Raw genomic sequence first — 66,722 nt, 5'->3', positions numbered from 1 at the left:
CATTAGGAATTTTAATTATAAATTAACGTTCAAAACCAAATTTCAAACCATTTAAAATTAATTATAGTCCGTTAAAGTAAATCAAATAGATAGGAAATTAAAATATATTAGTTAAGTAAAAATACGTATAATTTACCGTATCTCTCGAACAAGTATGTTTATTTTTACCTTGCGAATAATTCGACCGTTGAATTTCTATAAACAATATATCTTCAAATTAAAATTTTACAAATACGAACTTAATTAGGATTAAATTAGATTAAATTGGATCAAAGTAAATGATCAATATCTGACAAAATTATAAAGAAATTTAGATTAATGCTAAGCTCGATGACATGAAATTAATTAATTAATATATGCCTAATCGGATCAGTCAGACCGACTGAATCGGTAAATTTTATAAAATCAAAATAATCGAGAAATTTAATTGCACATTAATTGGGATGAGGGTTAGAATAAAATTAGCGTAGATTTTAATTAGTTTAAATTACGTGATCACAGATCAGTCAACTCCGTATGAGTCTGACCCGTGTGGGCCGATCCGACTGACCCGCAGTTCGGAGCATACACGGAGCACGCTGATTTTTAGCAATAGAGACTCCAGCCCCCTCAGGTGTGGGATATCTGAATTATCTTTTTCGTGGGCGTACTCTTACCAGTCGATCCATCTGACCTGACATCCGCACTTTATTTTTAAGTAGATGCATTAAAACTGTAGAGCATGTTTATCCTTTCTGCACTGTAGTTAGATTTTCATAAACCCTAAAAAACTTGAATTTACTGTATTTTAGGAGTAGAATAATTAAATAATATTATAAATATATTATTAGAATATTAGGTTATTAGTTGTCTCCTTCCCGTGGAAGACAGTATATTATTATTATAATAATATGTGCATACGCATGCATTGGTGAGAGCTGAGCAGAGCCGAGTGACTTCGTTCCGTCTTGGTGTCACTTGGCATGGGACGGCCCGACAGCCACTGAGCTGAGGGTCACTTGATCCTTGGATGGCTTTAGGATTTATATTATATGTATAAACTTGATTATGTATCATTTTCGATCATTTTACTATTTGATGTGAGCAGTTCCGATCTCGAGTTCTGTGGCACGATACGATTCGGGAATTTATTCCTTCCCTACATTAGGAGCTACTTTGCCTAGAACGGTGTTAGTTTGTAATAATCTAGAAGTCAATAATACGATAAATTATCATAAAGCTTTGTTGATGAATTGAATGTTTATTTATATATCATTTTGTTGCCTTGAGTATTATTGAATTTATGGATCATTTCGAGTTCATGACTGAAATTGTGAAACTCCATAATATAGATAATATATACTCTTAAAAGTCACTGACCAAGGTAATTAGCAAGAACACTAATTACCGCGATAAGGTTAGCATGTGGATTAAAAGATGGTTAAGTTTTACAAACCACCTGACACGAGATGTCATTTTAATCACATAGATACATGTTCTAGGAACATGGTATTTGACAGACCCCGAATGAAACATTAAATAGAATTGTGTTCGTGTCATTTATGTTTTCATTCAGTGTCAAGTTCTACAGTATGAGATATTTATCGTTCCTACTAAGAAATATGTGTGTGTGAGTGTTATCTAACGATGTCCGTAAAAAGCAGTCATAACGGTAGCATTTCCATATGTATAGCTTAGCTGAGGAAGTGATAGTCTGCCAAGAATACTATTTGTCCCTCGTATCTCTATACGAGCTATAGCATCACTGGGCCCCTTGGTAGAGTTAGATTATCTGCATGCGGTATAATTACAAGAGTAATTATATTTGATAATCTACTCAAGATCAAGAAAAGATACAGTTAGCAAGGATGACACACATCTACCTTGAAACTGATCTGATAGCTATGAGACAGAAGAACTGACACAAGTAAATTGTTTACTGGATCGTGATATTGTACAGTACATCATCATCTGTGTAATTGGATGGTCATAATGTATAATGCCAGATGCCTCCTATGATTATAGAAGTTAAAATAGTTTTAACTCTATTTACCAACATAACATAGATCCTATTGGGTCATACTATATAGGAGTTATTCGGAGAATCTTACTGATTAATTATAAATTGATTATAATTAATATTAAGATGGTTATAATTAATTATACGTGTTATAATTAAATTATATTTGTCATGTAAAAATGACAAAGCAAAAACTAATGGTTATAATTAGTTATACTTGATATAATTAATTATAATTAATTGTACGTCATTTAGAATGACAAACAGAAACAAAAATTACCAAACGAAAACCGCAGACGAATATAATTGTACATGACAATTATACATATTTGATTTGGATATTTACTATTCATAATGGGTTTGGGTTAATGGGTTTAGAATCCATTAAACTAATCTAACCAATATGAAGTTGCAAAATTAAATTTGAATGCCTCTCCAAAATCGCCACAAAAGGGCATTTTGGTAATTTTGGGAACTTCAGGGGTATTTCGGTCCTTTTGCGGACCTCCTCGGATGCCTATAAATAGAGGGGCATAGGTGAAAGAGAAAACTCACTAATTCACGTGTTAATCTGATTACTTCGTTAATTGGAATTCTCTCTTTCTCTGTTTACGGTTTTTTGGATTGGTGAATAGTGTTTTACCGAATTTAGCGGTATTTCAGATTTTGATAATCAGTGAATCTGATTGATCGAAAGTTTGGTGAATAGTGTTTTTGCAGAATTCCGCGGTTTATAGTATTTCTGGCAAAAGAAATAAACCGCTCTCTGGTTAGTCTTGGTGGATAACCAATAGAGGTATCACACGTGTGATACTCCGAGTCGATTCCTTCCCTGGTGTAGCTCTACTCGCTCGGTCTGCATTCCAACTGTGATTTGGAAACAAGGTATAAACATGTTATATTAATCTATTTAATTGATAAATAGATTTAATGTTTTAGAAATCAATTATGGAGTAGATCTGTAAATAGGATTAAACGGATCTTCTTGATTCATTTAATCCGTAGCTTAAGGTAGATTTAAAAAATTTTGTTTTACTCTTTCCGCACCTTAAGCAAATAAATGGGTTTGAACCATCAAAACCCCAACATACTTAATCAATGGGTTTGACCGTCAAAACCCAACAAACGGAAGTTCCCAAGGCCCAATGCAGGTCTTGAGGAATGAAATGCAAGTGCATAAGGTCGGCGAGCCTTGATGCACGGGGTCGAGCTCGAGTCGAGCCCCTGATTCCTATTGGTTTGGCCGGACGGTAGAGTTCTCTCCTGCTCATGAGGGAAGAGATGAACTTTTTACGACTTGCATTGTATGATTTCTCCTATTGGATATGTTTGGGTGATGAATCGTTAGGCGAGATGACACACCAGATTTTGATATAACCATCGGCTAGTGTGCTATTATCTTGTGGGCAATGCTCGATGTCACTAGGCAACGTGTATCATTGCACTCTGATCACAGTCCTTGGATTATATTGTTTGGATCTTTTGATCCTATTGGCATGGCACGGGGTGATTACTTTATCCATATTATTATTATTATTATTATTGTATTTGGGCACACAGTGCAAGGAGTACTGGATTCCGACTTGATTTATATCCGATATTACACCTTGATTTTATTTTGGGTTTATTTCGCATGTTGGTATAATAGAATAATCGCATCATGGCATCATTCAAAAGTATTGTAAATTCTATTAGCTATTAATATAGGTTCACACATGTGCATATTTTTAATTGTATTCATTTTATAAATAAAAGTGCTTTGATCGTAGAGGATCCCTGAGGGGATAATTCTGGGTCACATATTGGGCGATTCGTCGGTCACCCACAAGTTGTTTCGTGGGTTTTAGGTACATGTTCTGGCGGTCCGCAGCAGGAGATGTCAGGAGCTGTCCCCGAGGGCCACACCACTTGACCTAGTTAGGGTTAGGCTTTTGATTAGATTTACGAGTCCCGTATTTCCTGTGTTATATATACGGACTCGATAGATCATCTATCCCCTTCTATAGATGGTGTTATTTGGATCCGAGATGGATCGAATTATATGTTATGTATGTGTATGTTTATTTATTTGCTATGTGACTGATGCTTGATATTTATATTATTTTGCTTCCGCTGTTGTTTGATTTATTATTTATGATTAGCCTTGCGTGCTTAATGATTAATTAAGCACGAGGCGAGGTTGATCACACCTTAATCCAGAATTTCGGGTTTGGGGTGTGACAATACTGGAATTGTAATTTCTACCCTCTTAAGTTTCTAAACCTCAACTCTCGTTTGTTGGTATTCTACCTAAGTTACTTGTTTGGTTTACTAAAAGTATCCACCATCTCTCGATGCATGAAAAGTTTCACCTCTCGGCTAATAATAGGTTTTATCTCTCAGTTTACAAATCTACCTCATGTACTTAGTCTGGTTAAGAGAAATATCAAGGCCAAATTACAAGAAAGATGCTGCAGTACATCTAACAGTAAACCAAGAATAATTCAAGCAATTTCAACTAAGCAATTAAATTAATATTCAAACAAGCAAACACAAACATCAACACAGATTCAAATAACATGCATATAAAACAGAACATCCGACTACATCATAACCCTAGAAACTAAAAAGTCTACTCTAACATGATCAAAAAGCAAATAAAATAAATAGAAAGAAAACAAGAAGAAAGGATAAAACGCGAAGAACAAAAGCTCCAAGCCAAGCCTCCTTTTTCCAAGCTCTCGAAACAAAGTGGAAAAGAATGGTGGTCTCTCAGAGATGGCCTCCCCAAAGGGGAGATCCCCCAAAAGGTAAGATGTCCTTCCTCTTGCTGCCTCCCTCTTCTTTATAGCTATTTTGTGACTTGGGGAACAAGCAACCAATAATGGAAGGTGAATCAATTAATATCTCGTGAGATATGGCAATAAATTTCAGCTGATGCCTTTCTAAAAAGTTTCTTGCGACTTGCACATTACAAATTCTGATTTATAACCTTCCTAGAATTATAGATCTCGTTGTCCTCTTTCTATCAAGTCTTTATTTGCCTAAAACGGAGTTCGTATGGCCAAGATATGACAAAAATACGAAAAGATGTTGAAAGCTGGAATTTCCAAATTTGCTCTGTCTGCTTTCTGAGCGGTCCGCGTCCTGCCTCTGTTTCTGCTGTGAACCAAACTTCAAATGGGCATAACTCATTATCCGTAACTCCGTTTTCAGTGTTCTACCACTTTTCGGAAAGCTTGCGAGAAAATCTATAATTTTCTCCATTTCCTAAAATTTAAATAGACTTGGGCAGTAACTTAATTCTTGGTATAATTCTAAACTAAATTAAACTAAATTAACCTAAATGCATGAAAATTGGTCAAGTTATTTATATAAAACCCTAGGCAAAAGTATACATAATTGGCGCTCATCAGGCAAGATAATAGGGCATTTACAACCCTAATAAAACACACCAATTGAAGATGTTTGGAGCACTCTAGTAGTGTCTCAAGATGGCAAGATAATATGGTAGTTGTAACCCAAATAAAACACTCCAATTGAAGGTGTTTGGAGCACTCTAGTTCTATCTCCAGATAACAAGATAATTGAGCATTGACAATCCTAATACAACACTCCAAGTTAAGGTATTCGGAGAACTCTAGTAGTGTCCTTTTATGGCAAGATAATAGGGCATTTACAACACTCCACTTGAAAGTGTTTGGAGAACTCTAGTAGTGTCTCTTATGGCTAGATAACAGGACATTTACAACCTTAATACAACACTTCAATTGAAGGTGTTCGGATCACTCTAGTAGTGTCTCTAGACAGCAAGAAAATAGGAAATTACAACCCTAAAAGAAAAAAAATACTCCAATTGAAAGTGCTTGGAGCACTCTTGTAGTGTCTCTAAATGGTAAGATAATAGGGTATTTACAACCCTAATACAACACTCCAATTGAAAGTGTTTGGAGCAATCTTGTAGCGTCTTTATATGACAAGATAATAGGGCATTTACAACCCTACGACACTCCTATTGAAGTTGTTTGGAGCACACTTGTAGTGTTTACATAGGGCAAGATAATAGGGCATTTACAACCCAATTACAACACTCCAATTGAAGGTGTTTGAAGCACTCTAGTGGTGTCTCTATATGGCAAGATAATATTGCATTTACAACCCTAATACAACATTCTTACTGAAGTTGTTCGGAGCACTCTTGAACTGTCTCTATATGGCAACATAATAGAGCATTTACAACCCTAATACAACATTTTAATTGAAAGTGTTTAGAGCACGCTAGTAATGTCTCTATATGGCAAAAGAAGAGGGCAGTTACAAACCAAATTCAACACTCCAATTGAAAGTCTTTGCAGCACTCTAGTAGTGTCACCAAATCGTAACATAAGAGGGTAGTTGTAACCCTAATAAAATACACCAATTGAAGGTGTTTGAACCACTCTAGTAGTGTCTCCAGATGGCAAGACAATAGGTTAGTTGTAACCCTAATAAAACACTCCAATTGAAAGTGTTCGGAGCACTCTAGTAGTGTCTCCAGATTACAAGACAATATGGTAGTTGTAACCCTAATAAAACACTCCACTTGAAGGACTTTGGAGCACCCTAGTAGTGTCCCTTTATGGCAAGATAATAGGGCATTTACAACCCTAATACAACACTCCAATTGAAGGCATTTTGATCACTCTTGCAGTGCCTCTATATGGGAAGATAATAGGGCATTTACAACCCTAATATGACACTCCAATTGAAGGTGTTTGGAGCACTCTAGTAGTGTCTCTATATGACAAGATAATTGGGCATTTACAACCCCAATACAACACTCCAATTGAAGGTGTTTGGAGCACTCTTCTAGAGTCTCTATATGACAATATAATAGGGAATTCACAATTCTAATACAACACTCCAATTGAAGGTGTTTGGAGCATTCTTATAGTGTCTCTATAGGGCAAGATAATACGGCATTTACATCACACCAATTGAAGGTGTTTGGAGCACTCTAGTAGTGTCTCTATCTGACAAGATAATAGGGCATTTACAACCCTAATACGACAAACATATTGAAGTTGTTCAGAGCACTCTTGTAGTGTCTTCAGATGGCAAGATAACATAGCATTTACAACCCTAATATTACACTCCAATTGAAGATGTTTTGAGCACCTTTGTAGTTTCTCTATATGACAAGATAAAATGGCATTTACAACCCTAATACAACATTCCAATTGAAGGCGTTTGGAGCACTCTAGTAGTGTCTCCAGATGGCAAGATAATAGGGCATTTACAACCCTAATACGACACTCCAATTGAAGGTGTTTGGAGCACTCTAGTAGTGTCTCTATATGACAAGATAATGGGGCATTTACAACCCCAATACAACACTCCAATTGAAGGTGTTTGGAGCACTCTTCTAGAGTCTCTATATGACAATATAATTGGGAATTCACAATTCTAATACAACACTCCAATTGAAGGTGTTTGGAGCATTCTTATAGTGTCTCTATAGGGCAAGATAATACGGCATTTACATCACACCAATTGAAGGTGTTTGGAGCACTCTAGTAGTGTCTCTATCTGACAAGATAATAGGGCATTTACAACCCTAATACGACAAACATATTGAAGTTGTTCAGAGCACTCTTGTAGTGTCTTCAGATGGCAAGATAACATAGCATTTACAACCCTAATATTACACTCCAATTGAAGATGTTTTGAGCACCTTTGTAGTTTCTCTATATGACAAGATAAAATGGCATTTACAACCCTAATACAACATTCCAATTGAAGGCGTTTGGAGCACTCTAGTAGTGTCTCCAGATGGCAAGATAATAGGGCATTTACAACCCTAATACGACACTCCAATTGAATGTGTTTGGAGCACACTAGTAGTGTCTCCAGATAGCAAGATCATAGGGCCATTACAACCCAAATACGACACTCCAGTTGAAGGTGCTTGGAGCACCATAGTAGTGTCCCTCTATGGCAAGATAATAGGCATTTACAGCCCTAATACAACATTCCAATTGAAGGTGCTCGGAGCACTCTTGTCGTGTCTCTATTTGACAAGATAATAGGTCATTTACAACCCTAATACAACACTCCAATTGAAAGTGTTTGGGGTCCTCTAGTAGTGTCTTTATATGGCGAGATAATAGGGCATTTACAACCCTAATACAATACTCCAATTGAATGTGTTTGGATCACTCTTGTAGTTATGGCAAGATAATTGGGCATTTACTACCCTAATACAACACTCCAATTGGAGATATTTGGATAACTATAGTAGTGTCTCTATATGACGAGATAATGGGGTAATTACAAACCTAATACAACACTCCCATTGAAGGTGTTTGGAGTACTCTTGTAGAGTCTCTATATGACAATATAATATGGCATTAACAACCCGAATACAACACTCGAATTGTAGGTGTTTCGAGCACTCTAGTAGTGTCTCTATATGACAAGATAATAGGGCATTTACAACCCTAATACGAGACTCCTATTGAAGTTGTGTGGAGCACTCTTGTAGTGTCTCCAGATGGTAAGATAATGGGGCATTTAGAACCCTAATACGACAGTCAAATTGAAGGTGTTTGGAGCACTCTAGTAGTTTCTCTATATGGAAAGATAATAGGGCATTTACAACCCTAATACAACACTCCAATTCAAGGTTTTTGGAGCACTCTAATAGTGTCTCTATATGACTAGATAATGGAGCATTTAAAACCCTAATACAACACTCAATTTGAAGGTGTTTGGAGAACTTTTGTAGAGCCTCTATATCGCAAGATAATAGGGCATTTACAACCCGAATACGACACACCTATTGAAGTTGTTAAGGGCACTCTTGTAGTGTCTTGAGATGGCAAGAAAACATGGCATTTACAACCCTAATATGACACTCCAATTGAAGGTGTTTATATCACTCTTGCAGTGTCTCTATATGGCAAGATGGCATTTACAACCCTAATACGACACACCTATTGAAGTTGATCGGGGCACTTTTGTAGTGTCTTAAGATGGCAAGAAAACATAGCATTTACAACCCTAATATGACACTCCAATTGAAGGTGTTTGGAGCACTCTTCTAGTTTCTCTATATGGAAAGTTAATAGGGCATTTACAACCCTAATACAACACTCCAATTGAAGGTGTCTGGAGCACACTTGTAGTGTCTCTATCTCGCAAGATAATGGAGAATTTACAATCCTAATACAACTCTCCAATGAATGGTGTTTGGAGCACCTTCATAGTGTGTCCAGATGGCAGGATTATACAGCGTTTAAAACCCTAATACGACACTCCAATTGAAGGTGTTCCGAGCACTCTTGTAATTGTCTCTATATGACAAGATAATAGGTCATTTACAACCCTAATACGACACTCCTACTGAAGTTGTTCGGAGCACTCTTGTATTGTCTCTCGATGGCAAGATAAGGGCATTTACAACCCTAATACGACATTCCTATTGAAGTTGTTCGCAGCACTCTTGTAGTGTCTCTAGATGGCAAGATAATAGGGCATTTACGACCCTAATACGACACACCAATTGAAGGTGTTTGGAACACTCTTGTAGTGTCTTTATATGGCGAGATAATAGGGCATTTACAACCCTAATACGACACTCCTATTGAAGTTGTTCGGAGCACTCTTGTAGTGTCTCCAGATGGTAAGATAATAGGACATTTACAACCCCAATACAACACTCCAATTGAACATGTTTGGAGCACTCTTGTAGTGTCTATATGTGGCATGATAATATGGCATTTACAACACTCCAATTGAAGGTGTTTGGAGCACTCTAGTAGTGTCTCTATATGGCAAGCTTATAGGGCATTTACAACCCTAATACGCACTCCAATTGAAGTTGTTCGGAGCACTCTTGTAGTCTCTCCAGATGGCAAGATAATAGGGCATTTACAACCCTATTACGACACTCCAATTGAAGATGTTTGCAGCACTATTGTAGTGTATCTATATGACAAGATAATAGGGCATTTATAACCCAATACAACACTCCAATTGAACATGTTTGGAGCACTCTTGTAGTGTCTCTATATGGCATGATAATAGGGCATTTACAACTTTAATACCAAACTCCAATTAAAGGTGTTTCGATCACTCTTGCAGTGTCTCTATATAGCGAGATAATAGGGAATTTACAACCCTAGTACAACACTCCAATTGAAGGTGTTGGGAGCACTCTAGTAGTGTCTCTATATGGCAAGATTATAGGGCATTTACAACCCTAATACGGCACTCCTATTGAAGTTGTTCGGAGCACCCTCGTAGTGTCTCCAGATGGCAAGATAAGAGGGCATTTACAACCCTAATACGACACTCCAATTGAAATTGTTTGGAGCACTCTTGTAGTGTCTCTATATGACAAGATAATAGGGCATTTATAACCAATACAACACTCCAATTGAACATGTTTGGAGCACTCTTGTAGTGTCTCTATATGGCATGATAATAGGGCATTTACAACACTCCAATTGAAGGTGTTTCGATCACTCTTGTAGTGTCTCTATATGGCAAGATTAAAGGGCATTTACAACCCCAATACGACACTTCTATTGAAGTTATTCGGAGCACTCTTGTAGTGTCTCCAGATGGCAAGATAATAGGGCATTTACATCCCTATAACGACACTCCAATTGAAGGTGTTTTCAGCACTATTGTAGTGTCTCTATATGACGAGATAATAGGGCATTTACAACCTTAATACAACACTCTAGTTGAAGGTGTTTCGATCACTCTTGCAGTGTCTCTATACGGCAAGATAATATGGTATTTACATCCCAAATACAACACTCCAATTGAAGATATTGCAGCACTCTAGTAGTGTCTCTATATGGCAATATAATAGGTCATTTACAACCCTATTACGACACTCCTATTGAAGTTGTTCAGAGCAGTCTTGTAGTGTCTCTAGATGGCAAGATAATATGGCATTTACAACCCTAATACGACACTCCAATTGAAGGTGTTTGCAGCACTCTTGTAGTGTCTCTATATGGCGAGATGATAGGGCACTTACAACCCTAATACAACACTCCAATTGAAGGTGTTTCGATCACTCTTACAGTGTCTGCATATGGCAAGATATTAAGGCATTTAATTCCCTAATACAACAATCCAAGTAGGTGTTTCGAGCAGTCTTGTAGTGTCTTTATATGGCAAGATAATAGATCATTTACAACCCTAATACGACACTCCTAGTGAAGTTGTTCGCAGCAGTCTTGTAGTGTCTCTAGATGGCAATATAATATGGCATTTACAACCCTAATACGACACACCAATTGAAGGTGTTTGGAACACTCTTCTAGAGTCTCTATATGACATGATAATATTGCATTTACAACACTCCAATTGAAGGTGTTTGGAGCACTCTAGTAGTTTCTCTATATGGCAAGATTATAGGGCATTTACAACCCTAATACGCACTCCAACTGAAGTTGTTCGGAGCACTCTTGTAGTCTCTCCAAATGGCAAGATAATAGGGCATTTTACAACCCTATTGCAATACTCCAATTGAAGGTGTTGGGAGCACTCTAGTAGTGTCTCTATATGGCAAGATTATAGGGCATTTACAACCCTAATACGACACTCCTACTGAAGTTGTTCGGAGCACTCTTGTATTGTCTCCAGATGGCAAGATAATAGGGCATTTACAACCCTATTACGACACACCAATTGAAGCTGTTTGCAGCGCTATTGTAGTGTCTCTATATGGCGAGATAATAGGGCATTTACAACCCTAATACAACACTCCAAATTAAGGTGTTTGGATCACTCTTGTAGTGTTTCTATATGAAAAGATAATAAGGTACTTATAACACAAATACAACACTCCAATTGAAGGTGTTTCGAGCACTTTTGGAGTGTCTCTATATGTCGAGATAATAGGGCATTTACAACCCTAAGACAACACTCTAATCGAAGGTGTTTGGATCACTCTTGCAGTGTCTCTATATAGCAAGATAATAGGGCATTTACAATCCTAATACTACATTCCAATTGAAGGTGTTTGAAGCACTATTCAAGTGTGTCTATATGGTTAGATAATGGGGCATTTACCACCATAATACAACACTCTAATTGAAGGTGTTTGGAGCACTCTTGTAGTGTCTCTTGTAGTGTCTCCAATGGAAGGTGATTCGAGCACTTTCGTAGTGGCTTTATATGTCCAAATAATGGGGCATTTACAACCCTAAGACAACACTCCAATTGAAGGTGTTTCGAGCACTTTTGGAGTGTCTCTATATGGCGAGATAATAGGGCATTTACAACCCTAAGACAACACTCTAATCGAAGGTGTTTGGATCACTCTTGCAGTGTCTCTATATAGCAAGATAATAGGGCATTTACAACCCTAATACTACACTCAAATTGAAGGCGTTTGAAGCACTATTCAAGTGTGTCTATATGGCTAGATAATGGGGCATTTACCACCCTAATACAACACTCTAATTGAAGGTGTTTGGAGCACTCTTGTAGTGTCTCTATATGGCAAGATAATAAGGCTTTCACAACCCAAATGCAACACTCCAATGGAAGGTGTTTCGAGCACTTTCGTAGTGGCTTTATATGTCCAAATAATGGGGCATTTACAACCCTAAGACAACACTCCAATTAAAGGTGTTTCGAGCACTTTAGGAGTGTCTCTATATGGCGAGATAATAGGGCATTTACAACCCTAAGACAACACTCTAATCGATGGTGTTTGGATCACTCTTGCAGTGTAGCAAGATAATAGGGCATTTACAACACTAATACTACAGTCCAATTGAAGGCGTTTGAAGCACTTTTGTACTGTCTCTATATGGCAAGATAATACGACATTTATAATACTCCAATTGAAGGTGTTCGGAGCACTCTTGTAGTTGTCTCTATATGACAAGATAATAGGTCATTTACAACCCTAATACGACACTCCCATTGAAGTTGTTCGGAACACTCTTGTAGTGTCTCTGGATGGCAAGATAATAGGGCATTTACTACCCTAATACGACACCCCAATTGAATGTGTTTGGAGCACTCTTGTAATGTCTCTACATGACAAGAAAATAGGGCATTTACAACCCCAATACAACACTCCAATTGAACATGTTTGGAGCACTCTTGTAGTGTCTCTATATAGCAATATAATAGGGCATTTACAACACTCCAATTGAAGGTGTTTGGAGCACTCTACTAGTGTCTCTATATGGCAAGATTATAGAGCATTTACAACCCTAATACGACACTCCTACTGAAGTTGTTCCGAGCACTCTTGTAGTGTCTCCAGATGGCAAGATAATAGGGCATTTACAGCCATAATACGACACTCCCATTCAAGGTGTTTGCAGTACTCTTGCAGTGTCTCTATATGGAAAAATAATAGGGCATTTACTAACCTAATACAACACTCCAATTAGAAGGTGTTTGGAGCACTCTAGTAGTGTCTCTATATGGCAAGATAATAGGTCATTTACAACCCTATTACGACACTCCTATTGAAGTTGTTCAGAGCAGTCTTGTAGTGTCTCTAGATGACAAGATAATATGGCATTTACAACCCTAATACGACACTCCAATTGAAGGTGTTTGCAGCACTCTTGTAGTGTCTCTATATGGCGAGATGATAGGGCATTTACAACCCAAGTACGACACACCAATTGAAGGGGTTTGGAGCACTCTTGTTGTTTCTATACGGCAAGATAATAGGGCATTTACAACCCTACTACAATACTCCAATTGAAGGTGTTCGGAGCACTCTTGTAGTGTCTCTATATGGCAAGATAATAGGTCATTTACAACCCTAAAACGACACTCCTACTGAAGTTGTTCCGAGCACTCATGTAGTGTCTCCAGATGGCAAGATAATTGGGCATTTACAACCCAAGTACGACACACCAATTGAAGGTGTTTGGAACACTCTTCTAGTGTCTTTATATGGCGACATAATAGGGCATTTACAACCCTAATACGACACTCCTACTGAAGTTGTTCGGAGCACTCCTGTAGTGTCTCCAAATGGCAAGATAAGAGGGCATTTACAACCCTAATACGACACTCCAATTGAAAATGTTTGGAGCACTCTTGTAGTGTCTCTATATGAAAAGATAATAAGGCATTTATAACCCTAATACCACACTCCAACTGAAGGTGTTTGGATCACTCTAGTAGTGTCTTCATATAGCAAAGAAATGGGGCATTAACAACTCTTACACGACACTCCAATTGATGGTGTTAGGAGCACTCTTGTAGTGTCTCTATATGGCAAGTTAATACGGCATTAACAATACTCCAATTGAAGGTGTTTCGAGCACTCTTGTAGTTGTCTCTATATGACAAGATAATAGGTCATTTACAACCATAATACGACACTCCTATTGAAGTTGTTCGGAGCACTCTTGTAGTGTCTCAAGATGGTAAGATAATAGGGCATTTACTACCCTAATACGACACTCCAATTGAATGTGTTTGGAGCACTCTAGTAGTGTCTCTATAGGGCAAGATAATAGGGCATTTACAAGACTCCAATTGAAGGTGTTTGGAGCACTCTAGTAGTGTCTCTGTATGGCAAGATTATAGGTCATTTACAACCCTAATACGACACTCGTACTGAAGTTGTTCCGAGCAATCTTATAGTGTCTCCAGATGGTGAGATAATAGGGCATTTACAACCCTAATACAACACTCCAATTGAAGGTATTTCGATCACACTTGCAGTGTCTCTATATGGCAAGATAATAGGGCATTTACAACCCTAATACAACACTCCAATTAGATGGTGTTTGGAGCACTCTAGTAGTGTCTCTATATGGCAAGATAACAGGTCATTTACAACCCTAATACGACACTCCTATTGAAGTTGTTCGCAGCAGTCTTGTAGTGTCTCCCGATGGCAAGATAATAGGGAATTTACAACCCTAATACGTCACACCAATTAAAGGTGTATGGAACACTTTTGTAGTGTCTTTATATGGCGAGATAATACGGCATTTACAACCCTAATACGACACTCCTATTGAAGTTGTTCGGAGCACTCTCGTAGTGTCTCCAGATAGCAAGATAATAGGGCATTTACAAGACTCAAATTGAAGGTGTTTGGAGCACTCTAGTAGTGTCTCTTTATGGCAAGATTATAGGTCATTTACAACCCTAATACGACACTCCTACTGAAGTTGTTCCGAGCACTATTGCAGTGTCTCCAGATGGTGAGATAATAGGGCATTTACAACCCTAATACAACACTCCAATTGAAGGTGTTTCGATCACTCTTGCAGTGTCTCTATATGGCAAGATAATAGGGCATTTACAAATCTAATACAACACTCCAATTAGAAGATGTTTGGAGCACTCTAGTAGTGTCTCTATATGGCAAGATAACAGGTCATTTACAGCCCTAATACGACACTCCTATTGAAGTTGTTCGCAACAGTCTTGTAGTGTCTCCCGATGACAAGATAATAGCGAATTTACAACCCTAATACGTCACACCAATTGAAGGTGTTTCGATCACTCTTGGAGTGTCTCTATATGGCAAGATAATAGAGCATTTACAACCCTAATACGACACTCCTATTGAAGATGTTCGGAGCACTCTCGTAGTGTCTCTAGATGGCAAGATAAGAGGGCATTTACAACCCTAATACGACACTCCAATTGAAAATGTTTGGAGCACTTTTGTGGTGTCTCTATATGACAAGATAATAGGGCATTTACAACCCCAATACAACAAACAAATTGAAGATGTTTGGAGCACTCTTGTAGTGTCTCTATATGGCATGATAATCGGGCATTTACAACACTCCAATTGAAGGTGTTTCGATCACTCTTGTAGTGTCTCTATATGGAAAGATTATAGGTCATTTACAACCCTATTACGACACTCCTACTGAAGTTGTTCCGAGCAGTCTGGTCGTGCCTCCAGATGGCAAGATAATAGGGCATTTACAACCCTAATACGACTCTCCAATTGAAGGTGTTTGCAGCACTATGGTAGTGTCTCTATATGGCGAGATAATAGGGCATTTACAACTTTAATACAACACTCCAATTGAAGTTGTTTCGATCACCCTTGCAGTGTCTCTATATGACAAGATAATAGGGCATTTACAACCCTAATACAACACTCCAATTGAAGGTGTTAGGAGCACTCTAGTAGTGTCTCTATATGGCAAGATAATAGGTAATTTACAACTCTATTACGACACTCCTATTGAAGTTGTTCGGAGCAGTCTGGTCGTGTCTCCTGATGGCAAGATAATAGGGCATTTACAACCCTAATACGACTCTCCAATTGAAGGTGTTTGTAGCACTATTGTAGTGTCTCTATATGGCGAGATAATAGGGCATTTACAAATTTAATACAACACTCCAATTGAAGTTGTTTCGATCACTCTTGCAGTGTCTCTATATAGCATGATAATAGGGCATTTACAACCATAATACGACACTCCAATTGAAGGTGTTTGGAGCACTCTAGTAGTGTCTCTATATGGCAAAATAATAGGTTATTTACAACCCTAATACGACACTCCTATTGAAGTTGTTCGGAGCAGTGTTGTAGTGTCTCTAGATGGCAAGAAAATAGGGCTTTACATCCCAAATACAATACTCTAATTGAAGGTATTTGGAGCACTCTAGTATTGTCTCTATATGGCAAGATAATAGGGCATTTACAACCTTAATACAACACTCCAATTAGAATGTGTTTGGAGCACTCTAGTAGTGTCTCTATATAGCGAGATAATAGGGCCTTTACAACCCTAATACGACACTCCTATTGAAGTTGTTCACAGCACTCTGGTAGTGTCTCTATATGACGAGATAATAGGGCATTTACAACCCTAATACAACACTCCAATCGAAGGTGTTTTGATCACTCTTGTAGTGCCTTTATTTGGCGAGATAATAGGGCATTTACAACCCTAATAAAGCACTCCAATTGAAGGTGTTTGGATCACTCTTGCAGTGTCTCTATATGGCAAGATAATAGGGCATTTACAACCCTAATACAACACTCCAATTGAAGGTGCTAGGAGCACTCTAGTAGTGTCTCTATATGGAAAGATAATAGGTAATTTACAACTCTATTACGACACTCCTATTGAAGTTGTTCGGAGCAGTCTGGTCGTGTCTCCTGATGGCAAGATAATAGGGCATTTACAAGCCTAATACGACTCTCCAATTGAAGGTGTTTGCAACACTATTGTAGTGTCTCTATATGGCGAGATAATAGGGCATTTACAAATTTAATACAACACTCCAATTGAAGTTGTTTCGATCACTCTTGTAGTGTCTCTATATAGCAGGATAATAGGGCATTTACAACCATAATACGACACTCCAATTGAAGGTGTTTGGAGCACTCTAGTAGTGTCTCTATATGGCAAGATAATAGGTTATTTACAACCCTAATACGACACTCCTATTGAAGTTGTTCGGAGCAGTGTTGTAGTGTCTCTAGATGGAAAGAAAATAGGGCTTTACATCCCAAATACAATACTCTAATTGAAGGTATTTGGAGCACTCTAGTATTGTATCTATATGGCAAGATAATAGGGCATTTACAACCCTAATACAACACTCCAATTAGAATGTGTTTGGAGCACTCTAGTAGTGTCTCTATATAGCGAGATAATAGGGCCTTTACAACCCTAATACGACACTCCTATTGAAGTTGTTCGCAGCACTCTTGTAGTGTCTCTATATGACGAGATAATAGGGCATTTACAACCCTAATACAACACTCCAATCGAAGGTGTTTTGATCACTCTTGCATTGTCTCTATATGGCGAGATAATAGGGCATTTACAACCCTAATACGACACTCCGATTTAACATGTTTAGAGCACTATTGTAGTGTCTCTATATGGAAAGATAATAGGGAATTTACAACACTCCAATTGAAGTTGTTTGGAAAACTCTAGTAGTGTCTATATGGCAAGATAATATGGCATTGACAACCCTAATACGACACTCCTATTGAAGTTGTTCGGAGCAGTCTTGTAGTGTCTCCAGATGGCAAGATAATAGGGCATTTAAAACCCTAATAGAACACTCCAATTGAAGGTGTTTGGCACACCCTTGTAGTCTCTGTACATGGCGAGATAATAGGGCATTTACAACCCTAATACAACACTCCAATTGAAGTTGTTTCGATTACTCTTGCATATATGGCAAAATAATATGGCATTTACTACCCTAATACAACACTCCAATTAGAAGGTGTTTGGAGCACTCTAGTAGTGTCTCTATATGACAAGATAATAGGGCATTTACAACCGTAATACAAAACTCCAAGTGAAGGTGTTTGGAGCACTATTGTAGTGTCTGTAGATGGCAAGATAATAGGGCGTTTACAACCCTAATACAACACTTCAATTGATGGTATTTGGAGCACTCTTGTATTGTCTCTATATGGCAAGATAATAGGGCATTTACAACCCTAATGCGACACTCCTCTTGAAGTTGCTTGGGGCACTCTTGTATGACAAGATAATAGGGCATTTAGAACCCTAATACAACACCCCAATTGAAGGTGCTGGGAGCACTCTAGTAGTGTCTCCAGATGGCAAGATAATAAGGCATTTACAACCCTCATACAACACTCGAATTGAAGGTGTTTGGAGCACACTCGTAGTGTCTCTATATGGCTAGATAATATGGCATTTACAACCCTAATACAACACTCCAAGTGAAGGTGTGTGGAGCACTCTAATAGTGTCTCATATGGCAAGATAATAGGGCCCTTTACAACACTAATACGACACTCCAATTGAAGGTGTTTGGAGCACTCTAGTGGTATCCCTCTATGTCAGATAATAGGAGATTTATAACACTAATACTACAATCCAATTAAAAGTGTTTGGTTCACTCTTGTAGTGTCTCTATATAGCAAGATAATAGGGCATTTACAACCCAAATACGACACTCCTATTGAAGTTGTTTGGAGCACTCTTGTAGTGTCTCTAGGTGTCAAGATAATAGGGTCATTACAACACTAATACAACACTCCAATTAAAGGTGTTTGGAGCACTCTTGTATTGTCTCTATATGGCAAGATAATAGGGCATTTACAACCCTAATACTGTACACCAATTGAAGGTGTTTGGAGGATCCCAGTAGTGTCTCCAGATGGTAGGTTAATAGGGCATTTACATATGACAAGATAATAAGGCATTGACAACCCTAATACTTCAATTGAAGGTGTTTGGAGCACTCTAGTAGTGTCTCAATATGGCAAGATAATAAGGCATTGACAACCCTAATACGACAATCCTATTGAAGTTATTCGGAGCACTCTTCTAATGTCTCTGTATGGAAATATAATAGGGCATTTACAATCCTAATACAACACTCCTATTGAAGTTGTTCGCAGCAGTCTTGTAGTGTCTCCAGATAGCAAGATAATAGGGCATTTACAACCCTAATACGACACACCAATTGAAGGTGTTAGGAGCACCCTTCTAGTCTCTCTATAGGGTATCATAACAAGGCATTTATAACCCTAATACAACACTCCAATTGAATGTGTTTGGACCACTACTGTAGTGTCTCCAGATGGAAAGATACTGCGCCTTTGCAACCCTAAAACGACACTCCAATCGAAGGTGTTGGGAGTACCCCAGAAGTGTCCCTCTTTGGCAAGATAATAAGGCATTTATAACACTCATACAATACTTCAATTGAAGGTGTTTGGAGCACTCTAGTAGTGTCTTCAGATGACATAATAATATGGTATTTACAACCCAAATAGAACACTCATATAGAAGGTGTTTAGAGCACTCTAGTAGTGTTTTCAAATGGCAAGATAATAAGGATTTAGGGTAAATTTCGCTGGAGGTCACTAAACTTTGTTATTTGTCACGAATTGGTCACTCAACTTTGATTTGTCCCTTTTGAGTCACTCAACTTTGTTATTTGTCCCAATCAAGTCACTCAACGTTTTCCATCCAAATTTTTAACGGAATATTCCTATTCCGTCCAAAAAATTAACGGAATATACCCATTCCTTCCAAAATTTTAACGGAATTAGCATATTTCATCCAAAAAACTAACGGAATTAGCATATTCCGTTAAAAATTTGGATGGAAAACGTTGAGTGACTTGATTGGAACAAGTAACAAAGTTGAGTGACTCAAAAGGGACAAATCAAAGTTGAGTGACCAATTCGTGACAAATAACAAAGTTTAGTGACCTCCAGCGAAATTTACCCAAGGATTTATAATCCCAATACAAAACTCCAATTGAATGTGTTTAGAGCACTCTAGTACAATATATGACAAACTAATAGGGCATTTACAACCCTAATGTAGGTGTTTGGAGAACTCTAGTAGTCTCCAGATTGCAAAATAATTTGGCCTTTACAACCCTAATACAGCACTCCAATTGAAGGTGTGTGGGGCACTCTTGTAGTGTCTCTATATGGCAAAATAATAGGTCATTTACAACCCTAATGCGACACTCCTCTTGAAGTTGCTTGGGGCACTCTTGCAGTGTCTCTCTATAACAAGATAATAGGGCATTTAAAACCCTAATACAACACTCCAATTGAAGGTGCTGGGAGCACTCTAGTAGTGTCTCTAGATGGCTAGATAATAGGGCATTTACAACCCTAATACGACACACCAATTCAAGGTGTTTAGAGCAATCTTGTAGTGTCTCTATATGGCAAGATAATATGGCATTTACAACCCTAATACAACACTCCAATTGATGGTGTTTGGAGCACTGTTGTAGTGTCTCTATATAGCACGATAATAGGGCATTTGCAACCCTAATACAACACTCCAATTGAAGGTGTTCGGAGCACTCTTGTAGTGTCTCTATATAGCAAGATAATAGGGCATTTACAACCCAAATACGACACTCCTATTGAAGTTGTTTGGAGCACTCTTGTAGTGTCTCTAGGTGTCAAGATAATAGGGTCATTACAACACTAATACAACACTCCAATTAAAGGTGTTTGGAGCACTCTTGTTGTTTCTATATGGCAAGATAATAGGGCATTTACTACCCTACTACAATACTCCAATTGAAGGTGTTCGGAGCACTCTTGTAGTGTCTCTCTATGGCAAGATAATATGGCATTTACAACCCTAATACAACACTCCAATTGATGGTGTTTGGAGCACTGTCTCTATATAGCACGATAATAGGGCATTTGCAACCCTAATACAACACTCCAATTGAAGGTGTTCGGAGTACTCTTGTAGTGTCTCTATATAGCAAGATAATAGGGCATTTACAACCCAAATACGACACTCCTATTGAAGTTGTTTGGAGCACTCTTGTAGTGTCTCTAGGTGTCAAGATAATAGGGTCATTACAACACTAATACAACACTCCAATTAAAGGTGTTTGGAGCACTCTTGTTGTGTCTCTATATGGCAAGATAATAGGGCATTTACAACCCTAGTACAATACTCCAATTGAAGGTGTTCGGAGCACTCTTGTAGTGTCTCTATATGGCAAAATAATAAGGCGTGTACAACCCTAATATGACACTCCTATTGAAGTTGTGTTGGAGCACTCCTGTAGTGTTTCCAGGTGGCAAGATAATAGGGCCTTTACATCCCAAATACAATACTCTAATTGAAGGTGTTTGGAGCACTCTAGTATTGTCTCTATATGGCAAGATAATAGAGCATTTACAACCCTAATACGACACTCCTCTTGTAGTTGTTTGGAGCACTTTTGTTGTGTCTCTAGATTGCAAGATAACAAGACATTTACAACCCTAATACAACACTCCAACTGAAGGTATTTGGAGCATTCTAGTAGTGTCTCCAAATGATAATATAATAGGGCATTTACAACCCTAATACAACACTCCAATTGCTGGTGTTTGGAGTACTCTTGTAGTGTCTCTATATGGCAAGATAATGGCATTTACAACCCTAATACAACACTCCAATTGAAGGTGTTTGAGGCATTCTAGTAGTGTCTCTAGATGGTAAGATAATAGGACATTTACAACTCTAATACGACCCTCTAATTGAAGGTGTTTGGAGCACTTTATTAATGTCTCTATATGGCAAGATAATAAAGCATTGATTACCCTAATAGGACACTCCTATTGAAGTTGTTCGGAGCACTCTTGTATTATCTCTATATGGAAAGATAATAGGGAATTTACAACCCTTATACAACACTCCAGAATGCGTTTAAAGCACTCTTGTAGTGTCTCTATATGTCAAGATAATAGGGCATTTACAACCCTAATACAATACTTTAATTGAATGTGTTTGGAGCACTCTTGTAGTGTCTCTGTATGGCAAGATAATAGGGCATTTACAACCCTAATACGACACTCCTCTTGAAGTTGTTTGGAGTACTCTAGTAGTGTCTCCTTATGGGAAGATAATAGGGTATGTGCAACCCTAATATGACACTCCAATCGAAGGTGTTGGGAGCACCCCAGTAGTGTCCCTCTCTGGTAAGATAATAAGGCATTTACAACCGTCATACAACACTCCAATTGAAGGTGTTTGGAGCACTCTAGTAGTGTCTTCAGATGGCAAGACAATAGGGCATTTACAACCCTAATACAACACTCATATTGAAGGTGTTTAGAGCACTCTAGTAGTGTTTTCAGATGGCATGATAATAAGGATTTATAACCCTAATACAACACTTCAATTGAATGTGTTTGGAGCACTCTAGTACTTTATATGACAAGATAATAGGGCATTTACAACCCTAATACAACACTCCAATTGTAGGTGTTTGGAGAACTCTAGTAGTGTCTCCAGATTGCAAGATAATATGGTATTTAGAACCCTAATACAACGCTTCAATTGAAAGTGTTTGTATAGCAATTACCCTCTTCTCTTGCCATATAGAGACACTACTAGTGTGCAGCAAAGATTTTCAATTAGAATGTTGTAATTACAACACTACAATTGAAGGTGTTTGTCGCTCTTTAGTAGTGTCTTCAAATGGCAAGAGAAAATTGTTGTTGCTACCCTAATACAACTCTCCAATTGAAGGTCTTTGCAATACTCAAGTAATGTTTGCAGATGGCAAGAGAATAGAGTAGTTGCAACCCTAATATAACACTCTAGTTAATGGTGTTTGCAATAATCTAGTAGTGTCCTCATATGGAAAGATAATAGGACAGTTAAAACACCAATACAATGCTCCAACTGAAGGTCTTTGCAACACTCTAGTAGTGTCTCTAAATGGCAAGAGAATGGAGTAGTTGCAACCCTAGTTGTGTTAGGTTTGCGACCACCCTCTTCTCTTGTCATTTGGAGACACTACTAGTGTGTTGCAAAGACCTTCAATTGGAGTGTTATATTGGGGTTGTAACTATCCTATTCTCTTGCCATCTGCAATCATTACTTGAGTGTTGAGAAGACCTTCAAATAGATTGTTGTATTTAGATTGCAATTGCCCTATTCTCTTATCATATGGAGACACTACTAGAGTGCTGCAAACACTTTTAATAAGAGTGTTGTATTAAGGTTGCAACCACCCTCTTCACTTTCCATCGGGAGACACTACTAGAGTCTTGCAAACACCTTCAATTGAAGTGTTGTATTGGGGTTGAAACTGCCATATTCTCTTACCATTTGCAAACGTTACTTGAGTGCTACAAAGAACTTTAATTGGAGTGTTGTATTAGGATTGCAACTATCCTCTTCTCTTGTCATATACAGACACTACTATAGTGCTGCAAACACCTTTAATTGGATTGTTGTATTGGGGTTGCAGCCGTAAAGAGAAGAGGGTGGTTGCAACCCTAATACAACACTCTAATTGATGGTGTTTGTCGCACTCTAGTAGTGTCCGGATGGCAAGAAAAGAGGGTGGTTGCAACCCTAACACAACACTCTAATTGAAGGTATTTGCAGCACTTAAGTAATATTTGCAGATGGCAAGAGAATAGGATAGTTGCAACCCCAGTACAACACTCTAGTTGAAGGTATGTGCAGCACACTAGTAGTATCTCCAAATGGAAAGAGAAGTGGGCAGTTGCATCCCTAATACAACACTCCAATTGAAGGTGTTTGCAGCACCCTAGTACTGTCTCCAAATGGCAAGAGAAGAGGGTGGTTGCAACCCTAATACCACACTCCAATTGAAAGTGTTTGCAACACTCTAGTAGTATCTCCAAATGGCAAGAGAAGAGGGTAGTTGCAACCCTAGCACAACACTCCAATTTAATGTGTTTGCAGCACTCTAGTAGTGTCCCCATATGACAATAGAAGTGGGTAGTTGCAACCCTAATATAACACTCCAATTGACGATCTTTGCAGCACAATAGTAGTGCCTCCATATAGTAAGAGAAGAGAGTTGTTCAATCCCAATACAACACTCCAATTAAAGGTATTCGAATCACTCTAATAGTACCTCCTAATGGAAAGGGAAGAGGTTAGTTGCAACCCTAATACAACACTCCAATTGAAGGTCTTTGCAGCACTCAAGTAATATATGCTTATGACAAGAGAATAGGGCAGTTGCAACCCCAATCCACTACAATTGAAGGTTTTTGCATCACACTAGTAGTGTCTCAAGATGGTAAGAGAAGATGGTGGTTGCAACTCTAATACAACACTCCAATTGAAGGTGTTTGTCGCACTCTAGTAGTGTCTCCGGATGGCAAGAGAAAGGGTGGTTGCAACCCTAATACAACTCTCCAATTGAAGGTCTTTGCAGCACTCAAGTAATGTTTGCAGATGGCAAAAGAATAGGGTAGTTGCAACCCCAATAGAACACTATAATTGAAGGTCTTTGCAGCACACTAGTAGTGTCTACAAATGACAAAAGAAGATGGCGATTGCAACCCTAATACAACACTCCAATTGAAGGTGTTTGCAGCACTCTAGTAGTGTCTCCAAATAGCAAGAGAATATGGTAGTTGCAACCCTAATACAACACTCCAATTGAAGGTGTTTGCAGCACTCTAGTAGTGTATCCAAATGGCAAGAGAATAGGGTGGTTGCAAACCTAATACAACACTTCAATTGAAGGTGTTTGCAGCACTCTAGTAGTGTCTCCATATAGCAAGAGAAGTAGGTCGTTGCAACCCTAATATAACACTTCAATTAATGGTTTTTGCAGCACACTAGTAGTGTCTCCATATAGTAAGAGAAGAGGGTTGTTCCAACTCCAATACAACATACAACACTCCAATTGAAGGCCTTCAAAGCACTCTAGTTGTGTCTCCTAATGGCAAGGGATGAGAGTAGTCGCAACCCTAATACAACACTCCAACTGATGGTCTTTGCAGCACTCAAGTAATGTCTACAGATGGTAAGTGTAATGTTCCGTCACGTTTAGAAAAAAAAAAAAATCGAGTCATCATTATATATTTATGCTTATATGACATTTTCATAATATAAAAAAATACATATCTTATTTAAACACTAATAACATGTCATTAGAAGAATAAATAAATTCTGAATTATATAATTTTGTTAGAAGGATCGAGGATGGAAGAATAAAATTACTATTTTTGTTTTATTGCTAAAGCTTGGATTTGTCCAATCAATTTATACATTTACTTTATTTCCTAAATTATAAATTTGGTAAACTTTAATTGTAAAATCACGTCTCCTGACGCACACCCCGCTTTTCCTTTTCTTTTCCTTTAAAACCCGAACCCTAAAATACTCTTCTTTTACTTTTCCTGCCGCCTCCTCTGTTTTGTATCAAAACTATTACCCCTCTCTATATAGTTTAATTGAAAATAAATTAAACGATGAAACATTGCCAAATATCAAAGAGACCTTTTAAAATGATTGAAGCAGCACAATCATTTCTTCGCAGCGCTATCAATGAAGTCCTCTAAATCCTCTTTTGTTTTGAAAATTCTTCATTAAGGTAATTTAAAATTCCTGTTATTTTGTTGCATTAAGTTGAATAGATTAGAAGGTGACAACTAGATCTTAATGTTTCGAATCAATTTCATTCACTACTTAAAATATGAAAACTCAGATTTTTGGTAAGGTTTTCTATAGTTATATTATAATCTGAAAATTTAAAGTTATTACTAAGCATTCTTTAATTATATTTAAATATAGTAACATCTGGAAGCTTTTCTTATTAATGAAGTATTTTCTTTAGTTATATTAAAAATCTGATTACTATGTATACAATTATAGTTAATTTTGTATTTGATAACTCCAATCATATATTTGTCTAAACTCACTAATTTTTTTTGTTGTTGTTGTTGTTATTATTATTATTATTATTATTATTATTATTATTATTATTATTATTATTATTATTATTATGTTGTCAATAGTTTCACATATGATAAAAATCACATCATAATAAGATAACGAGCCATGACAGTTTTAATAAATCTAATTTGTAAAGAATATTTATTCTGCAATTTGTTTCTACACAGGTCTTAGATCGATATTGGATCTCAACTTCGCAAAAACCAGTTACAAAATGATTTCGCTTATGATAAATTTATATTATCATATTAGGATTTCAAATCTATCTTATAAATAAACTAATTAAATTTTAAGAGTTAGGATTGGTAACATGTTAGTATAAAAATTAGTATTAACGAAATTTAGGAAATGAAGAGAATATAAACATTTCTAATTGGAGACATGTCCATTTATTAGGCTCGACTGTTAAAGATTTAAGTGAAGTAAGGGACAATCAAGAATTCACTCAAATATCAGGTGCGGGTTTCCTAGACTTTATAAAACTATTTTACTTTCCTATTGTCATTAAATTGTTTATTATTATTGCATTAGTCGGATTTATGCATGTTGTTGTCGAACCATTCGTATGACTTGAGTAGACACAAATAACTTGCATGAAATGATAGGATTCATATATTGACCAATGGACTTGCATGAATAGGATGTGTTGAGCATGACATGAACTGTGTGATTAAATACATGTGTTTTTGAAAAAGAATGAATATGGTAATTGAACAGGGGCCAATATGCTTGCATATTGGGATGTATACATTGGGTCTAGTGTCCGACTGGACCCCTCGTTAACGTGACTGTAGGCGAAAGCGGTCCTGTCACGGGTCTAACCCTAGCGTCTGGCGGGAGTTCCGCGGTTAGGGCGACAGCCTCCCAGCGTCAGGCGGGAGTTCCGCGGTTGGGTTGGCGGTTTCTTTCGGCGTCGGGCGGGAGTTCCGCGGTCGAAGAAACAAGGAAATTAAGTGCTTTCTTCCGGCGTCGGGCAGGAGTTCTGCGGTCGGAGAAACATAGAAAGAGAAAAGAAAATGAAAGAATGATTAAGGAAATATATATTAGTAGATGCATTGCATTAGGGAATACATATGCATTCTATTTCTTATCATATTTGTGAATATAAGTAAATGTTTTATAAGCTCTGGGCTGGAACTAAATCCCGCACTGAGAGAAGGTTTGATCTCTCACCCGTTCCACTTTTATGTGGGTTCCAGGTAATGAAGAGGAATGATTCGAGCAAGGACAAGAGTGAGACTAAGCGGAAAGACCCATGATTAATAATTGCCACATATTGTTTAATTTTTATATTTTTTTTTCATTATTCAATAATTGATACATTGAGCAGGCATGGCAGTGCGTGTGCTACTAGCCATGTCCGCCATGATCGTTTGTTAAACTCAGTTGTTTATGAAATAAATGTGGCATTATTTTTGTTGTTATTGATAATGTATGTGATGTGCATACGCCTTACGTAGAAATACGTGGCGGGTTGTCTCGGGGTGTGACAGTAAGAGAATAGAGCAATTGCAACCCCAATACAACACTCCAATTGAATGTCTTTGCAGCACACTAGTAGCTTCTCAAGATGGCCATAGAAGATGGCGGTTGCAATCCTAATACAACATTTCAATTGAAGGTGTTTGTCGTACTCTAATAGTCTCTGAATGGCAAGAGAAGAGGGTGGTTGCAACCTTAATATAACTCTCCAATTTAAGGTCTTTGCAGCACTCAAGTAATGTTTGCATATCACAAGATAATAGGTTAGTTGAAACCCCAATACAACACTCCAGTTGAATGTCTTTGCAGCACACTAGTAGTTTCTCCAAATGACAAGAGAAGAGGGTGGTTGCAACCCTAATACAACACTCCAATTGAAGGTGTTTGTAGCACCTTAGTAGTATCTCCAAATGGCTAAAGAAGAGGGTAGTTTCAAGCCTAATACAACACTCCAATGGAAGGTGTTTGCAGCACTCTAGTTGTGTCTCCATATGGTAAGAGAAGATGGTAGTTACAGCCCTAATACAATACTTCAATTGAAGGTCTTTGTTGCATACTAGTAATGTCTCCCTATAGCAAGAGAAGAGGATTGTTGCAACCCTAATACAACACTCCAATTGAAGGTCTTGGAAGCACTCTAGTAATGTCTCCAAATGACAAGGGAAGAGGGTAGTTGCAACCCTAATACAATACTCCAATTTAAGGTATTTGTAGCACTCAAGTATGTTCTGTAGATGGCAAGAGAATAGGACAGTTGCAACTCCAACTCCAACTCCAATACAACACTCTAGTCGAAGGTCTTTGCAGCACACTAGTATTGTCTCTAGATGGCAAGAGAGGATGGTGGTTGCAACCCTAATACAACACTCCAATTGAAGATCTTTGCATCACTCTAGTAATGTCTTCAAATGACAAGAGAAAAGGTAGTTGCAACTCTAATACAACACTTCAATTGAAGGTGTTTTCAACACTCTAATAGTGTCTCAATATGACAAGAGAAGATGGTAGTTGCAACCCTATCAATTGGTGTGTTGTTTAGGGTTGCAACTACCCTCTTTTTTTGCTATATGTAACACTTCTAAAGTGCTGCAAACACCTTCAATTGGATTGTTATATTATGGTTACAACTATCATCTTCTCTTACCATTTGGACACACTACTAGAATGCTGCAAACACCTTGAATTGGAGTGTTGTATTATGATTGCAACCACCCTCTTCTCTTACCATCTGGAGACAATACTAGTTTGCTAGAAAGACCTTCAACTGGAGTGTTGTATTGGGATGCAACTACCATATTCTCTTTCCATATGGAGACACTACTAGAGTGCTGCAAAGATCTTCAATTGGTGTGTTGTTTAGTGCTGCAACTGCTCTCTTTTATTGCCATATGGAACACTGTTCAAGCACTGATTGGATCAAAGTATGTGAGTTTTACTGATTTAGATATTTGTGCCTACAGGGTATGAACAAAATTGTATTTTTTTTAATCAATGTGATTAAAATTTTCATTAATTACTGATATGATTTTCTCCTCAAATGGAAAAAGAAAAAAATTGATATGGTGCTTTTTTTTAGAGACATTAACTTGGAGAAGAAATGACATATAATTAATATGTGATGTAATCTTGACATGGTTATGTAATATCCAATTTATTCTGTCTAATGCAAACTTTTGGTATGTAATGTTATGGTTTTGTGAAGTTGCTGTTAATTTTTGTTTATGCGGTCAATGTGTATGAATTATATATGCTACTTAATGGTGACAACTAAGTTGTGTTCATGCATGAATTAAATATTTAAATTTTATTCTTGGATCAATGTGAAGTACACATGTTACTAGTAGAAGCTTCAAGTGGTATATATGTTCTTGCAATTTTTTGTTTGTTTGTTGGTAGCTGTTCGCACAAAAGCGTGCACACAAAGTTTCAGGTACAGCTAGCTGTACCCTTTTAAACCGTGATTGAGCTTTCGTATTAGGTTGCAAGTGCACAACCTTTGTCTAATAGTACAATCAGGTATCGATCCTCAGGGACGGTTTAATTCGATTCTAAATTCCTACAAATCCGAGTTAGGTACTAGAAGTGAAAAGTTTGGTTTGAATTCGTTTCAATTTCTCAATTCAATAACAAAAGATTGCAAAAGAAAATAAATGTTTGTTTCAGTCAAGTTTAAAAGGATGTTTCCAGGGTTTTAGATTTCATCCTCAGTTTTGCCTCTCTGGACCTTCACTCGACTCGCATCATCTCTGATGCGACCCTAGTGATGCGACCCGCATGGTCTCCCATGCGGCTCGCATGGCCCTCGAGTGAATGCAGCATTGCACCTGTTTCTGAGTTATTCGATTGTGCAAGGTTCTACTGACCCTACCTACAATTCCTGAGCCTCAACTCTCGTTTATTAGCACCTTCTTAGTAAGGAATTGCAATTTCACCTTCTTAGATCTACAACTTCCAACTCTCGTTTATTTGTGTTCAATCTAAGTCAATTGATCGGTTTGCTGAAGGTATCCACTATCTCTCAATAAATGGAAATCTCACCTTTTGGTTCAATTGATCTATCTTTTCAGATTTCTAACCTACCTCATGTGCTTGATTAAATTGCAAGAAGGATCAAGTCAAGAAATTAGAAGAGATGCAAAAAACATTCAACAATAGACAATCAAGATTCAAACAATCAAAATCAAGCAATGAAAGAATAATACTCAATCAATTGATCACAAGAACAACTCAAATTCAAATGCAATTCATACAATCAAAGCTTTAGACTACATCAACCCTAGAAACAAGAAAGATCTACTCAAGCATCATGAAAGAAAAGATAAGATATGAGATAAGAGATAGGATCATGATGAAACCGAATCAAGCAAGGATCTTCCCTCCTTCCTCTCTTCCTTGATCAATACTCCAATTCTTGAGGTTTTGAATCTTCAAATTCGGAACCCCTTCTCTGGTGGCAGGGGTGGTCTATTTATAGACTTTTCAAAACGAGTCTTTCAATTCTGGGCCCTTATTGGGCCTTTGTTGTCTGCTCTGGAAACTCGCGATGCGACCCGCATCACCACTGAAGCGACCTGCATCGGAGTGTGATGGATGCGCCTCGCATGCAATGGTGCTGCGACCTACTGGTGCGGCTCTGAGTGGTTGATGCGCCTCGCGTCAAGTCTGATGAGGGTCGCATCAAGGTCTCTCAACTTCAGCAATTCGCTTGATTTCACCAATTTTCCTGCAAGATAAGAATGAAAGCACAGCAGTACCAAATTCTACACATAATCATTATAATAGATGTTATTTGATGGCTCAGAATTCGTGTTTTGGTACTGAAATTGGTCAAAACAATAGGTCAGATATAGCAATATCAGTAGCTGTAACGGAAGCTTGAACATAGGGTACACCAAAGAAAATGGAATTTTACGGTACGACAACAACAGAGTAGACACTTTTCGCAAGGGAAAAAACGCATTTATGACAGTACTCCCTCGCGAAAAGTACCGTCACAAAAAGAAAAAGTTGAACAATGACGGTACTCCGTCGTAAAAAGTCACTTTTTTATTCTCGCGAAAAGTGTCTCATTCTTGTTGTGTACACCATCATGACTTTCAAGTTTACCTTGTAAGAATATTATTTTAGGCAAAAAAAAAATTATAGATGATGTGTACATGATAAACTGAATATGAAGATTCATTCACAAAGGACGAACAATAAGTTTTTTGGACTATTCGGTTAAAATCTTTTTTGAAGTAATTTGGATATATGAAAACATTATGATATTTGTTTGACTACCAAATGCGATCATAAGCTATGTACTTGTACTTTTCATAATTGTGGTTATTAGTTTTTCTTGCTAATTTTCTTTTGTTTTTCTTGTGATGTGTAATTTTTAAGTGTATATGATGTAACTTCAACAATTAATAAAGTGGTTGTGGTTATAAGTTTGCTACTTGTTGGAAACTAATGATATACTGGTACATCAACAACATATGCTAATATTAGGCTAAAACTTAGTTAGGACTGGAACCATTCTATTATAATAATAAGAAGGGAAAATGTCCAGTGTACCCATGTAAACTTATAAAATAGCCAATATTCTCATGAAAACATCATAATATCCTATATCCCCATGAAAACTTTAAAAAATTGCTTCCATCCCCTTTTATTCATTTAATTGTTTAGTTAGCTATTTTAAAAATTGAATAGACAAATATACCCTCATCTCTTCCAAATTACCAATTCCATTTTAAGAAAAACCTAATTTTTTTATTTTGCTGAAGAACTTTTATACTATAAGAGGAGTAAGTCTACCATACATTGCAATGCATGGGGATTTAAAATAATTTTTAAAATAACTAAATAAAAGGTTAAACAAATAATAGAGGATGGAAGCAATTTTTTAAAGTTTTCATGGGGTATAGAATATTATGATGTTTTCATGGGAATATTAGCTATTTTAGAAGTTTACATGGATACACTAGAAATTCCTAAGAAGAAGAATAAGGTATCTTTGGTTAAGTAATGCTTACAAACATATTAGCAAAAAATAATTTTCTTAAAGCACAACATAATAAGTAGATATCATTTACAAGATAAATCATACAAATTAGGATTACAAAGTAATACAAGGAGTATGAATTTTAGCAACTACATAAAATCAGCCCTAGTCTCAACAGTATTAAATACTGCAACTCATCAAATAAGCTCTAGCCTAAAATTAACACTAGTTTCAAATCCATTGGTACGTACAACAACATCAAATCATCCCTACATCTTCATTCTTTCTATCTACCATCAAATCATTCATTTATCTGCGAAAGAAATGGGGGTACTTATTTATTAGATAATGATGCGTACATTATAATAAGAATAATTATATTGATCCCCTCACCCCTGTCCCCCCCATTTAACCCCGCACTCTCTCTCTCCAAATTAACTCCCTAAACTGTCTTTTATCCCCGCATTAATTCCTCTAAGAATTTTCATTTATCCTCGCATTAATTACTGCCCTTTAATAACAATCCCCGCATTAATTAACAATCCCCACATTAATTATACTGTCCTCTAATAACAATCCCCGCATTAATTATACTATCCTCTAATAACAATCCCCGCATTAATTATACTATCCTCTAATAACAATTCCCGCTAATAAATATTTATCTGTTTATTGATGTTCAAAAAAGTATTTATCATTGTTCTGACAAGTATTTATCCTTATGCCTGAGAAGTATTTATCATTGTCCCTGACATGATAATACTTTGATTTGATTAAACATTACTTATCTACAAGTTCAAGAACAAAGTTCAAGAAAGTATTTATCATTGTTCTGACAAGTATTTACGATTATATATGGGAAGTATTTATCATTGTCACAGATGTTTTACTGTAAGTTGCAATTATGTCTGAGAAGTATTTATCCATGTAACCTAAAGTATTTATCATTATGTCTGAGAAATATTTATAATTGATATTTTACTGAAAGTTGCAATTATGTCTGATAAGTATTTATCCATGTAACATATAGTATTTATCAATGTATCATAAAGTATTTATCCTTATGTCTGAGAAGTATTTATCATTCATATTGTACTGAAAGTTGCAATTATGTCTGATAAGTTTTTATCCATGTAACATAAAGTATTTATCAATGTATCATAAAGTATTTATCATTATGTCTGAGAAGTATTTATCATAAGGTGAGGGGATAGTTTATTTAATGGTCTCCAGTTGTGCGGGGACAATCCAGAAAAAAAAAAAAAAGGAAAATTTGTGCGGGGATAAATGGCAAGTATTTATGAGGGGATTGTTTATTTAATGGTCCCCAGTTGTGCAAGGATGATTCAAAAAAAAGGAAATTTTGTACGGAACAACTAATGGATTGATTTATTCTTTCCTAAATAGAGATCATTGCATAGGGATTAACACTTTGCAAATTCACGATAAATACTTTGACGCTTCAAGTTAAATACTAACAGTTTCTGCAGAGTATTAATTATTGAGCGGTCCCCCCCATGATATTTTTGGCAGTTTGTGTGGGGTTTTTTGCGGGTATTGTTATCAGGATCCTTATAATAATACAAAGTAACAACACCGGTGAGTATTACAGCTAGCAATAGGCTCAATAATTTGAGGCATAATTAGAAAAATTATTGGCGTTATTGTGTTGTATTAGGCTTTTATGAAAACTAAGCAATTATTGTGACTTTTATTTTGTCAAACTCAGCCTGATGCCAAGACCAAACCTCAGTAGTCAGTAGTGGTTAACAAGTTCAGCAGATAGTAACTGGATACCACACATGTACAACTAAGAAAGTAAAATTACCTTTGTAGTTCAGCTAGGTTCCACGGAGCGGAAGAGAAAGAACAAACCTCACTAATTTAAGGAAACACGTTGGGCTCCACACCTTTTTCACGTTCATGAGACTATGGTTTTAAAATACCCAGCTAGGATGTCAAAGGGACAAGAGCAAGACAAGGGAGAATGTATAAGAGGAATTAGATTTAGACTCAAATTCCATCAAGCAATCTCAATCAGCATGTCTCCTAAAACATATCCGACGACAATAGAATTATGCTCATCAAAAGAGAGGTTGGTGAACATACTGCATAGCGCACGCTAACCTCACTGTAAACAGTAAACAGTTTACAAACTGTCTAGTTGGATCGGATAAGAGAGATGATTCGGATCTAATATTGGAACCGCTTTCCGTTCCATCCACGACGAACTTGGGCGGAGTAATCAATGGTACTGTGACCGAGGCTTATATAACGGGCCATAATTTGACCTAAAAGATTGGGCCTAAATTGAGCTAAACAGCTTTGGGAGACTAAACAATAAATGGAGAGCGGGTTAAAAGTTACTACTATCAAATATTCGATTTGTAGTTCACTGAAATCGATCGGACCTGATCATTTTTCTCCAGTCAAAACCCAGAAATGCTACGGGCTTTTGTTGGGAATCAGTAACGAATCCGTTTTGCTATAGATATTTCACATTCAAAATATAGTGCAGTCGAGTTAAGTAAAGTTTGATCGGCTCATATCAGAACGAGCCAAGTCGACATGAATTTGATTTTACCCGAGTCAATCACAAGCAATCGACCCGACTTGTTCGTTCTGTGAACTGTACATAAATTAAATATTCGCTGATTTGATGTTGTGAGACATATATAGTATAGATCATCTTTTTCTTACAACAAGCTTCTCTTTTCATGATAGAGCATATAAAGAGAGTAAAAAAAGTTGGCAAATAACTTCATATTCTTTTTGCAACGAACTGAAAAACGAAGCTGAACAAAAATCAAACCAACTAATTACAAGTTATTTTTTGAAATTGATCTTGAATCCTGGACTTGGCTGAGGGTTGAATCGAGAATATCAATAAAGGACCAGTAGGCAATAAATAGCGCCACTACAGACTACACAAAGGACATCAAGTCATTCCTCTCACTCTCTACAGACATCTTTTGTAGCAAAGGCACATGGTTTTGCTGACAACTCAGTGTGACCATAACATAAGAGTACATTTGTTTGAAGTAGGCAATTAGCTAGGTTCTTTTTTAAAGGAAACTAAAAGACGACACTGGCAAGCTGACATTCACATGTAGACAATCATTTGCACAACTTCATTTGTATTCTTCTTACATAAAACTTGGATAAAAATGTAAAATAAAGCAAAGTCACATAATTTGCTTAATTGCTTTGTTATAAACATGAAACATTTAAAGGTGGAACCTAGTTCGGTAGTTCCCCAGAAACACTGATTAAGCAAAAAATAAAATATATAGAAACGTTATTTAATAATAAGATAACAAATTTGGATCTAGACTTGTGATTCCAAGAAGGAATCAGATGGAAACTGGGAAATGGACAAAGCCATACATGACCATGGCATAATGCTCAGAGAAACCTATAAAGTAATCAAGTAAAGAACTGTTTCACTTGTAAAAAATACGTACCAGTTCCTTGTACATGTCCTGAGACTGGTGCATTGACTCGCCATACCTGGGGATGTTTTGCAACTGCCACAGAAGATTCAGATACAACTGGCGCTCATGAATGAATTAATACTGTTCCTTGTGATATACTGTGAAGTGAAAAACTGTTGCTTGTGCGTCTTCATTTGGGAGTAAAATGTCAAAGTGGTCCTTGCGAATTTAACTTCTACAATAAAAGAGATGTTTTCTGACAGAATGCACCAATCAAGTAAGAACTTTGCAATAAACAAACAGGCATATAACAACAAATGGAAAGTGGGGCGCGTTTGATGTCTATTCGGAACCGTTCGATTTGCTTCATGATTTGTACACGTTTGATCTGTTGTACGAATATTGAAGCGGCACACACGAATCATGAAGTCGATTGACACGGTTTTAAGCTGACGGTTGGAAATAATAAACTTAATTAATTGGTCAATTACTCAAATGGTTAGAGTGAATGTATTTGGATTTTTTAGATAGATTAAATGTTTAGGTTTTCTAGAGTTATATTGAGTTATGTAATTCATGGACTTAGTATCTGTGTCATATTTAATGACATTTATGTTCCACGTTATTTAAAGGGCACCATGTAGCTTATAAATTAAGATATTGTCATTCATAATTTGTAAGAAAGTAAGAAAATATTCATAATAGAAGTTAAATTTGTATTCTCTTTTTCACTATTAAATATATTAAGTTCATATCAAATACTAACAATGATATCGAACTGGTTTGAACCTAATGCCATCAAACCTGCCCCGCTTCTCAACAGATGATGGAATAGCATTCTTTTCACAGATTATAAATCCAAAACCAGACAAACCATGAAAAAAATCCATTCCAACTGAATTTTTTAGAACCTCACAAACTCTACAGCTTTTATGATTTCCTTTGACACACTGGATATGCTTGAAAATGAAGAAAACTAGCAAATTTTTCTATATCAATCTTATTTAGTTTATTGAATAAAACGGAAGAAAAGAAAGAAGAAAAAATAACTCACTTTTCTCTAAACTGTTAAGGTATAGTTTAAATTCCTTTCTCAACAGTCCACATTGTACTTACAGTAAAACTTTTGGAAGGAAATAAGAAAACCGTGGGTTCCTATGAAAAAGCTGTGGAAACCATGAAAGTAAACGCGTCTAAACAAAAAACTCAATGACTCGTTATAAAATGTCCAATGATTCGCTTATTTACATAAAATCAGAGGCTTCTCTCTCTTGACCCTACTTCCACATTAAAACAAAAACAAAATAGTATCCACATTAAAACAAAACAATTAATATTCATACTAAATGGTTCAAAATCAGTCCCCAATTGTCTCCTTCCATTTTGCATTTTAAACAGATTTGAGCCAAAAATTTCCAACAAATTCCCCCCTTCTTTTTTTTTGGTTAAAAAGAAGTGCACAGTGTGCACTGCCTATTGCCTTCCCTCTTTGCCACTTCTCAGTAAAATGGCACAAGCACTCTCCTCAATCCTTCTCTTCCTTTTACTTTTCTCCATGGCAACACTAGCTCTCTCTGCACCTCAACAAAACCAATGCAACCCCACTAACCAACCAATCAGAGCTGGTTTCTATCTCTCCAATTCAAACCATTATGCTCCAATATCCTCAATCAACCCTTCTCTATACACACATCTCTACTACACCTCTATCTCTAGTGACAACTCATCTCTCTTCACCTTCTCCCAAACCCTGAAATCCAAGAATCCTACCCTCAAGACATTGCTATCATTACCTCCTGACATGTCGGTTTTTGCAGAGGATAATAGTTTTCTCGATTCTGCTTTGCAAAATGTGTTCACAAATGGGTTCGATGGCTTAGATTTAATGTTGCAATTTCCCATTTCACGGTATGAAATTACAAATTTTGCGCTTTTAGTCAGGAGATTTCGGGTACGGTTGAATGAAGAGCCAACAACTCTCCTCCTTACCGCAACCGTCTATTTCTCGAATCACATCTTTGATGGACCATCGGGCGATTTAGATTACCCAACAAGTATCATGTCAAATGACCTAGATTGGATCAATGTCGCCTCATTTGGGTTCTACAATTCCACCAATGTCACAGTGTTCGATGCACCACTGTACGACAAATCCTCTCACTTTTCAGCAAGTTATGGAATCATATCTTGGATTGATGCCGGTGTACCGCCTTGTAAGCTTGTCATGGGTATACCTCTCTACGGAAGGTCGTATGTTTTAAAGAACAAATCTAAGAATGCACTTGGTGCAGCGGTTGTAGCCGACGGACCAAAGCAAAGAGCAAGCAACCGTACAGGCATGATGGCATTTTTCGAGATCGAAGAATTAATTATGGATAACAAAGCTGCAGCATTTGTGTATGACAATAGGACCGTAGCTACGTACTTCTATTTGGGTGATTTATGGGTTAGTTTTGATGGCGTAGATGTCATTAGAGAGAAAATTGAATTTGCATCAAGATACAGGTTGCAGGGTTTCTTCTTATGGACGATAAATTATGACGACTCAAATTATACCATTTCTACACTAGGTAATAACCTTTCTTAAATTCATTTTTATTACCAAAAAAATATTAGATACGAAGTGAATCCCCATTTATAATTCAAGTATATTAATTTGACATGTCTAATGCAGCATCAGAGGCTTGGAATGACAGTTTAAGTTCCTCTTATTCTGAGAATAGCAACGGCATGAAACAAGCAGCAGCTGCATCACCTTTTGAATTGCCACCGTTAGAGAATGCACAGGAATCTAATACCGCTTCAGGGATGTCAAGATCAATGCAACGGTCTGTAATGATCGTTGGTTGCATCCTAATTTCAAGTCCGATGATGTTTATTCTGTTTTGAACATCCTCATTCCATCTTAGCTTAGATACACTGAAAGGAGTAGAACAAAATTTATAACACCGTTGATCAATGAGATCGGAGAATTGCCAAGCCGTCTCCCAAGTCCCAACTGTTGTTTTTATTTAAGAATTGACAATTCATTATTTTTCTGCTTAGTAAATGTAATATTTTATTGTTTTAAATGAACTGTAAATTATAACAACTGGAAACAATATTTATATTCTGGATAATCAGTTGCAATTGGAAAAAAAAATGATCAAAAAGAATTAAACCAACATAAAATGACATTGACATGAGTTGCTCAACTCCAGTAACACTTCCTAGCATGATATGAAAATTTTGTTACATAAAATCTAGTGACGAAACTTCTTAAACAATACTAAGAGCAAAATAGGGCAAAAATATGATAGCAGATTTCAAAATCTGAACTAATTAAAAGTGTAAACTGCCGAGAACAATACAAGCTCCATCATTAGTTCTCATGCAAAGCCTTCATCAAGTTCAATTTGCAGAAACCCTGCCCAGAAGCTCTGCAAAGCAAAATTATTCAGAATGGGTTGTGATTAAACATTTGATAGATAATTGGACCTAACTGGATTATATACAGGCCTAATTAATGTTGTTATTCTTGGTTAAAGGGTTGTCAAGGCAAATTCTTGGTGAATTTGGCCAAATTTGAGACACCAGTGCAATGGGGGTATACTGAGGATGTGGGTTAATTGAGAGTAGTTCATTTCAATATACAAGTTCAATGATGATAGGGCTTTAACTAAGGCTCAATGTGATACCAAGGTTGCTTGAGACAATTAAGTAAGTCGGAGACTCAAGTTGTCCACCTGATTGTAAAAGCAAGCAATTGAGGCCACATTGGTTTTAATGAGATTTCATTTAAGCATGGAAAGATCTCCATTCTTTTGTATATAACCATACAAGGTCCCTGAATTCGGAGGGAGAGAGAAAGGTACCCATTGATTTGGTTGCAATAATTAGATATCTGATTGGTGATGAGGTAGCTATCAAGCCGAGATGGCTCGGGTATCGGCTTGAAAATAGGGTTTGCTGGGTCTTCTTCTGGTAATGGCTCCTCCCCCGCTGCTTTCCTCACCATGTTCTCTTGCCTATTCATAGTTTCACCAATCACACAAAACATAATAAGAAAATAAAATAAAGGCACAATGTCCATTTAACTCCTAGAAAATCGCATGGACTCCTGTAGAACTTGGGAGATATTCCCACATTATGACCCCTCCTTTTAAGTATGCAAATGTGGCACTTCCTGTATACAGTATTACCCCTTCGAGATATACCAAACATCTTGAAGGCTTATGTGACATCTGACATGAGAAAGTATCCATAAACACTTCAAAACATGGGGAAAATCTGGGCAATTCCTATGTTTAACTGCTTGCTCAGAAGGTGCTAATGTCTTGCAGCCCCACCCACCCAATCCAAAACGCACATGAACACGCACACAAAAAATAACTAAGCATGATGATAAATGTTGCTTTAATATTTCAAAGACACCAAGAATGCTATTTTACTTTTACCTAATTAGGCAAAAAGATTCTGTCAATATCATGGACTGTTATCAAATGTAACACTAATAATTAGATATAAATCCTCTTCTTTTCTGGAGCCACACCTCAGAAAATGTAGCACTATCAGTTAGATAAGTTACCTTCTTTTCTGGAGCCACCCCTGCTGTTGTGCTTGTTGCCTTGAAAGATTTCGGTAGTAGTATTGGAACTAAATTTAAGAAAAAGAAAGTTGGTTTAACAACTTACCATAAAAAATGGGAACTGGAACTATAATACTATTAACTTAAAAAGAGTTAAAAGGACCTTGTTTTGTTCGGCCGTAAGATCATCCATGCATTCGATCAGGAATTCCAAGTTTCTCTCCATAAATGGAGCACTAGATAGCTTGAGACGGTCAAAATCACACTAATACAAGAGAAAATTGATACCAAACTTGAGCAAGTTAAGACCGAGGATATTGCATAAGATGTCAGAGAGAGCATCTATATGTTTATTTAAAATCAATAACTGGCACCTGTGAGACTGGAGAATCCGGTTCAAGCTCGGTCATGAAAGCACTTATAAGTGCTGAATTAGATACCTTGATCTGGTTTTTAATGTTAAAAAATATATCAGATAAAAAATGCAGGTTGCCAGGAGTTTCTTATACCTGACAAAAATAAAATTGAAAGGAAACAAAAAAGAGAGCTTTTTACTGGTATTTCCTCGAAGACATCCGCCCATGAAAGTTTCTTCTCTCTCAACCTAGATCAGATTTTTTTTAAAAAGAATAGGAACTATGAGATCTCGAGGAAATCAACAAACAAGATATTATAATAGTTTACAAAGAGACTGCATAGTTGTTCAAATTATAAAGCTTACTTATGCGAAACTACAGTCAAATTACAAAAGTAGATCAAAATAGCTTAATACCAGAAACCAAAGTAAAGAAAGAAGCATACAAAGGAGCACGTTGAACAAAAATTGTATAGTTTGAGCTATAAATTACAACATAAAAAGAAAAAATGTTGATTTTTTTGTGGTTGTCTCGACTGAAAGCTGTTTCAGGTGTACTGCCTCCGAATTTCACATAATGCAGTCTTTCCATGATAACAGAAAAATTGAAGGCCTCTTAGCAAAAAAAAATAGAAATTATATTAAGAGAAAAAATTACTTTTCTCCATTGAAATTGTTGCTACGGTAGAGTTCCATGAAAGAATCAGAAAGCCTCAAGGCCTTGAGAGCTAGAACCCCTTGATTAGACCTTGATGGGTCATATATGATACAGACACATCTTCTAATATTCTCCTGAAAATTGAAGAAAGAAATTTTCTCAAGTTACATAAGGCATAACTAAATAATCATCAACATGTCTACTGAATATTAAGCAATCTCAGAGAGAAGACATGCATTTCCAGATAAACCGCTTTCAGAGAACATTAACCATACAAGCTCGTGCATTATAGTATGATACAACTAACTATCATGTGGTACATACTGGTAACAAGAGTAGGAGGAAACCACATTTGGTTTACCAATTCGTCAATGGTGCCTCTTTTGCTCTAAAAAATAATAATCAAGGAAACAATAATAATAAAAATAACATACCTTCAAGATTTTATTTTTGGCAAAAAAGAAAAAAAAAATTAGACTTGTCTATCCAGAAAAATAATATGTATTCAGTGTAATACCTGGTAGTTCATGAATGTCTCAATTAGCTCTGCTGTCTGGAAAGATCCCAACAAAGTTGATTGATACCTGATTAAATATAAAACATACAAGATATCAAGCAGGGGAGTCGGAAAATTAAGATTGGGGGGCTGAATAATAAGTGTTGTGTAATTTCATTTTACCGGGGGGGGGGGGGGGGGGGGGGGGGATAGTATAATTCTAACAAAATGGAAAGAAAAAAAATACAATGTATAGGGGGGCTTTTGGTCTTCTTCCCCCCTGCTTCCCTCCGCCCCTGATATTAATGAAATACTACGTAGAAAAATAAACACATAGAAGCCTATGCAGACATATGTGGTAACTTTTCAAGATTATAAAACCATAACACCATTCTTACGGTCTTAAAAAAAACAAAATAAGTGACAGCTCCCTGAATCTACTATATGAATTTGTTCTACCCGCATCATAGTAAAAATAGTATAGGTATAGTAACGATTGATTAGGGTCTAGGCAAGGTAGATTACTAACAAACATCTGAATCATTGCTTGGGTTTATTCCACGGAACATACCATCCAACAGTGTTATTATCCACATTGACTTCTCTCAAGCAACGCATCATTTCAAGCTGGTAATTAGCCCCATCAGCTTCCAACTCCTCGTCTTCTTCCCTTGTCTGAAAAACACATTGAATGTAAATATTCACCCATTGAGAACAAAGTGCTGCCAATTTATTAAATCAAAGTCATAATAGTTATCTAGTGTTGCCGGGAGTAACAATACTTATTTGTATATTTCATGACCAGTGTGGTCAAATTCCTTAATTGTAAATAACATGCAATACTTGTCATGAAATCACATTGTGCACCTTTTTCTTTGAACAGTTTGCAAATGACGCCCAAAAATCAGGCTTTTAAAACAAAAGGTATACATACAAGGATCGGATAAATTTTTGTTGATTTTTGGAAAGAACCCAAGCTTTCATAACAGAAGCGCCAGAAGTAGAGGTGCCAATTTCTGGCCTCTGACCTGAGCCGACCAGATGGTTAAATGGGTCAGATACGGGGTTAGAATCTTTAACCCGTTTCAGGTCAGGGCGGACCCAACCCATTTAACTGTGTTTCTCAGGACAGTTTGAAATTTATCACTAATCAAGTTTTATTGCACACTAATTAATATTACCTGTATATTAATTAAGATTAAGATGCATAAATAAATTAAAAAAAAATAATAAAATAAGTAATCAAGTTACACAGGTCAGATCGGGTTGGGTCCAGGTCAAAAAGAATTTACCCAAGTCGGGTCAGGGAGGGTAGGAGGAAACTACCAAACTAATGCTGACCCGACCAGACCTTGACACCCCTAGTCATAAACATAATGAGCAGAGACGAACAGTCTATATATGCTGGAGAATAAATCGGACAAACCATAGAAAAGAAATCACATCTGTCAATTTTCTCTTTGAAAAAGGGGTGGGAAAGAATTATACAGGGAAAGGAAAACAGTTGGTGACTTCAAGTACACTGCCAACATCCAATCCTAGGAGCTGACCAGTAACCAGAGCTGGAGAGAACTCCTTACAGTGCTTTATGATCTTTAATACAGCCTGTCATTTCAAAACAGTAAAGAAATTATATTACAAACACTGATTTATTTTTCAAAATTGATATGGTTCATCCAGGGTGGACCCACCAATCCAGAAAAGTTACATGTCTCCCATCAATAGGCTCGCCAAGTTATTTTTTAAGAAAAAAAAGGTGAAGTATATAAAATAGTATCAACCCTAACCCTCACTTAAACCAAGTATCAGCCATTGACAAACAAGCATCGAACCTTCAACTTTCAATATCAACTCATAATTGTTCAGAAATTCTAAATATAACCCATTAACATACTAATGTCAAACCCTTAACTTGTAAAGCATCAGCCCTGTTTAACATGTCCTAACGAAATTCATGTAAGCTGAACCATGTACTAAAACCAGACCAGGCAGAATAGGCAAAATTCTTGACTCACCCAGCCTAGAAAAGGGTCATATAAAGGTATGATTGTAATGCTATAATTTTCTGAGGCAATAACAGTATAATCAATAGTTTAAGGATTAAAATAATCATTGTCGTAGAAATCTGGACAGCTTTCTTGCTAAGAGGCACGATGTGGGTGGTACGGGCCTCGAGTGAAGCCGCACACAGCATTTTTTACCATATTTTGGTGTCTAACATGTGTTAACTAGTTAAGTAGGAAACCATGCCAGGAACTTAGACTAGTGCATCGGAAATGCCTATCTGAGTATATTACAAGCATACAATAAAGTTCCTGAATACACATCAAGCAAGAATTCAATAAATTATACACATAGTAAATTGTATCTGTGTGCAATCAAATTCATTCTGACCTTTCCCTCACTACTATCTGAATTGATACAATTGACCCCAGATTTCTCCGACATCTAAGAATGCACACAACAAACAAGAAAGAGAAAACCAAAATTTCTAACTCAAAAGAAAAAATAAAAAAATACCAGTCCTTCCATCTGGACAACTCGTACAGGTGGTGCCACCTCCTCTACAGATGTCATTGCTTGTAGAAACGATCTCCCCGTTGTTGCTGAAATCCCAAAAACAAAACAAGAAATCCATTTTAAATAGGAAACCAGCAAAAACGTGATGGATATGGTTTACACTTTATAAGACAGCTATAGTTTCATGTTTCTCTCTTACGATTCGCCATTGTTGAAGGAAGGGCGGCGGGACAGGCGTGCGAGTCTAGGGTTTTTCTTTCAGGCACTCGCGTCGCGTAAGATGAAACAGCAAACAGCGTTTCCGAAAGGGGCGATACCGCGATAAGCAAAGCAGTGAGAAAATTATATCCGAAATTTTTTTGTTACCACACCCATTAAATCAGAATTAAATGAATATCATCAATTAATTCCGAATTCAGATTTTATCACGTTTGCAGACTGAATTCGCACACAGATCCCAATTGGTCCGCGGACTGGATATGCATATCAATTCTGATTTTTTTAATATTTTTTAAAAAAAATTTACTAATTCGTGCGCATATTCAGTATGTAGACAGATTCTTTTTTTTTTAAGTTATGTTATGAATTGTTTGAAAAAAAATTATGTTATATTATGTTTCGTTTTGTGGTATTTAGAATTATATGTACACAAAAAAATTGACGGTGAAATTGTAGAAAATAAAACGCACTTATTTAACAAATAAATTTTTTGACTAAATTTGAGCTAAATATTACTACAACACACTATGCACACAATTTGAGCAACATTTTGTAGTAAGTTGGTGCACAAATCGCTACAAATTACACACACAATTTGATAAATATTTTATACTACAAATTATATACGCATAACAGAAAAAAAAATTTAGTCAAAAAATTTTCAAACAATTCATAACAGAACTAAAAAATAAAAAATAAATAAAAAAAATCCGTCCACATACTGGATATGCGCACGGATTAGTAAAAAAATTCAAAAAAATATATTAAAAAAATCAAAATCGGTATGCATACTCAGTGCGCGCACCGCTTGAAATCCGTGCGCGGATTCAGTCTGCGAACATGGTGGAATCTAAATTTGGAATTAATGGATGGTATTCATTTAATTCTGATTTATTGAGGTGGTAAGCAAAAAAATTTCAGAAATTATATTTAAGATATTTTCGTTTTAATTAATTTGAGCTTTTATATTGTAGAGGAAAATAACAAAGGCATAAAGTTCGACCATTTTTATTAATACCCTTAAGAAAAAAAAGTTAATTTTAAAAATAACCATCAGTTCTGTTTTTTTTCAAAAATAACCCAACCGCCAGGCCCACGGGCGGCCCACTAAATAAGCAAATCGCCTGACCCACGGGCGGTCTGCTAGGGAGGAAACCCCCCCCCCCCCCCCACAGGCGGTTTGGTACACAGTAAACCCCCACCCGGATGACATCAATACAAATTATTTTGAAGTATATCAATATTTATTTAAAAATTGCATATTTTTTTTGCATGTACATCAATATATTTTTTTTTAAATATGTATATATATATATATATTTTTTTTGGCAAGTAAATTGCATGTATATCAATATATTTTAAGTAAATTGCATGTATATCAAACCGCCCCCCCCCCCCCCACGGGCGGTCTCCTAGGGGTCCATACCGTGCCTATTTAACCCGATTTTTTCTCTCTCTCCTCACTCCAAACTCATTCTACCACCCCACCCCAAAGGCAGAGAGAAGGGAGAAAGAGCTGAAGGCGATTTTTTTGGCGATTTCCGATGATTTTCAGGGCGACTACAGCTACAGGTAATTTAAATATTTTATTATTTAAAAAAAAATTAATTATTTTAATATTTTTTTATTTTAATATTTTTTTAATTATTTTCTAAATAGCCGTTGATTCTTGTTCAATTAGTCTAATCCATTACTGTTCAATCAGTCTAATCCATTCCTTATTTAGAATCAATACAAGTCTAATCCATTACTGTCATTTGAAACCCTAGTTACAATGGCATCCAAAGTTGAAAAAAATAGAGGAAGAACTCAAACCGAACGTGAAGAAAAAAGAACACTTATTAATAATTTTTGGACGGCTGAAGCCTATGCGATGAGGAATTTGGAAAAAATATTTCAACCCAAAAATAATAAAGAATTTATGAGCACTCTTGATCCATCAATTAGAAAAATGGTGATGGAAGGCTGGGTAGACAGGATCCCTCCCCCTGTATGGGGACAGTGCTGCTTATGTAACATAAAGGGAAATATGGTGGATATGTTATTTTGTTATAAATGTGGCAAAGCTGTTGACCCCAATTGCATGGACCCGTATGCAGATCCGGTGAATGACGCTCGTCTCACTAAATGGGAGTGTCCTGCGTGTGTCCGTCGGACTGAGGAAAAGAAGGGAGCAAGTTCCTCAGCTCGTAAGGCTTAGTCTAAATTGTATGATGTTGTAGTGTTTTATGTTTGAATTGTAACGATTTGTATAATTGCTATGTTTGAACTGGTTGTTGTTGTATGAATTTTATGTTGTTTTATTTTATGGACTTGACGGTATTATATTATTTTGTACTGTATCTGGATTTTATGAATTTTATGTATTATTAAAGTTCAACAATACAATCAAAAATGATATTAAAGTTCATAACTTAGTTCAAACCAAATCAATCAGTTCACATAAGCAAAACAACATAATTTTTGTAACTAATAAGTTGTTTTTGTTCGAATAGAAATGATGAAATGTAAAGTGCAAACAACATAATACCAACATGAATGCCAAAGTCGAAATACTACAGTCAGAGTCAAAACTATATCACAATAAAAAAAACTCTGCAATCATCCTCGTTGTTTCCTTCCAGATAGAGACAACCTCGTTGTTTCCATCCGCACTCACCATGAGTGCGGACGCACTGAGCCTATAAAGTGTCAAAATTTCAACGCGGTTTCGATTCACACTTGACGTACTTATTTAGAGAAGCATAATTTAAGATTTAAATTTCTATTTCGTTAGCACGATTTTCAATTCTTGCCTTTAAAATATTCAGAAATTAATTGTTAAAATTCCGTAACGTAACAGTGGTCTATTTATTTTGGATCGGACGGATCAGATTAAAAGCCCCGCAAATTAATTTTTGTTTTCAATTCGGATAAGATCTAATATGTTTCATTCGATCTAAAATAAATTAAAAGTTCCGCACGGAACAACTCCGCAGAGATACTATTCCTAATCTAAATTAGGCCAACTGAAATCATTCCTTCACTTTTGGCTGATTCTAATCACAGACAGGACTCGAATTACTTCTCCATTTTGCGTTTGAGGAATCACGTCACCGTTTCGATGAGAGGAGCTTTTTTTTAAATAGAATTCCTTTAAATTATTTTAACGGAACAAGCCTAATTTGATCGAATTTTCGAAAACTAGCATCCATCAATCCGTAGGATCGGTGGAGCAATTTTCACACCTGAAGAGAACCTGGCCACGGAAGATCCCATACTACACCTCCACCGATCCCTAGGATCAGCGGAGTCTTGATTTCCAAATTTTGCAAATGGTGCCGTATTCACAGGTACCAATGAATTATCTTGATCTTATGCATTCAAAAAGGTATGGAAACCATGCAATGGTATACAGTTTTTATCAAACAATGACTCGCTACATACATCGTAATTCAAATAGCTTCGGGGATAGTGCAGGGGCCAGTATTATTTTTGCTTTGAGATTCGTGCAAAACTATTTAAACGGTTGAGAGACTCCAAAAGGTCACGCAAAGTTTGAGATATTTTTTGAAGTCACGCAAATACCAAAAAGTCACACAAATCCAAAAAAATCATGCAAATTCAAACCTACACCGGTCCACAGGAACGGTGGAGATGTTTCGTGTGGTATTTAGTGCAGTATATCTATGGTGGGGTAAATGTTGACTCTACCGGTTTCTAGGACCGGTGTAAGCTAATTTTCAAAAATCCTTCCAACAGAGGCTTGTTCTGCTTCAAATAATTTAAAGAAATATTATTTAAAAAAAAAATCCGATGAGAGCGTAAGATTTAAGAATTACCTCTCTTAACCGAGATTTCTAAATACTGACGACCGTTTCTCACCCGATCCAACTAAGCTTTCATTGTTTCCTCCGCCCAACCAATCTCTCTCTATTAAACTCCCTCTCTTCCTCTCTGGCGACCTTACTATCTCTAAACCCTAAGCTCCATCTCTTTAAACCTCTCATGGCGGTTGCTTCGTTCACCTGCACTTCTCCAGCGATCACTAGTCGCGCCACCATTGCATCTCCCAGGAGATCTGCGTCGTTCGTTAGCCTCCCGTCACCTAATGCTGTCCGAGCTTCTCTCAGATCGGACAGATCATCAACCTTCTCAAGTGAGTATTTTTTACTGTCTGGGCGTGTATTAGTTGGTTTGGAGCCAGCTTGAAATTCAGCTCTTTCATTGTCCAAAACAAGCTCGTCTTTTGTTCAATTTAAAATTTTGAACTCGGATCATTGTATTTTCTGTGAATTCATTGAAGGATTATGTATGCAGGTGTAACTACTCATGTTAGCGCTGTTGAGAATGCCTTAGTTCAAGAGGCAGTAAAGGTGGAACCTCCAGTTGCAATTGTGACGGGTGCCTCAAGGGGTATCGGAAAAGCTGTTGCATTGGCTTTGGGTAAAGCTGGGTGCAAGGTTGGTCTTTAAAATTTCTACTGCCGTGTGCCATCAGCGTGATGATCAGTAGTATATCTGTTGGTTCTGAATTGATTTTACGGAGTTTAGGATTTTTGTTCTATCTTTGGTTTGTTTGCATATATTTGGTGCTTTTTGATGAATTGGGTCTTAGGTAAGCACCTCAGGTACTGAATGGTACCAAATTTGTCAGTGCAATCAGGCGTGGCAGTGGTATGTTTAGCTCCTAATACAAGGCCTTGACCCAATTATTTGGTATCCGAGTTCGATAATCTTTGACCATTCACATTGACTAAAACTAGTATATCGCAAAATCAGAAAGATAAACAATAGTTGTATAAAACCACTGAATAAACAGTAATCACACAAATATAGAACCTTTTTCTTTTCTTTTTTAATAACACAGTTACAAAACTTGGTCATACCAGGTTTTAAACAATTTCTGGTACTGTAATTCTCAATTATATGGTGGTAAATTTCTGCATGTTTAATATTTTATGATTTTATTACATCACAGGTCCTTGTAAATTATGCAAGATCATCTAAGGAGGCAGAAGATGTCTCCAAAGAAGTATGCTCATTCTTCACTTCTATAATATGTTATAATCTATGTTGCATGGATACGGGTACAGGTATTGTATCGGATACGATATGTATCGTATCCAGCGATACAGCGATATGGAAATTTTCAAAAATCTAGGATACGATACAGCTATTATATATATTACTTTTTATTATTTTAATTATATTTATACGGAAGTTTAAGAATTGATTAAACACCATCTTTTATACCTTCTAAGTATAATCCAAAAGCTACAATTTTGAAAATAAGTAGCAAATCAGACCTTGAGAATTTGAAATCTTTCAACAGAAGTAGGAACAGAGACTTCAACTTCTGAATCAAACCGACCTGGCCTTCTTAGAGCCGGATCAATATCATCCACTCTGTGAAGCAAAGCAATTAGCAAAGAAAGAATTAATAATGACAATGACACAAAATTAGTTAATGAATGACTAGTTACAATTTGTACAATCCTTCCATGCTCTTTGCACCAAAGCATTGCTTAGTTCTAGTTATCTACTTAGTTAATGAATGACTAGTTGCAATTTGTACATGAGATAAATAATAAGAAGGCTAGAAAGAATTCAAAAAGGAACAAATTTCAAATCTAAAGTTACCAGTAATTTTTCCAGAACCTATACAACTCTGTAGAAATATTTCAGTATATATGTATAGGTTCCGTCGACCCTTTCATAACTACAAAATAATTTTTGATAACTGATAAACCTAAGATGGAATGCTACAAATGTTAAACTCCACAAATGAATGTTTTACCTGCTAGAAGTAGTGCATTTTTGTTAAGGAGCATTAGTTTATCTGCTATATATATACATATATATAATTTTTTTTTTCCTTTCATTGGTTTACATCTTGAATTTTTTGTGGTAGATTGAGGCATTGGGAGGTCAAGCTATTACCTTTGGAGGAGATGTTTCCAAAGAAGGTGATGTGGAAGCTATGATGAAAGCTGTAAGCAGAATCTTTTTTTAATATGAATAACGAAGTAGGCAAATAAATCACCAGTTTTTTTAAAACCAGATAACAGTGTGAAAGAACAAACCAATCTGAGTGCATAACCCAATTAAGGAATATAAATTTTGATTTCTAGATATCTGTGTGATATTTGTATTCAGTATTATAAACTCAACTTGCGGTTTATCCAATCTTTTATAATTCTGAATGCTAACTTTTGTTTCTGTTTCTTTTAGGCTGTTGATACATGGGGAACTATCGATATATTGATCAACAATGCAGGTTTGTTCATCTTACTTAGCAGTTGTTTATATTAACCAGAACTTTTCCTCACAAAAAAAAAATATATATATTAAGTTGTAGTTTATGCCTCTATGTAGGAATTACAAGAGACACGTTATTGATGAGAATGAAGAAACAACAATGGCAAGATGTAATAGATTTGAATCTCACTGGTGTCTTCCTTTGTACACAGGTGGTGGTTTATCTTATCTTTTTTCTGAAGTAGTCAGTTGTGTATCTTACATACCGTTTTTTTCGAAAAAGCAGTTGAACTATTATCTAAAATAAATTTCAATTATGCATGATAAATAAAGTTTTATCTTTTTCTTTTGAACAGGCTGCTACAAAAATTATGATGAAGAAGAGAAAGGTATTGGTGTTACATAGCTTTCCTGAATTCATTAAATCTGGTTTTCATTCACGGGACTGGTATCATTTTGCACTCTCCTCTCCATTAAGATTTTAAAATACCCTCTTTCCATATATATGTCAGCAACTGATGGTTTATCATTAAAAAATTTCCAAGAAGGTTGAATAAGTCTTCCGAGATAGGGTCTAAAGACGGTTTATGTTTGTTAATCAATTCTGATTTTCAAGTATTATTTTTCAGGGTAGAATTGTGAACATTGCATCAATTGTGGGTCTCACTGGAAACATAGGTCAAGCTAACTATAGTGCAGCCAAAGCTGGAGTAATTGGTTTTACAAAAACCGTTGCAAAAGAATACGCCAGCCGAAACATAACTGTGAGCTTAATCTAATCAACTTTAATTTTCAATTGCCACTGAGACATACATGTGAGAATAATCTTTCAACTAAATTTTTTGCAATTGCTGCTGTACCTGCTGGATTAGATTCCACCAACATACATACCCTCTATAGTGGGGAAAAGAAAACAAGAGGAAAAAACATAATTGTAATTTGTTTTGCATTTAACATTACAATTCCATTTTTGGCTTTGCACAAGCTTGTAGTGGGCCATGCAATCTACCTGATTGGTTTTGTTGGTGGTGTCAAAATTGGTCAGATAAACCCCAAATAATTTCAACTACCACTCGGTCTTTAAAATGCAATGAACACTTTTATTTGGTAGCCCCAAAAGGTCAAGCAAGCTATAGTTTAATGTAATTGTGCCTTCATGCAATAAGCAATTTTGCAAGTTGACACCAAACAAGCCAATAAAAATGGCAAAAAACCTATAAAGGACTATGAATCAGCCTAACAGGCGGCCTCCATATCAACAGGTCCATACTTAGAGAATCAGTAGTCAAGATCTGATCAGTACAGTGGGAAACCTGTCATGACTTTCATTTGTTATGAATGATCAACTGAATTTTACCAGGAATAATCACTTGCAACTCTACTCTAGGTTAATGCAGTGGCACCTGGATTTATTGCATCAGACATGACTGCTAAACTTTCAGAGGAAGTTGAAAAGAAGTACTTGGAGCATATCCCATTAGGTAATATCAAGGATTGCAATTTTGTATTTTGCCTGTTTGGTGTTAGTACACATAGAAATGCAGTCAGGCCCAATTAAGCCCAAGCGGTTAGTTTTTTTATCATATTCCTCAGTTTAACTTGACCATGCGGACACAATCTGTGTTTTAATTTTACACACTTTTTCCCAATTTACCTTCCGACTTGCAACATTTGGTGGCAAATAATGATACCACATTCGGTGGCAAAATGTAGCAAAACTGACATCATAGGGTGATAACTGGGAGGTCAAACCAATCATGATACCACATTTGGTTGCAAATGTCAGTCACTGAAGTTACTTACTTGGAATCTGTTACATGTATATTGAATGGATTTTTAGAAGTAAATTTGCATCTTCAAAATTAAAATGCAATTTCAGGGAGGTTTGGCCAACCAGAGGATGTGGCAGGCTTGGTTGAGTTTCTGACACTTAATCCGGCTGCTGGATACATCACTGGCCAGGTACAATGGTGCTTTTGCTGTACATACATTTTTTAAGCATACTCGTGTTGCTTTACAAAATGCAAGAATATTATTTAGTGCTCTTTAACATTCATAGCTTTTAATCTCTAAATGAGGATCGATTTGAGCTTTGGTTTGGTAACTTTATCATTTATCTAGGAGTTCTAGATGATCAATATCCAAGTTGATTGTTGTTCTAAATCCTAATGTAATCATTGTCCAAATGTGGCAAAAAAGTGATGGAACTAAAATAAATGTTTCGATGCCCCATTCATATGGTACATTTCCTTTAATAGTCCTGGGATTACACACATGTAGTCTTTGTGCAATATATGCCAATTTCAATGGTGGTACGTACCAGTTTTGGATGATGAGCTGTCTTTTTGTAGCCATTGCCAGGTTTTGTAAAAAAAAAAAAAACCCTATATAAAATTTTGATTTTGATTTTATTTAATGGTGCAGGTTCTCACAATTGATGGTGGAATGGTAATGTGAGAGGTGAGAGACTAGTGAAGACTGCTCTTGGAGCAATTACTCATTGGTGGGGGGGGGGGGGGTGGGGGGGGGTGATATCAAGTTGTTCTCAAGTCTGGATGATGTGTTGTTTTGTTTAAGATTTAATCTTAGTTGAGGGGTTGAAAGAGGCTGCTTGAACTATAGATGGTTTTTTTGGTCCTTTAGGAACATATTTATGCATTGCATCTTGACTCCTTTTTGTCGAATAAAATTTTAAATATCATAGCAATTAGTGTCTAATTTCAAAGCCCTAGGATTGGATCTTAAATTAGTTGGAGATCACCAAAGCGTAGATCTTCAATGCTTCGAGCTTAACATCTTGGTCATTACTGTTATCTGTTGAGACAGTTTGAGATGGCTTCCTAATTCCTACATAGTAATTGCTAAATGTGGCAACCAATTGGGCCCACATGTTGTGGATCGAATCTTCGTCTTACCATTTTTTAGAGGTCAGGTTTTCTTATAAACGTGTGTGCAAAACTACCTACCAACAGTTTGAAAATTATAGTTTTTGATGTGTTATCGAACAATATTCAAATCTGGTGCAGCTAATTGATAATGGAAATGCAGACAGATTTGGCAAGGAATTAACAAGTAACAAATGTGGAATTGAATCCTGTTGGTTTATTCCCTTATTTTGCAAGATTTTGTAACGGCTAGTTTTTCTTTATCTATAAATAGGCCTTTTGAGATATGACAGATTAGGTTTTTAGTTTTATTTGCCTTAGCTTAATGCTGTGTTTAGGATGAGTGAGTCCCAAAATTATCTACTATTTGCTACTTAATTAATAAAGTTACTTCGTTGGTTTTCCGCTATCAAAATCGTACCAAACATGATTGTTCGACTATACTATATCTATAGATTTAATTTTGTATCTCCAATCTTATTTAAACTAAATTTAAGTATAAATAATTAACATTGTCAAAAATAATAATTAGCAGGTGTCCTTTTGTCCGGAGTCGGAGGAAGAAATTTTAATCACCTCCCAAGTCTCTTCACCTTAATTGCTGCTATTTGGCGTTGGGTTTTTATCTTTTTTGGTGTTTCAAATTTTAATATAGATTCTGCTGAGACTCGTCGGAGGTCGGACCAGCTGTCATACTCATACCAGAGACATTCTCAAATGGGGGAAAATAATTTAATACGATGGTAAGATTAAAAGTGAAACTAGTTTTTGCAGTATTTGTCATCTTTTTATTCTCTTTTTATAGAGGAGGGTTCAAATGCCTCCATCTCTTTCTATTATTTTCAAAGTTCAAACAGTCGATCCGAACCGCTCAACCTAACCTCCATACTAAAATATGTTTGGAGACCAAATTTTATATTTTTAGGAATTTTTTTACTATTTTTTTAGATAGGTACAAAATCAGTAAATCTAAACCATCTAAAAACAGTATTTTTGTATCTATCTAAAAAAATAGTAAAAAAATTCTTAAAAATATAAAATTTGGTCTCCAAACATATTTTAGTATGGAAGTTAGATTGAGCGGTTCAGATCGACTGTTTGAACTTTAAAAATAATAGAGAGAGATGGAGGCACAAAAACATGGAGGCATTTGAACCGTCCTCCTTTTTATATTGGACGGCGCGTACGCATGAGGTACTAGTTTTTTTCGCTTGGACAGGGCGTACGCACCGGTCTGGGAATAATTTTGATTTCCTACTATTTTTTTTTCCGTTTCTCTTCCTTTTCTTTTCACTGCCAAAATCTCTTTTGTTACCTACTCATTTACTAATCATATAAAATGATTCTTCTGTGAGATGGAATTTCTTAATGAAATCAAATTGAGTGGTCAAACCAATTCTTCTAACTTGAATGGAGGTCAGAGTATATAAAAATTTTATACTATGAATGAAGGTCAATTTCACACTATTTATAATATTTTAGTTTAAACTATATTAAAATAGAGTATAAATATATATAAATTTTTTTTTGAAAATGAATGGGGTCAATTGACCACCATTCATTAAACGTGGATTCGCCTCCGCTTCTACTCATGTGGATATGTATTCTGATACATTAGAAAATGCGTGGAAATTCTGAAAATGCTAGGAAGGAAAATGAGTTTTGATGTTCGAAAGTATTTTAGAACAAAAGGTCAGATCACATCTAGAGGCTTCGTTTGCACGGCTTCAGATTATCGTGGAATCGACAAGAGAAATCGCAAAGTGAAACGACCTGGAGCTCAAATCCAAACTGGTTACCCTGTGTGTCTTTACCTTAAGCTGATTATTGAAACTCAAAAAGTATCGAGTATAAAGCTTAATTTTGTGGTGATCTTAACCATGCTTTACAACAGAGTAGACCGACAATCGTTCTAATGCATGCGGTCACATAGCAGAACCAATAATGCATTGATACATGTGAGGAATACTTGAAATCATTTCATTAGAATTAATTTAAAATTTGGTCCAAGTGATATGAACAAGTAACAAGTGTGTAAATCAGAAAAGCGCTATGATTCTGGTCTAGAAATTTCCAAGCAATTTAATCAATAATCAACTCACATATCAAGCAATTAATGGGCGACGGAGAGATGAGAAGAGTGCAGTGCGCCTTGGCCTTGGCCTCCACAGTCTTTGAATTTTGTGAATCGGAGAGGGAGATGTAGAGAGAGGGATAAGAGAAGGGAGAGATCGAGCGGAGAGGAGGTACAGAACAGTGCACTCCAGCAGAATTTAGAGTGGCGCACCAAGTCGTTCGACTCCACGTCTCCACGGCCGACGGGAACACATCGAGAAGACGGCCACAATTCAATGGCCATGCATGGGAGACAAATTAAAAGACAAACAAAATTCAGGATCGATCGAAAAGTCATCTAAAATAATTCCAATAGTAATAAAATATTGAGAATGAATTGAAATTTAATATCCACAACACATATAACATATAACGTTTTAAACTCGAGGTGTTCGAATAACTTTTTTAGAAAAAAGAATAATAACAAGAAAAGATATTCCAATCGATGAAGGGTAACAGCAAATTTTACAGCTCCTCAATTATTCTCGACTTGTTTCCGAATCCGCATCCTCTCAGGTATTGCAGAGGATTACCTCGTTTTACGGTTTGAGATTAAATCTCAACCAGTTTGGAATTCGGATCACCACAGAGGCAGTATTATTGGGCTTTGAGATTCGTGCCAAATTAAAAAGAACGATCCAGATCTAGTAATGGTAAAAGATTCTCTTATCAGGTATTGGAGAGGATGTGATCTCCTTGTTCCCACTACTACGGATTACGGAACTACTAATTAAAGCAACGCGACACGCTCGCTCCCCCTCTCTTGCCACGTGTCAGTTTATACGGCAGCAACGTATCGCGAAACACGATAGCCGTCGTCCACGTCAGGGATTCCCGTCCCAATTATCATGTCGAGTCACAAAGTTTTTTTTTTTTTTTTTTTTTTTTTTTTTGAGTTGAAGAGGTCACAAAGTTCATACTACGCCGAAATTCTCGCACAATAGAAAATCTAAAAGTTTCCAATATTAACCCTGTCTCGACTCAGGCGAGTTGGTCAACCTCGGTCTTGAATTGTAATTATTCAATAAAACAAGGGCAGTGCAGCAGCGAGAATCCGCAATGTCTCTGTTCTGGCAAGTGATAACTCTTTCTTAAGCAACTTTTGACGTACATCATTCTACGATGTTTTACTCACGGATGATGTGGCAGAAGATTTCTCCACGTGTATTTCATGTCTCATAAATCTCGTAATTAGTTAAGCTACGTAAATAATAAAAGTTAGGAAAATATCGAGTAAATAATTAGTAATTAAATAGCATTCTTAGTTTTGTGGGTTGATTTTAATATCTTATTAAATATTTATAGACGTTTACGCCATATATATTATATGTAACATAAATATAGAGTTTGAACAAAAAAAAAAAAAAGTTCATCTAACGTAGTTGGCAACTAATTAACTATTCTCATGAATATTTTCCTTACGAAAATAGGATGAAAGAATATAATATGGCCACGTCAGAATTTTGTACATCCTAGTCAAAGTAGCGGTGGGGACAGTGAAGATACAGACAGTCTATCTCCACTCAAAAAGAAAAGAAGGTCAGAAAAAGCAAAATCCGAATTCAAAGAAAAGAGCAAAAAAGAAAACAAAAGAAAAGTATAATATAAAAGAAAAGAAAGCAAACGGCATCCTTCATTCCTTCTCCTTCCTTTTCAATATTCCCTCCTCATATACACACACACAGACTCTACTCATCGCCCCCTTCTTTCTGAGAGCAAAATGCTCTTGGTTACTCTCCTTCTCCTGACAGTTTTTCTCACAGAAGACCTGGCACAGGGTGCCACGTGGTGCATCTGTAAGAGCGGTACCAGCCAGACGGCGCTCCAGTTGGCGCTGGACTACGCGTGCGGGCCTGGGTTGGCAGACTGCGCACCGATTCAAAGCTCAAGTCTCTGCTACCTCCCGAATACCTTGCAAGCGCACGCCTCATACGCTTTCAACAGCTACTACCAGAGGTCTAATGCTGCGCCGGGTGCATGCGACTTTGGGGGCGCTGCCGTTGTGACGGTTACTGATCCTAGTAAGTTCTCTCCCCCTCTCTCTAACTCTCTCGCAGTTTTTACCTGCCCTCGGAGTATATTATGGGCCCACTTGTCTGTTGAGTTTTAGCTGGGAAGATGCACGTGCTCCGAGTGCATGGGCATTGTTTATCCGTTTTATTTTTATTTGTAATGATCAATTTTGAAGCAGACTGACTAGACTCTATATCGCCAGAATTATTATTATTTTTTTTATTTTTAATTTATGCTATTGATCCCGTAGAAAATCGTGGGTTTAGTTCCTTTTACTTCATTAGCTTTTGTGGGGGTGAGCTTAGGAATTTTAAAAAATAAATTCTGATGTACTAAATAACGGCTCTTATTCGGTCTTTCCTGTCACCGGCTTACCTTCTGTTGTATTGCTGAATGTTGGGTCCCACTGTGGATTTGGTAAATATTGTGCGATTATGAAACATAGGAAATCTGGTCCGACAAATGTTCATTTTGAGGTGGCGGATTGGTATAAACTATAAACTATAAACAGAGGAATTGAGTTCTACCCGTTGTGGGACGGAGAGCAATTCCCAAGGCTTTGAATCCTCCGGATTGGTGATGATCACCAGTCTCTAATTGTAGAGCTTTAACATTTCTATGACTTCGGTTGGAGCGTTACTTTTTTTTTTTTTTTTTGAAACCCACTTTTGTACGTGGGGTGATTCAAATTTTGAGTTTAAATTCAAATAGTATGTTATAGAATTTTAAAAGTTGTCGGCTCTTTATTAATATGTCTCGTGAATTCTGATTGGGTCCGAATTCTTTAGCCGGTTCGATTTTGGACAAACTCAAAATCTGAGATTTTTTTTCTAAATAAAAAAAAGGCATAAGAGCCCGTTCCATTAGATGAAACTGATTGTTAAGTTACAACCACATTCAGAGGCGGAAGCACACACTGTAAATGGGGTTAATTGACTTCCATTTATTTTGAAAAAATTTAGTTTGTGTTTATTAGTAAATTTTTATATAGTTTAGCAGAAAATGCTATAGAACTGTCAAATTGACCCCCATTCGCAGTATAAAAAATTACTATACTTGACCTCCATTCATGTTTAACTCCCATAGTCTGAAGATCCGACTTCGCCCCTGACCACATTGACCTGTTAACCAATACCCCCTACTTAATCCCATACTGCTACCTCTATGTAACAGTAGCAAAAGATGACCATAAGTAGAGCAGACATTACAGAGCAAAACACATATGCTCTTTCTCTTAATCAACCACCAGAACACACAGTAATTGTTGGCCTATTCAAGACCTATGTTATTTTGTTTAGTATTTTAGTGGAAGAGAGAAAGAGAAAAGAGAAGAACTCTTATGCAGAAATTTTATTCTATTATGTTGAGATACTCTTACAAATGACATACTTTCTATTTATAGGCCATATGGTGGCCTTTTACAAATCCAAGAACATAAATATAATTAAACACAACTCAAATACCAAGTGCCTAAATGCACTCTCCAACATGATCTTTGAAAACATAAACAATTAATCTATCTAAAAACTTCAAATACATTCATCTAACCATATGACTAATTGGCCTATTTAATATTTTTTTTTTCTTTTTCCAAAAACATTAATTTCAACAGTAATAACTCAAAATCCGAGATGATTCAGAGGATCCTTTGGAGAGAATCCAAGATGGATTCTCTGTATATTTAACCGAACCAATACCAAACTACTCATCACATTACAAAGCATAAACAGCCCAACTTTAAATTTAAGAGCTAGGGATAAAATCTCAGTATTTCCGTATAGAAATGAAAAAGAAGTACAGAGATTCATACAATCTGGTAATTTTTGTCAGATTTTATGCATATGCTGACATCAGAATATATAATCAGTCAGATGGAGTCTACTTATGGAATTAATGACAACATGGAAGTAAACATGCATAATTTTGTTTAGGTTAAATTACTCAACTATGAGTATGTATCTGCTGATTGCTGAGTTAGCTCAAAACTTGAATGGTCAATCATGCAATCAGCAATGTCTGTTTTCACACACGGGCTGATTTTTAACAAACATGCAGTGTTGAGATTCCTAGCAAACAGTCAGGATTCAATCCATTTCAATAAGATACCCCAAGTTTGTGAGGTCCAGGTCCTCAACTACACACCATGTATCAAGATATTGTTCATTTGTTCAATTTATGATTCTTGCAAACTATGAAATTATTTCAAATATGGGATTGTGGGGTGTGGGGTGTGTGTGTGTGTTTGTGTGTGAGGGATGAAGAGCGATAACCTCTAGTGAAATTTACTACTACATTTTTTGGTTATGCTGACAGCAAAAGTATGTCCAAAGAACAATCTATTTGCTAGTGGATTTTGAATCCAAAAGAAAAAATAAACCATCTCAAACCTTCTTCGAGAGACTTGCTCTAGAATTCCAGTTGTTCCGTCCCAATTTTCACCTTAGAACTTGGGCACTTGAGAAAATGAACCACCAGCATAGCTTAAGAAAATGGGATGGGATCCATTACTAATGGCTTTAACTTGACAATACCTTTTCAAATAATTAGAAGCTTAAGAAAATGGGATGATCAACCAAAGTGCAAACAATTAGAAGCTTTTAAACAGATGGGTATTTTCCAGAACCATTCATATTAATTATTAAATATGCCATGCCATTGGCTTGTATCCTTTTTTCTTTAAGCAAGCCTTTTTGTGTTTTCTCTGAAGAATTGCAACAGATATATCTCTGTTGTTTTGATTTGATATAATAATAAAGGAAATGACCTTTGTTAGTCTTATCAAGATGGAACAAAAGGTGCATCCATATATATAAATTCGTTTATTGAGAAGCATAAGTGCATGCGTATTAATTTCTGTTTTTTTTCTTTTCAAAGAATTCATTTATGTGTGAAGATTACAAATGGCGAGTTTAGTAGATGTTTGTTCTGCTCTATATCTACAAAAGGAGTATTTGTTAATAAGTGGTTTAATGACATGCAGGTTATGGCTCATGCACATATCCTTCATCTGCAAGGTAATCAATCCTCTCCTACTTGTCATGTACTGTACCGTGTCCGTGAAATTAATATTTCTTTTTGTTTGGTCATAATACTACAAATGCCAACCACTTTGCATATATGACACAATTAAATACTGTTCGGTTATATATGCTGATTCATACAAGATTAAGTTTCTTAGTTCATACCATCTTCCAAGTTTCCAACTTTGTGTGGTCATTCATCTTTTTGTCTGCATTTAAGACCTAGAGTTAATTTGTTTCATAATTTACAAAGAAAATAGAAAAAGTGAAGGATTGAAATTGAACTGATACAATGTTTGAAATATTACAAGATAATTGATACAAGGTTTGATTAAACATGTTTTTCTTTATGACAGCATACACAAATAACCTACCTTTTATATTTTGTGTATTTTGTTTTGTTTCAGCGCTGCAGGGAGTACGACCAACCTGCCACCCCCATCTACTACCCCAATAACTACACCTGGGACAACACCAAGTACCACTCCTTACAGCCCTGGTTTTGGTACAGGTACCGGTACCGGTACAGGGACCAGCACTCCTGGTTTTGGTGGATTCAGTCCACCTGATTACAATTCAGCTATTATGACCCCTTCTTATACTTCCCTTTTTCTGTCTCTTGTATTAGGCACTTGTCTTTGCTTCCAATTAATGTCATTTTAGTAGTGGTGAGAAATGAAAGTTAGATTTAGACACTGTTCTTCTCATTTTTTGAAGTAGATTATTAATTTTTTTTTTGAAGTAGAGTTCTTCTCATTTTTTGTTTGTTCCTTTGTAAGAAATCCATTGGGCAATTTTGTTGAGAAAAGGGTAATGGGTACTGGTGTTGATCCTAGTTTACTTCATTGTTTTGTTATTTTTCTGGCAACTTTGTTTTGGTTTGATACAAAATAGAGGGGGGATTGTTGAAACATAACCTTAGATGAATTGGCGGTTGCTAGGTAGATAATATAAATCGAGTAGAACTAGGGTGTTATATATTAAGCTCACCAATTTTTGGACTCTAAACAACGAATCCAAACAGTTAAAATTAATCTACTTTACAAGCAATCTGTTTATATGTCAAATTTATAAATTTTCGAATTTATTTAGTATAAATTCAAGCGGATAAAAAATCATTAAAAATGAACGTATTAAAATTAATTTATAAATATTTTTTTCTTGACCATTTGACTTTCCTCATAGTAAAAGACTTTTCTATGAAATTACTTTGTTCTATGGTGAGGTTTTTTTTTATCAGTATCCCATAAATTGAGGGACCATGTTATTATGTGATGAGGGGTGGGGGATAAAAAAAACAATTGCTTCATTGATACATAGATTCTTTAAGGATGATGAAAAGAAAATAACAATGTCCAGTGTTGTTAATTATTTAAATATCGCAATAGTTAACTATGAAAAATAAATCAGTTAATTGATCTGAGATTTTATATGATAAAAATAAATTAGAGGGAGGATCTCTGACAATCTTAAAATGAAAAAAAAAAAAAATCCATTCATTACAAGTTAGAAAACCTGCTTGTTATTTTAGAAGAATTTCATCTTTGCCAGAAAATAGATGGAAATTTCATTTTATATAAAAATGATAAGTATCAATACCTCATTGCTAAATCAAAATCAGTATATTAGGTTCACTGCGTCCTGGTATGTAATTTGGGCACGTACCAAATGTAATTTTTTTTCTGTGCTTGCATGTTGCTAATACTGTAGCTCTCGTATTTTTTTTTTTGTTTTGTTTAATGCTAGCCTACGAGCCTTTTCACCAAATATATATAGAGTTTGGCTAAGATCAAAGTGGTAGTTTTTGAGCTTTGGTGCTACCAATTTGTTTTTCAATTTTCAAAGTTCAAAACGTCGATCCGAATCATTCAAATTGTTCTCCATATTAAATTGTACTTGGAGACCAAATTTTACATTTTTCTGATTTTTTTTACTATTTATTAAGCCACTTTGAAAATCGCTGATCCAACGGTGGCTTAACAAAACAGTAAAATCAGAAGTCACCGTTGGATCAGCTGTTTTCAAAGTGGCTTAATATATATATATCAAAATCAGGATATGACTCCTATTTTTTTTTTAAAAGAATCACATTCATAAAATCGAATTCTTCCACAAAAAGTTCTGCAAATCCGATTCTAAAATCTGATTTTTATGTAAAATCTGATTTCTTCATAAAATCCGTTTCTAGATTAAACCTGAGATGAACTGACTGAAGGTATCTTAACCCAATAATTATCCAATTCTGAAAATGATTTGAATTTTGATGTAATCTGATTCACATGCAATCTGACACGTCCAATTGGCAGATTTGCAAAACTTTTAACTGCTTCTAAGCCATTAGATAAGAGCGTCTACATCTCATTGCAATTTCCAATTTGTACTTTCTGATACAGAAATATTTCACTTTTAGGAATTGATACAGCAATTTTCATTCGCTATCAACTCTATCTCTATGCTTCTTCCCTACTGCATGGATTTTGCATCTACCACTTATTTCAGAAATGTAATCATTTTGCAAATAATTTAGACATAATTTGACAGCTGCAATTAATTTCAGAGATGATGCTCTAACACGCTGAAAGGCTGAAACAGTTATCCTGTTCCTGTCCTAAAAAGAAAAAGACAAAAGAAATAAGCAGCAAAGAACAGTAACAGTCTGCTTTGCGGCCCAGGTGCTAGGCCTATATTTTTTTTGGGCCAAATGGGCCGAGTGTATTTAAAACACTCGATTTGAGCAGATGAACAATTCTACGACTGCTTTTTCTCATTTTTCGTTAAAACAATAAACAACCATCGGCCGCGACTACCGCAGAGTCAGACCTCTCTCCCCTCCAGTCCAATCGGACTCTGAGCTCCGGCGCGGCGCGCAGTGCTGAATGGCGCCATCCGACGACACGATCCCGGCCACAAGTCAGTCGTCTGACGGCTGGAAGGAGCGCATCATCGTCCCAACCATTCTCGCTGGTAAGATCCTTGAAAAAAAACAAATTAAATTGAAGTTTTTAAAAATTTTGGGGTCTGATTCGCAAAACTGGTTAAACAGGCTTGGTAGGCGGAGGTTATGGATTGATGTCGAAGAACCGGAGAGCCCTGTCTTATTCATATGCTGCTAATTTAGCTGTTGTTGCTGGCTGCTATTGTGGTATGATTTTCTTTAATTTATTTCTCGTTATCGGAAATTTCAGTAATTGGTTTTTGGTTTAGTTGGTTTTGGTAATAGGTATGATACCGCACTGTAACGATTAAATTATGGGATACTATACATATTTATTTCTTACTGATATTAACTGAAATTTTTCTTGGGATTTATTGTTGTGGTTTTTTATAAGGTTTCATTTACCTTAATTAGCCTAGATACACAATTAAGCTCCAATAAACTAAGAAAAATTTGTGTTTATCACCCTGTTCAAATGTCCCTTTTATTATCTAAAATTGTTATAGCCCATCTTTTAGCCCATCTACCCCCACAACACATGAGGAATACCATAAATACCATAAATGGCCTCCAATACTAGATCGACCACCCCATGTTTTCCTTTCCTAAATTGTTGCTCTATCATGCTACTGATATTAGTTGAGAGCTCAAGCTAGTACATAGAGCATCAATACATGGCCAAATGCGGACATAAATCAATAAAGATGGTACCAGTTATCATTACAATTCTGCTGAATCTCAATTCTCTAGTGAATCTCTTTGTTGCCACACTATATTTTAGGTGCACGTGAGCTTGCGAGAGATGCGAGGCGTGCTGAGAAGGATGACTTGATGAACTCTGTGGTAGGTGGATTAACAAGTGGTGCTATTCTTGGCCGATTTCAAGGTTCTTTTTTTTTCTTCATAAGCATTTTGTTATATATCTATGCATTTGTGATTATTGTTGTTGCATCATATCCAATAAGCATTAGTTCAGTTATGACATTTTAGATATCAAATTCTATCCAGTGGGGAAAGAAATGGTACGCAATTGCAGGCCGGCCACCTTTCCTTGTACTTTTTTTTTATTTTACTGTTTTAGTGTCAAATAATTTGAATGCAGTAAACTGTACATGACCAAGTAAAATGTGAAAAAAACCAAAAGATTGTCAGTGAGCCAAGATTGTGATACTTCTTTGGTGCCTTATGTACCAGTCAAAGTTTTGGCCAATACCAATCAGCAACCTATTTGCAACTTATTTTGTCTCTTTTGTTGTCCACTTGCCAAGTTGAGGCAGTTTATTGTACAACTGATGGTGAAACTAGATGCAGCCGAACTACTCCAAGGTAGGAATAACGCCTTAGGTCAAACCGCAATCCTGTCTTGTGTCACTTCCTTATTTGTTATATACTACCATGGAGTTTTGTGGCTCAGTTCAATTCAGTTGTAGAAAAATACGAGTTTGATTTGCATCTATGTCCATCCAAGATACCAAACAGTTTATCTAAATAATTGAAATTAGGGAGAAACGGAGAAAGAATAATAGCAGTTAGCAAATCATTTTTCAGGTGGACAGCTTGGAGCAATTCGGTACGCAATCTTATTTGCGGCAGGTGGGACCTTAATAGACTTTGTTTCTCTGGAACTACGCCCCCATGTGGAGAGATTACGGGAGAATTTCACCGCAGAAAATATGAGAAGCTGGCTAACTCTGCCAGAGTGGTTTCCAATCCAAGTCATGGATGAAGAAACCCTTGCCAAGAAACAAGCCCGTGACAAACAACTGATTGCACAGCGTGCTTCTTTAGGGAAATTCAGCAAAGAGGAATCATAGCCGCATAATTTCTTTCCAGCTTTTTTTTTCTTCTGTACTTAGTTGAACTTTATTTTGTGAAATAGAAAAACAAAGAATGACGGTTGCTGAATGCGCTAGTCCCAAATTTTGCTCTGAGGAACAGACATTTTCAAAATTTCAGCAAAACTATCCTTGGAGTTGTGAGCCTGCTGAAAATTCGAGGGAGAAACTGTAATAATCTATTTTCTCCTTTTTGGATTATTTTGCCTGATACTCTGTATGCGTGTTTGAGAAATAATAAATGTGCATGCTTGGTGCATGTATATTTGTGGTGAAGTTGTGGTATAAATAGTTCAAAATATTAAAGTGTGGTCATCATGCTCACATTCACAAGCACTGGTGCATTCAGTATATATGAGCTAGCAAAATCTCTGTACAAAAACCTAGCACATACAACAACAACAACCAAGCATTTATTCCCAATCAAGTTGGGGTAGGTTAGAAATGAAATCTAGTACATAGTATACCAAAGGATAAAAAGTGATGATGATGAGCATACGAAATAAGATGATATGAGGGTTTTCTTTTTTTTTAAAACCTTCATAGAGGTTGTGAAATCGTGAGGGAAAATTGAACTCTCGACCTTTGGATAACTAACAGCCTTAGGACTTCTCTCCTTGCTAACTGTGCTATCTCCCCTTTCTCAAGATGATATGAGTTAACGATGAATAAATGAGAGAGATGAGTCCCCTTTCTCAAGATGATATGAGTTAACATTTGTTGGCTATTTCTGAACGTGCTGAAAATGACACCCCCACATAATAATAACAAAGCAGGAATTTATGATACAGAGTTAGAATTCAATTCAAACCTAATCATGTAATCGTCAACTGGCTAATAGTAATAATTATTAAGTTCTTAAAACCAAGTTATTAAACATGTGTTATAAATTGATTCTATATATATAATTTGTAATATAAATGCATCATATTTCCTTTAAAGTTATTAAACACAAGCTCGTTGCAAATTTCGAATAATTTGATGTGTTGTAAAATGATTAGCCAAAAAAATGAAATTCTCTCTCCGCTATTGCTGATTAGTGGGACCGGAGTCAACAACAGATGGATGCATTATTTATCCCCCCACCCCATTACCTAAAAATGCCTCGCATTTAGATTTCATTATCTGGTCCCAAAAATTGCAACCAACAATTTTTGGTTTTCTTCCCATCTCTGAAGTCTGAAGAGGTGCCCCTGGGCCCTGGTACCTGTGCCAGTGTGCCCCAAGAGTGGCGGAATAAATAAATTATCAACATAATTTGGTTTTATTTAATTCCATCAATACTTAACAGCTTTTATTAATT

At 36.3% G+C, this 66,722-nt stretch overlaps 5 protein-coding genes across 6 annotated transcripts; 4 read left to right on the top strand and 1 right to left on the bottom strand.

The window, feature by feature from the left end:
* The first annotated feature begins 36,851 nt into the window (after positions 1-36,851).
* Positions 36,852-38,516, top strand: LOC144552122 (nod factor hydrolase protein 1-like). Its single transcript, XM_078300234.1, has 2 exons — positions 36,852-38,132; positions 38,237-38,516. The coding sequence occupies exons 1-2, from the start codon at positions 37,070-37,072 to the stop codon at positions 38,449-38,451; spliced, it is 1,278 nt and encodes a 425-aa protein (XP_078156360.1). The 5' UTR covers positions 36,852-37,069; the 3' UTR covers positions 38,452-38,516.
* Positions 38,517-38,704: 188 nt separating this feature from the next.
* On the bottom strand, positions 38,705-44,494 carry TIF3H1 (translation initiation factor 3 subunit H1). The gene is made up of 12 exons (XM_078300232.1): positions 44,358-44,494; positions 44,159-44,244; positions 43,127-43,243; positions 42,210-42,313; positions 41,660-41,726; positions 41,143-41,276; positions 40,685-40,733; positions 40,504-40,575; positions 40,293-40,394; positions 40,130-40,197; positions 39,417-39,569; positions 38,705-38,981 (listed from the first exon to the last, which is right to left on the bottom strand). Exons 1-12 carry the CDS (start codon positions 44,365-44,367, stop codon positions 38,924-38,926), a joined length of 1,020 nt encoding a protein of 339 aa, XP_078156358.1. The 5' UTR covers positions 44,368-44,494; the 3' UTR covers positions 38,705-38,923.
* Positions 44,495-48,209: 3,715 nt separating this feature from the next.
* Positions 48,210-53,317, top strand: LOC144552120 (NAD(P)-binding Rossmann-fold superfamily protein). 2 transcript variants are annotated; one of them, XM_078300230.1, is made up of 11 exons: positions 48,210-48,515; positions 48,677-48,819; positions 49,337-49,390; positions 50,270-50,350; positions 50,590-50,635; positions 50,734-50,828; positions 50,973-51,005; positions 51,246-51,380; positions 52,004-52,097; positions 52,496-52,578; positions 53,041-53,317. In XM_078300230.1, exons 1-11 carry the CDS (start codon positions 48,365-48,367, stop codon positions 53,071-53,073), a joined length of 948 nt encoding a protein of 315 aa, XP_078156356.1. In that variant the 5' UTR covers positions 48,210-48,364; the 3' UTR covers positions 53,074-53,317. The 2 variants fall into 2 exon arrangements, with proteins under 2 accessions (XP_078156356.1, XP_078156357.1); XM_078300231.1 differs by lacking the exon at positions 52,496-52,578.
* A 4,003-nt stretch (positions 53,318-57,320) lies between these two features.
* On the top strand, positions 57,321-61,527 carry LOC144552026 (PLASMODESMATA CALLOSE-BINDING PROTEIN 1-like). The gene is made up of 3 exons (XM_078300134.1): positions 57,321-57,637; positions 60,610-60,643; positions 61,057-61,527. Exons 1-3 carry the CDS (start codon positions 57,337-57,339, stop codon positions 61,310-61,312), a joined length of 591 nt encoding a protein of 196 aa, XP_078156260.1. The 5' UTR covers positions 57,321-57,336; the 3' UTR covers positions 61,313-61,527.
* Positions 61,528-63,401: 1,874 nt separating this feature from the next.
* Positions 63,402-65,609, top strand: LOC144552116 (Mitochondrial import inner membrane translocase subunit Tim17/Tim22/Tim23 family protein). The gene is made up of 4 exons (XM_078300226.1): positions 63,402-63,613; positions 63,693-63,791; positions 64,366-64,470; positions 65,133-65,609. Exons 1-4 carry the CDS (start codon positions 63,526-63,528, stop codon positions 65,396-65,398), a joined length of 558 nt encoding a protein of 185 aa, XP_078156352.1. The 5' UTR covers positions 63,402-63,525; the 3' UTR covers positions 65,399-65,609.
* The last annotated feature ends 1,113 nt before the right edge of the window (positions 65,610-66,722 follow it).

This window comes from Carex rostrata, chromosome 3, assembly GCF_964058835.1.
Source record: "Carex rostrata chromosome 3, lpCarRost1.2, whole genome shotgun sequence".
NCBI classification, from domain to species: Eukaryota; Viridiplantae; Streptophyta; class Magnoliopsida; order Poales; family Cyperaceae; genus Carex; species Carex rostrata.
The sequence above is the reverse complement of the archived record's forward strand: the minus strand, read 5'-3'. Positions and strand labels throughout refer to the sequence as shown.

Coding starts and splice junctions, on each gene's coding strand:
- LOC144552120 (XM_078300230.1), top strand. CDS start 48,365: ATGGCGGTTGCTTCGTTCACCTGCACTTCTCCAGCGATCACTAGTCGC. Junction 48,820..49,336: donor TGGGTAAAGCTGGGTGCAAG/GTTGGTCTTTAA, acceptor ATTACATCACAG/GTCCTTGTAAATTATGCAAG. Junction 50,636..50,733: donor TATATTGATCAACAATGCAG/GTTTGTTCATCT, acceptor GCCTCTATGTAG/GAATTACAAGAGACACGTTA.
- TIF3H1 (XM_078300232.1), bottom strand. Junction 41,277..41,659: donor AGACATTCATGAACTACCAG/GTATTACACTGA, acceptor TTCAATTTTCAG/GAGAATATTAGAAGATGTGT. Junction 38,982..39,416: donor TATTGCAACCAAATCAATGG/GTACCTTTCTCT, acceptor TTTGCTTTGCAG/AGCTTCTGGGCAGGGTTTCT.
- LOC144552116 (XM_078300226.1), top strand. CDS start 63,526: ATGGCGCCATCCGACGACACGATCCCGGCCACAAGTCAGTCGTCTGAC. Junction 63,614..63,692: donor CGTCCCAACCATTCTCGCTG/GTAAGATCCTTG, acceptor CTGGTTAAACAG/GCTTGGTAGGCGGAGGTTAT. Junction 64,471..65,132: donor TATTCTTGGCCGATTTCAAG/GTTCTTTTTTTT, acceptor ATCATTTTTCAG/GTGGACAGCTTGGAGCAATT.
- LOC144552122 (XM_078300234.1), top strand. CDS start 37,070: ATGGCACAAGCACTCTCCTCAATCCTTCTCTTCCTTTTACTTTTCTCC. Junction 38,133..38,236: donor TTATACCATTTCTACACTAG/GTAATAACCTTT, acceptor TGTCTAATGCAG/CATCAGAGGCTTGGAATGAC.
- LOC144552026 (XM_078300134.1), top strand. CDS start 57,337: ATGCTCTTGGTTACTCTCCTTCTCCTGACAGTTTTTCTCACAGAAGAC. Junction 57,638..60,609: donor TGTGACGGTTACTGATCCTA/GTAAGTTCTCTC, acceptor AATGACATGCAG/GTTATGGCTCATGCACATAT. Junction 60,644..61,056: donor ACATATCCTTCATCTGCAAG/GTAATCAATCCT, acceptor GTTTTGTTTCAG/CGCTGCAGGGAGTACGACCA.